Here is a 68783-nt window from a genome sequence, read left to right as displayed (position 1 = left end):
CAGCCCTGTTCGAGATTGTGCTGCAGGTCCATCCTCTCTGATATTATAGCGCATGGGATGGTCCCCAGGAACAGGACTTTACTCCCTTAGCACCGGCACCTACTGCATCAGGACCCATGGCGCCAGCATCCACGGGCTGTCAGCCAGCTTTGATCAGGAATGCCTATGAGCTGAATGGCGCCCCTTTTATTCACCAGTGATATCACTAAGTCCTAACTCCCTGGGACTTGTGAGCCTGGCTTTTGGACCCAGAGTCTTTACAGCTGTGACAAGACAAGGAAGGGTCTTGACAGGAGATCACTCGTGTTTTGGGAGGCCCGGGGCCTGACTGGTCTCCTTGCAGGAGAAAGCAGAGAGGCCAGTGACACAGACAGGCAGATGCTGTCTGAGGCTAGCAGCAGGGAGAGGCATGTCCACATACCAAGGGTGTCAGGGAACTCTCGTAACTCTGTCCCTCAGAGGCTGCTGATGGAACAGACCCCAAGACAGTTGGATCTCAGGCTTCTGGACTCTGTAGCCATAAACAAAAAGTATCCAAAGTATCCCTGTCAGTTTTAGGACCTACTTTATGGGTTTTGTTTTTTCTAAGTGGTAGGGTGAAATACACACCCGACTTCCCATTCCCTCCAGAGTCAGCTGGGGATCCAGGTGGGCAGGGGTGGCAAGCAGGTTGCCAGCTGTCACTGCACAGATGGAGCAGTGGGCAGGGTCTTTGTTCTTTCCCTCACCCGGACAGCATGAGGATGCTCTAAGGTCTTGGGACTGCCCTCTGGACCTTTCCAGCTCCCAGCCTGCACCTCGGCATGTTTGGTTTTACCCACACCACCTTAGGACACTTCCCTCCTCTTGTCTTGGCGACCACACCCTGAGGTAGTCTTTGGCAGAATGGGGGCTATGTTCCTCAGTTGAAACCAACGCATGCTCTCTCCCTGCTTCAGGCATATTGTTCTCAACACAGCAGCTGTGTGTGCCTCTGTCTGGTCCCTGTTAGGCTCTACATGGCCTCTGTCATTACCCCACTTCCCGGGCTCCCCCATGCAAGGTCATTCACCAAGTCCCCCAACACCAGCTAGCTACCCTATGATCCAGCTACAGAGCCCACACAAAAAGCCCCCAGGGTTTGGCTCAGGCACACTGGAGTCCCCATCAGAAGTCAGTTTCACACAGCAGGAGTTCCGGAATACACCGAGCTTCCCACAGGAAGACACATTAGTTACTATGGCTACTGGCATAAAGGAGACTGTGGAGGGTTACAGATAAACAGGCACGGGGACAAGGACATAGGGAGAAGTGAGGAAGACTCCAGAGGACAGAGCTTCTGGGCTGTGCAGTTCCGAGGGTACAGCCCTCCCAGCACCAGGTTGGGCTCCTGGGCCTGGAGGGCCTGTGAGCACTTTGGGTCTGTCATGTGGGGACAACTGATTCAGTCTTGGTCTCTGGCTATACTGACTCACCCTGGAGGTCAGGGTACAGAAGGGGTTCCAGCTCTCTGCCAGTCACCACAGCCCCATTCCAAAGCTACCTGGGGGCTACTGAGCCCCCTCATTGGTATAGGCTCAGGAAAAGTCCAATATGAAAAACAAAACAGGCTCCTCCCATCCCTTCTATGCAGGGCATTCTGAAGGCCTTGAGAGGCGTCATGGAGGAAGATTTAACTGGGTCAGCCGTGTACCAGCTGAAACCCTGTAGACAGATGTAGCCCCTCTCTCCATACCTCAGCTCTGCCCAGGGCAGCCCTGGGAAGGTTTTTTCCAGAGCGCTGGAGGAGGAGGACACAGGTCAGGTGTGATAATGAGAGAGGCTTCAGTCAAGACACAGGGCTTTCCTCTAGGATAACTTGCTCAGCTCTGCTCTGGCGCCCTCCAGTGGCTTTCTTCCAGACCTGAGCTGTCACAGCAAATCTCCCTACAGAACTCAGAGGTCTGGGAGGTCACTGACTTGTCCCTCCACTTAGGAGAGGAAGGAGCCAGCCAAAGCTAGGGGCATGGTGGTGTGAAGGGTAAAGAGATGCAGGGGACTTTAAAAATGTTTATTTTCCTTCATGTTTATGTATGCATGACTGTACTGGCTGGTTTTGTGTGTCAACTTGATACAAGCTCGAGTTATCACAGAGAAAAGAACCTCCATTGAAAAAATGCCTCCATAAGATCCTGCTGTAAGGCATTTTCTCAATTAGTGATCAAGGGGAAAGGGCCCAGACAATTGTGGGTGGTGCCATGCCTGGGCTGGTAATCCTGGGTTCCATCCACAGAAAGCAAGCTGAGCAAGCCAGGGGAAGCAAGCCAGTAAGAAAAATCCCTCCATGGCACCTGCGTCAGCTCCTGCTTCCAGGTTCCTGTCCTAACTTCCTCTGGTGATGAACAGCAGTATGGAAGTGTAAGCTGAATAAACCCTTCCCTCCCCAGCTTGCTTCTTGGTCATGATGTTTGTGCAGGAATAGAAACCCTGATTAAGACAATGACTGTTTGAATTTATATGCAACACATGAGTTCAGAAAGAGGTATTCAATCCCTCTGAAACTGGAGTTATAGAATGTTGTAAACCATCATGTAGCTGCTGGGATTTGAACCAGAATCCTTTGAAAGAGTAACGTGAACTCTCAACCACTGAGCTCTCATTTCAGGACCAACCTAGAAGAGAGAGAGAGAGAGAGAGAGAGAGAGAGAGAGAGAGAGAGAGAGAGAGAGAGAGAGAGTGTGTGTTATCCAATGAGCCAGGCAGTGGTGGTGCATGCCTTTAATCCCAGCACTCAGGAGGCAGAGGCAGGAGGATCTCTGTGAGTAGGGGGCCAGCCTGGTCTACACCATGAGTTCTGGGAGAGATAGGGCTATACAGAGAGACCTAAAGTGTACATTTCTGGTTACTTTGAAGACTCAGTTATAATGATGTTTTGCTGGGGCAGGCAGGTGAAAGAATGCACTATGTTTAAAAAGTATATAAATATGACACCACAGACAGTGGGAGCTGGAACATTGGTTCACTTTGCTCTGCCTTGTTTGTCTTCTCTGATGACACACATGTATTGGTTGACCTTACATTGCGTTGCTGAACTTCACTTGTAACTTTATAGAAAGAAACTCACCAAAGAGCTTCTCGTGAGGTTCCTGTGGCTTCTTGCTGGTTCCTCAGACTTGGGCTGATTGGCGAATTAGCAGTTTCTTCTGGATTGAACTGCAGCTGCTGATTCGTGTGTGGTGTCTGCTGAGTGAACTGGAATTGCCCCAAAGAACTATTTCTAAACAGGTCCATTCCTCCTGTATCCTAATAACCTTTTTTTCCACTACCTCTGGTGGGTGGTGGGCTAGAGGGGAGGTTGAACCCTTATTAAAGTAGGCTGTGAAAAATATATGCCTACAGAGACCACACCTCAAAAATCCAAAGGACGAGGAGGAAGAGGGGAAAGAAGAGGAGGAGGAAGAAGAAGAGGAAGAAGAGGAGGTCCCATTCAATGTTTTCCCCAGGGAACTCAGCACAGATCCACACCAGACTATCAAATGGCAAAGAAAAGGGATCCTCCAACCCTGTATTGCAGGAGCTCTGCCTAGGGAAGTGCCTTAGTCAGGGTTTCTATTCTTGCACAAACATCATGACCAAGAAGCAAGTTGGGGAGGAAAGGGTTTATTCAGCTTACACTTCCACATTGCTGTTCATCACCAAAGGAAGTCAGGACTGGAGCTCAAACAGGTCAGGAAGCAGGAGCTGATGCAGAGGCCATGGGGGGATGTTCCTTACTGGCTTGCTCAATCTGCTCTCTTATAGAGCCTAAGAGTACCAGCCCAGGGCTGGAGAAATGGCTCAGAGGTTAAGAGCACTGACTACTCTTCCGAAGGTCCTGAGTTCAAATCCCAGCAACCACATGGTGGCTCACAACCATCCATAACAAGATCTGACCTCCTCTTCTGGAGTGTCTGAAGACATCTATAGTGTACTTACATATAATAAATAAATAAATCTTTTAAAAAAAAAGACTACCAGCCCAGGTATGGCACCACCCACAAGGGGCCCTCCCCCCTTGATCACTAATTGAGAAAATGCCCCACAGCTGGATCTCTTCCCCAACTGAAGCTCCTTTCTCTGTGATAACTCCAGCCTGTGTCAAGTTGACACAGAAAACCAGCCAGTACAGGAAGGAAGGGTGTCTTGGGAGGGAACTGAGGTCCCCTGTGCATGTACAGGACAGGAGGGTCCCAGATGTTACTCGTTTCCATTTTTGTGTTTTAAATTTTGATTAAGGATTTTTTAAGAAAACAAAACAAAACTTGCATTTGAACCAGTGGCTAGACAGATCATAGACCCCCTCTGGGGTCTACTACTAGAGAATCTACTACTATTACTCTGCTAAATGAACCTAAGTATTTTTTAAAAATTTGAGACAGGGTCTCCCTAGGTAACCCTGGCTGTCCTGGTACTCACCAACTAGACCAGGTTGGCCATGAACTCACAGAGAACCTCTTGTCTATACCTCCTGAGTGCTGGTATTACAAGTGTGTACTTATCTTTATTTGCATAGATTAATACCTCTCTCAACCCTCATCAGACAAGCTTCCTTTGCAGTAGATGGTGTTCAACACAGAGACTCACACTGGTCAATACGTGGAGAATAATGGCACTCTGGCAACGTATAGAAGAGTTTGTTTGGAGCTTACAGTTTCAGAGGGCAGGATAGGCAGGCATGGAACTGGAGAGGCCGCTTGAGAAATAAGGAGAAGGCAGAGGGGAGAGCACACTGACTGAGAATAGCATAAGCCTCTAAAACCTCAAAGCATGCTCCCGTGACACGCCTCCTCCAACAAGGCCACCCCTCCTCCAACAAGGCCACGCCTCCCAATCCTTTCCAAACAGTTCCACCAACTGTGACCCAAGTATTCCAATATACGTGCTGATGGGGGTGGGGCAGTGTTCTCACCAAAAGCACTGCTGAAGTTAGGTCTGGTTCTTCCTCCCAGGCCCATGCTCCCAGAAGTAAGACACAGATTCAAAATATCTTTACAAATACCTTGGTCATATAGCTAGGCTCTTTTCTGACTAGCTCATAATTTAAAATAACACATTTATTTTAATTATGTTCTGCCAGTGACTGATTACCGATGCTCAGGTACTATGTGTCTGTCTCCTCTCATCTTCCCCTGGAGAATCTCTGGCACTGTCCACTATTTCCCAGAATCCTCTCTCTTCCTGCCAGTGTCCCACCTCCTATATCCTGCCTCAGCTCATTGGCCGTAGGCTTTTTTATTGACAGGTGATTATAAGCAGTGCTCTCTGCAAACCACCACAGACACATTCTGCCCTAAGCAGGACATCAAAGACACACCTCCAGTGCTCAGGGAATAGAGGAAGAGGCAGGAAGAGTGTGAGAGACAGAGGCTGGTTTCAGCAGGGTGTTTGCACAAGACCTAAATGAGCTCAAGCCAGACAAAATCCCAGCATGGGGGCGGGGGGGGGGGGGATGAGGGCACGAAGTCCCAACTGCAGCTGAGGGACTGGTGGCATCTGATAGCTGCTGGGACAGCCCATGGCAAGTCAGCTTTCTTTAATGATGCGACTCCAGATAGGCCAACCACAGTCCAGGATGGGCTCCGTAAGACTATTTGGGAAACACAAATTGGACTTGATGGGAGAGAGAGAGAACATGGTTGTGTGTGAAAAGAGGTAGGAATAGATTTGGGAGGGGTTGGGCAGGTGAAATAAATATGATCAATATATTATATGAAATTGTCATGTTAAATGAAAATGTTTTTTTAAAAACTGCATTCATTTATTTATTTAGTGTATTGCGTGCCTGCCTTCAACCATTTGGGTCCTGGGGAGGGAATTGAACCCAAGTCCTCAGGTTTAGCAGCAAGCCCCTTACCCACTGAGCCATCTCTTAAGTCTTGCTTGTTTTAATTTCTTGTTGCTTTTATATTATGTCATTGTCCTAATCAGGGTTTCTATTGCTGTGATGAAAACCCAAGCCAAAGTCACTTGGGAAGAAAAAAGTTTGTTTGGCTTTGTGAAGTCGGGACAGGACCTCAAGCAGGGCGGGACCTGGAGGCAGGAGCTGAGGCAGAGGCCATGGAGGGGGCTGCTTACTAGCTTCCTCTCTGAGGCTTGTTCAATTTGCTTTCTTATAGAACTCAGGACCACCATCCTGGAGGATGGCTCCACCCACCACGGGCTGGGCCCTCCCTCATCGATCTGTAATTAGGAAAACAAGCGTCACCAGCTTGCTTACAGCACAGTCTCATGGAGACTTTTCTCAATTGAAGCTCCCTCCTCTCCAATGAGTCTGGCTTGTGTCAAGTTGACATAAAACTAGCCAGCAAAGTCATGAGCACATGTTCAAAAAACGTCTGACAATCACTGTTTGGCCTGGTAACTTCAATAAATGTTCTGGACAGACCTAAAAACGTGTGGTCCTCCTGCCTCAGCCTTCAGAGTGCTAAGGTGCCAGGGAAGCACCAGCACCCCTGGCTTACACACAGGGATAAGACCTTTCTGAGTGGCCGAGGGGGTCCACCTCGGCAGCTGTGTTTGATGAATTTGACTTTCCCTCTACACGGAAGCCTCTCCCTGCAGCAGGAGCCTCTGCCAAGAGCCTGTGAACTGAGCGGAATTGTCTCCAACGTCCCAGGTCAGGGCACCTGTGTGTGGCAGAGAGCAGGCGGGCTCAAGTCTAACCCAACCAGCTACAGTCTAAAGATCCTCAGCTTTCTGGGGTCAAAGGAAAACATTGTAACGTTGTTTTACTTTAAGTGTCTTAATAGGCTTTCATTTGGAATTCTGGAACCAGAAATGTTTCATTGTATAAAACCCATTGGCTTTTCTCAGGGATTGCGTGAGGCCGGTTATATAGACAAGGAAGGATGAGGAAAGCCGTGACTGCTCACTACAAAGTTACTGTTGACAGTGAGAATCTAGAACTGCCCCTCCCCCAAAGCCGGGTGTTGAGGCTTGCCCTCCAGCTGTTGAGTTCTCATGAGGTGGTCGCATCCCGAGGGTGGGTGCCCATCCATGGGTGAGTTTGTAATGAGGCTTTGAGGTCAGGTGGGGTCAAGTGAGGGCAGACGGAAGCTTCTGAACCTGTGGGCTCAACCTACCTTCCCTCCTCTCAGTGTCCTGCTCAAGGCATTCTGTCACAGGGTGGACAGGATGGCTGATGTGAATGGACCCCACCCCCCAGAAGGGCTGCAGTTTGAAAATGCTGACAACATGAAGTGCTAGTGGAGACAAGATTGATGGCTCTCACAGGAGGAGGATGCCCATCAGACGATGCTGAGGGAGTGCCAGGCAAGCTCTGCAGAAGCTGTTCCAGCTCCACTTCTGTCGCTGTGATAAAATACCTTGACAAAAAGACAATTCAGAGGTGAAAGGGCTTATTTTAGTTCCTAGTTCTAAGTTACAGTTCATCACCTGGGGGCATCCATGCAGGAGCATGCAGGGTCACATCAGAGAGGAACAGATGCGCAGACGTTCCCTTGCTCGTTCTTGGATCAGTCGCTTCCCTCCCATTTACTGGTGAGGACCCCTTGCCTAGGGAATGGTGCTGCCCACAGTGGGCTGGGGCTTCCCACAACAATTAACTCACAGACATGCACACAAGCCAACCCAGTGCAGACAATCCATCATTGAGACTCTTCTTTCCTCAATGGTTCTAGATTGTGACCAATGTGGATGACCTCTTGATCTTGAGAAATGAGACCTAGGGATAACCTCTGGCTTTCATCAGCTGGAACACACACTCACACACACACACACACACACACACACACAGTAGGGGGAGAGGAGCAACTTGGTGACTATGGGGTCATGGGGTTGTGTGGTTGCCTAGATTGCCTGGCATATATGTTACCCTTAGGACTCCTTAACCCAAAAGGTGGGTACTAGCGAGCCAGGTAGGGGGAGCATATATAGTTATGTGGTCCTGGAAAAGCTGGCAGAAGTGGAAGGCTCCACTTGGAATTGAGCCCCTGAAGACATCTCCTGCACTGGGCAAACTCAGATATACACAAACACTTCTTTTTGGCCACAAAGGAGGTGGGGATGGGCATCCACTGCTCAGGTCTGAAAAATTACACTCTCAAGGGATGTCCCCAGATCCTCTAAGCCTGCTCCCAGGTTCCACAGGTCACCCAGCACCCAGCATTCCTCTTCTGCCTGATTCCCATCCTCGCTGTCTTCTGCTGTGAGTTACTGAATATCTACTGATGTATCCAGAGTCTCTCCGCTTAACCACTCTTACAGACACTGGGCTGTCTTTGTCCCTCTGCCCTGGCACTAGTTTGAGAGCTCCTGGAGGATCAGCCGGTCGCGATCCCCCTTACTTCTTCCTACACGTTCCCTGCTCTCCCCCCTGCTGCTCTTTAGCCTCTGAGTCCAAGTCCGGCAGCCCCTTCTCAGAGACGCCCAGTCTCAGTAGGAGCAGCCCTGAGCTCACCAGCTCAACAGCCATGGCTGCATCCCACTCTGTCCCTCCGTGGTGGTCCTGGGCCAGAGTCGGGATGTTGACTTGTTACGGTCAGTCTCCCGGATGGGCTCACAATTGCACTCCCTGTCCCCTGGAACCCAGCTCACCTGTCCTCCAAACACTGGAGAGAACCAATGACACCCCCTGCATAAATGAACAAACATTGTGAGCACACTTGGCTTTAATAATTTCAGATTAGTGACTGTGACAGATGGGGCTACTGCAGTAGGCATAGGAAATCCCAGAGGACCTCACGGAACCTGCTTGTGCCTGCTATGGGGCCATGGGCCTCTCGGTCTAGAGTGAGTGCTGGCTGAAGCCTTCTAGAACATTTTAAAGCCCAGTGGAAGCTGAGGGAAATCTGGTGGCAGGCTGCTGGAGGTGCTTACAAAGAGGCCGGAGGCCAAGGAGGGGACGCAGGGCTGTGTGAGCCCCCACCGCTGAGATGCACCATCTACACCATGTCAGTGGAGTTAGTGAGGTAGAAGGGGCGGATGACCACGCGGAAGCTGCTGAAGGCCCCCGAGGCACAGGGAAAGAGGGAGGGGCTCTTGGAGCTGTTGGTCTCCTGGGTACCAGGAATAGGAGCCTTAGAGCCTTCAAAACTGGTGACATCCACCACGCTGTAGCCTCCACAGAGGATCAGTGCCTTGTTCTCGTAGCCAATAGTCGGGTCGGAGTAGCTGGATGTGGTGAGGCCCAGGACAGGGAGCTCGTCAGAGGTACACGAGAAGCCATAGTTCCAGCAGCTCTGGATGGTGGGGAGGTAGGTGGCTGACCAGGAGATCAGCTTGTCCTTGAAGAGGAAGCTGGGGTGTTGTGGGGTCTGGAAGTACTGGTAGCTGTTGTACCGGGGTTTGGAGCCATAGCTGTACTTGTAGAACTGATTGTCGTTATATCTTTGTGCCCTCCAGGCCTGGGGCATCACCACGTTACTCCAGGTGGAGGAGGTGTATAGTCGGGGCTTGTAGATGTCCTCAGTGAGGTTCAGGCCTCTGTACTTGGCCAGCACTTCGAGAGGCACTGTGTGGAACTCCAGGGCCTGCATGATCTTCCTCTGGAACAGTGCCTGGTGACCTTGGTACAAGGACAGGTTGAACTGCAGCTCAAACAGCTCCTGGGGCAGCATCATGGGGAAGCGGACCTGGCCTACCAGGTGCTCTATATCCTTGTGGGATGCGTTGGTCACCGTGCTCCACTGGTCCACTGCCTTCAGCAAATCCAGCTCACTAGATACAGTCAGCTCGCTCTTGGGGAGGAGAGCCTGGATCAAGGTGGTGGGAACAGCCCACCAGGCCTCAGCCTGTGTCAGAGGCTCAAAGTTCCAGGCCAGGAACTGCACACACAGATCTTCCAGCACGGAGTCCCCGGTGGCCCTCGCATATGCGTAAAGGTCCAAGGGCGTATGGAAAGTAGGATCCTGGGGGAGGAGGGTGGCAAAAAGCCATCCACAGTAGTTCTGAAGCTCTGTGGCCCCATAGGCAGAGGCTAGCTTGTGCAAGCACTTGACAGAAGACATGCTGACCTCGATTCTTCGGGAGTAAAAGTACCTGAGGGTGGGAGGGAAGCGAGGTGTCTAGAGCTAGCTCTGCTGCACAGTGGGTATGCCTGGCCTGCTGCTCCCCCCCCCCCCCCGCCTCCACAATCTGTCACCCTCAGTCTCACACCAACTGGTGACAACTTTCTGATGTCAGGTGAATAACTGTTGGCAAAGACTACCACAGCCACTTTCTTCCTTGTATGTGAACACCCTCACTGGAGGAATTCCCACCATCTCCTGGTCTCTGCTGTCATTGGGAGCCTTGGTCAGCAGAAGACTAGGCATGGGTCCCCTGCTGGGTTCCTGTGGTAACCCCTCTCCCCAAGTATCTACTCCTAGTCAGGGGACAACGGCTCCTCAGCCACCTTATTTCTGCTTCCCTGTGACTATGAACCATGTGAAGGTCAGCCTACCGAGGCTACAGTGACATCCTCTCTCTTTGTGCACAGTGTTCAAACAGGTCTGAGGTCCCAGCCACTGACTTCACAGCACCCCGGAGGCGGGGAGGGCAGCTCTCTCCTCTGGCCTGACCCAATCTACACAAGTGGCAATAGACCCTTCACGAAATCACCTCATACGGAGGGCATGGGATAGTAGGATGCTACCACTGAGCTCCCACTGCTGCTGAAGGAGGACCAGGAAGAAGGATGACTGGCATTAGCTTCTGATCCTCCTCCCACTCCAGAGTGGTCCCTTGGACTGCTGGCAGCTCTATGTGCCAAGGAAGGCTGAAAGGAGCCACCCACAGCCAGTGCCTCCCCATGCCTCGCTCACTCAGTCTCACGTTTCAGACATCAGGGTGGGTATGCCTCACTGCCCATCCTTTCCAAGTAAAGAACACATGTCCAGAGTGGGAAAAGCTAGCAGCACCAAGTGGCTTGAGGGACAGCTGGAGGGTGCATGACTGCAGAGGGAAGCTCAAGGGGCTGAGAGGGGGGGAGTAGAGAGGGAGAGGGAAGAGGGAGAGGGCACAGAGCCCCGACCTCAGGCCATAGCTGGGGGTGGGGACAGAGGTGTAGGAAGACAGAGATGGCATCTGCCCCCTCCCACTGTGTCTTAGACATCAGCTTCACCAGCAAGACACAGAATCCTTGCCTGTTTTGCACTCTCAGCTAGAAGCAAATGGTTTTAATCTGGGTTTAATTGCCAGTATTGTTCTCATAAATGTCATGTTCCATTATATAAAGCTCCATGTCTTAAGAGTGAAAGAGAATACTTTTAATAAATGTTCTGCCTTTCTGTTTTTTGTTTTGTTTTGTTTTGCTTTGTTTGTTTGTTTGTTTTTTTTTTTTTGGATTTGGTTTTTTCAAGACAGGGTTTCTCTGTCCTGAAACTCTGTCCTAGCCCTGGCTGTCCTGGAACTCACTCTGTAGACCAGGCTGGCCTCAAACTCAGAAATCTGCCTGCCTCTGCCTCCCAGTGTGCTGGGATCACAGGCATGTGCCACCACCGCCCGGCAAGTCACTGCTTTCAAAACACAAGCCTGTGAAGTTCTGGGTTGGGGAATCAAAAACCTCTTACAGCAGGGTGTGGTGATTTGGAGAGGATATTTAGAGTTGTATAGTGAAAAATGCATGCGTTTGCATGCACTGAATGTGGGTGAGAGTGCATGTGCACATCACTTTGGTGTACATGGGATGTGTGTTTGCACATCACTTTGGTGTACATGGGATGTGTGTGTGCATATCACTTCAGTGTGTATGGGGTGAATGTTTGCACATCACTTCAGTGTGCATAGGGTGCATGTGTGCACATCACTTCAGTGTGTGTGGGGTGCATGTGTACACATCACTTCAGTGTGCGTGGGGTGCATGTGTGCACATCACTTCAGTGTGCATGGGGTGCATGTGTGCACATCACTTCAGTGTGTGTGGGGTGCATGTGTACACATCACTTCAGTGTGCGTGGGGTGCATGTGTGCACATCACTTCAGTGTGCATGGGGTTCGTGTGCACACATCACTTCAGTGTGCATGGGGTGCATGTGTGCACATCACTTCAGTGTGTGTGGGGTGCATGTGTACACATCACTTCAGTGTGTGTGGGGTGCATGTGTACACATCACTTCAGTGTGTGTGGGGTGCATGTGTACACATCACTTCAGTGTGTGTGGGGTGCATGTGTGCACATCACTTCAGTGTGCATGGGGTTCGTGTGCGCACATCACTTCAGTGTGCATGGGGTGCATGTGTGCACATCACTTCAGTGTGCATAGATGCTTGTATATGAGAACAGAGCCATGGTTTGATTAGTTATGGTCCCTGAGGGCTCAAATATCTGGATGCTTAGTTGCTGTGGAGTGGAACTGTTTGGGAGGATTAGAAGGATTAGGAGGTGTGGCCTTGTTGGAGGTGGGGGTGGGCTTTGGGATTTTAGAAGCCCTAGTCTCTCTGCCCTGGGATCAGGATGTAAAGCTCTCAGCTCCCACCCCAGCGCCTGCCTGTGCGCTGCCAGGCTCCCTGCCATGGTGAAAATGGACTAAACCTCTGAAGCCTAAGCTCAATTAAATGAACTCATTTGAAGAGTTACCTTGGTCACTGTGTCACTTCATAGCTATAGAACAGTGACTAAGACAAGTAGACAGACAGGCACACACGAAAGTAAGGTTCAGATGGATGCACATGTGTTTATGCAAGTGCAGGAAGTGTTGGGATACATGAGTGTGTGTGTGTGTGTGTGTGTGTGTGTGTGTGTGTGCATGCAGAGGTAGTGAGTGAGTATCCAGACGTTTGAGTGTTCGATGCTTCCATGCAAGTGCAGGGAGCATTTAGGTGTGAATGTGTGTTCACACCGGTGCAGCAAGCATTCAGACGAATGTCCATGGGATTCTGCAGATAGAGGTGAGAATTCGTGACCATTTGTCTGCAAGGGCAGATGAGCGCATTGTGAAGAAGCGGGCACGTGGCTGTGTGATATGTGAGTGCATGTGTGGGGGCTGCATAGGTGTGTGTGTGTGTGTGTGCCTGAGTGTATGGGACACCTGCTACTTTGCAGCTCCACCCTGGCACGGTGGATGCACTAGAGGTAAGGAGGAGCCTGCAGCCCAGGCACTCCCAGAGCTGAAGCCTTGGCTTACCTGAGGAAGTCTCTGACGACAGGCATGCACTCAGCATCCACTCTCATGATGACGCTGCTGCCCACCACCTGCCACAGCGCCTGGGCCTCAGGGTTGGTGCGTAGGATCAGTGTGTGGGCACAGAGGCTCAGGTCCCCATGCCCCTGTCCTGTCACCTGGATGAACAGGTCGCAGCCCTGCTGGCTGTCAAAGATCTGGCCCAGGGCGTCTGGGAGCTCTCCAGAGAGGTCCAGGATGTGAACACCTGTGGTATCTGGGATGGACAGAGGCAGCTGCTGTGTGAGGACATGGGCTTTGTGGAATATCCTCTCCGTGACTTTGAGTTCCATTTGACCCCCAGGATCCTCATCTGAACCAGACATCTTGGGACCTGGCTCTGCTGTACTCAGAGGCTGGCTCTCTGTACCCCACTCAGGCACTTTCTCTAGAGGAGACACTGACCCCTAAGGCTGTGCCCATTCTTCACAACCCCCGCCCCCAGTAACTGCAGAGGCCACCCTTCTATGTCCAGTGAGCAGCCTGATAAGTTAGGGTTCCACTGCAACCTTACATTAAAACTTGACGGTTCCCAGTTCCAAGGGGACAGATGAGCCCTGAAGGGAGCTATGGCACATCTCAGGGCATCCCCTGCCTCCCGAATCCAGAACAACACACCACACCATGTGTTGCTCTGTAAAGGTTTGGCTTGATGTTCACATTTGGAGTGGGTGGGCTGGCTCCTTGTGTCTCCTCACACCACAGCCCCAGGCCATCGTAGCTGCCCCCTCCAGGCTCCGTTTCACGTTGTTCCCCAGCCAGTGGGGCCTCCTGCGCTCCCAGATGCCTGCACTGCTCAGTCACACTCATGCAGCTCACCGTCTGGGCCCTCCACCTCAGATCAGCTGGTACCCAAGCCTGTCTGACCTTGACCTCAGGCCTCAGCAATCCAACTCAGGACAAAGGGGTGTGTCCTAGGACCTCCCCCGCCCCCCCCCCCACACCCCAAGAGGAAGTCACAGATGGCAGCCAGGAAGAAAAGCTCCCACCAGGGCTCAGGCGCTGGAGATGAAGAGTTTTGATAGGGTCAGGGTTTGGCAGGTAGGGCTTTGGGCACCAGGGTCCTTGAACATAGCGGAGAATCACTATGTCATTACACACACCCTGTGCAGAGGGGTGCTATGTAATGTGTCAGCATAGTAACCCTTAGAGAGCCAACCCTCCAGCACACGGTGTGGTCTGTACATGGGATACAGTCCCTTGCCCATAACCCACTGCCCTGCTGGAGAAGCTTCTCTGACCTGGGTGACACAGGGGCTCTCTTGGAGGAGGTGAGCTCCTGGTCACAGCCAGAGTGCCACTTTCGACTCTGTTTACACAGGGGTGCTGGTACAGGCATGGGCATGGCCGCCACTTCCCCTAGATGCTGGGAGGGCCAGGGCAGCTCACCGTTGGAGCAGACCACGCCTGCGTCCTTCTCGTGCCCACAGTGGCTCACCATCCAGCCCAGGGAGCTGCAGTTGGCCAGCGAGGGCTCCGTCCCTGAACATTCCACCTCATCCAGCATGATCGGTCCGTGACCTGCAGGCACAAAACGAAAGCTAGGGGCCTCACCGGAGCAGGAACTGGATCTTCAGCATCCCCTCCAGTGCCAGGGCTGCTCGCCGGCACAGGAGGGGATGCTAAAGCATGTCATTCAGGGACTTCAGCCATACCTGGCCCGAAGGCAGCTCTGCCCAGTGCTTGGGTGGCGTTCTCATAGCCTAGGGCCCGGCAAACGACATGGGCATCCAGAAGGTTCCAGAGGTTGTCACACACTGTCCCCCACTGGCCTCTGTAGAAGATCTCCACGCGGCCCTCACTGGCTGAGGCCCCGTTAACCAGGCGCATGGCTCCATCTTCTGTACCTGTCGGGAGAGGGGAGGTCAGCTGGGAGGAGGGCGAGCCTGGTTTGATGTCCACTCCCCATGAACTCAATGCTCTGTGCTCTCTCTTATTGGGCAAAGGTCACTCTAAGTGGGGTGGAGTGGCCTTCTGGAGCTGCTCTTGAACCCTCTCCGAGTGCTGTGTGTGTGTGTGTGTGTGTGTGCGTGTGCGCGCGCGCCTGTGCATGTGCACGTGCGCGTGTGTGTAAGGTTACCCTTTGAGGAGGGGTGAAAGCTTTGATAATCCCACAGAGGCCAGGGCCTTTCTAACTCTCAGCTCTGGGTCTTTCGCTCCAAGGGCACCTTGGCTCCCAGCCTACAGACTGAACTGGAAGAGGCTCCTTGCTGGCTCTCGGGAACACAGGCCTAAGGGAGAAGGTAGGCCCTGGGTTCCTAGACACAGGCAGAGAGCAGATTCACCTTGGCTTACAATGGGTGATGTCCTGACAACCCAGTGCCAACTGTCTCATCCTTGGGGTCCCTACTCAACAATGGGACATTGCAATGTTGCTTGTTCCCCCCAAAGTATGGGGCTGAGGGAGCTGTGGTGTGGGGTCCCACTGTAAGAGAGTTGCGGGACACACAGTGCTGGTCCCAACTCACACATACAATTTCCACCTCATCCCTACAGCGTCTGCCTAAGGCAGACAACCCTGGATGGGAGACAGTCCGCACTCAGGCACAGGCAACCAAGAGAGCTCTGCTCCCCGCTCTCTGGGACCCCCGTCTCTGGCCATGCTCACAGGGCCAGCTGGGTGCTTGAATTGGGGTCACCCATGCTAGAGAGGGATAACCCAGCTGAGGGTCTATGATGGGCAAGGTTCTCAGACCCACAATGCAGTGTGTGAACTGCCCCTCCGCCCCCAGGGACTCTCTGCCATCCTAACTTGTGTCCTTAGACCTTCCACTCCACACGGGAGAGAATCCCGAGACACGGCGCCTTGCGGGATGCCACCTGACTTTTCTGCAAGGCAGAGGGGAGTGACCCACAGAAGAAGGCACAGCACCCCTGACTTCTGTTGTGGACCTTCCTGTGCACAGGACTCACCTTGAGTCCCTGGAACCAGCAAGCACACAGAGAGGAGCCACAGGAGAGCCATTGCCTGGTCTAGAAGCCCGACCCTGCGGCAGACGAAACAACAAAGTCAGACTGGCAGCAGTTCTCCGTGGAAGGCTGACAGTTCCACGGTCCCCGGTCGTGCTTGCGGAGGACAGGATAGTGTTGAGGGTGGTCCTCCTGTGTAAGGCCCAGATGGCTATGTGGTGGCTCTCATGAAGGCCTCTCTCACACACATGCCCTGCGGGATGACCTTCAGGTCAGTAAGAGTCCCCAGATGAGGCAGGTAGGTTGAGGGCTCTGGGCAACGAGGACCCAGGAAACAGACAAGAGGCTGTCCCTTGACAGTTGGCCCTATCTTTAGGCAGCAGTCCCCTTCAGGGTGTTCCCCAAAGGCACAAGATAAGCCGGTCTGGGAGGGCATTGTAGATGAGGTTGGAACAAGGGACTCTCAGGAGTAAGCGACAGAGACAGAGCAGAAGGGTCTGGGACTTCATGACATTCATGACCTGGGAATGAGTGGGGGGGGGGGGTAGGTCAGGGTCAACCACTAAGGTGCTGACACACAAGGACTCAATATTTAGACTCTTTCTTGTCTGTAAGATGTGCCCTACCCAGGCACTGTCCCTCAGGCCTTGCAAGGAGGGGGGTGACCCACAGAATCAAATGCAGCAGGCCTGGTAGACTCATTCTAGTCCCAGCAGGCAGCTGGTAGTGGGCTGGTAGTGGACGGTGCTACAGAGCTCTGCCTCCTGGGCAGGAACTGGAAACCTCAAATTGTTCGTTCCTCAGACCAGGGGCCCAGAGACCAGCAGTAGAGGTATCCCAGGACCAGAAGAAACACCGGGATTATCCCCCACCCCAACCCTCTCCCACCCACCAACCCTCACCCCAGACATTCTGCACCAGAGTGGCATGAGCAAGCCCTCAGGGGTCCAGGGCATGTGTAGCCATCTTAGCAGGGGTGAAGATATTCTAGGACAGACTTGTGACCTTCCCTTTGGCTATCCGGCTATTGAGGCAAGACAGAACTGGAATTCCCCTGGGAGTCTCATGCTGAAAGGAGACGGCTGTTGCCTGGTGATGGCCACAGGGGAAGCTTGTCTCCAGGAAATGACAGCCCACTTGGGGATTTACAGCCCAGGCAAAGGGCCAGCCAGTTAACTATGCATACCTCTTTGTAAGCCTCAGGTTAATATCCCCTAACAGACTCTGGGCCACTAATGGGGAAGCCACTAGACTCTTCTCAGTGTGTGTGGCCTCACTAAATACATCTCCCTTTTCTGCTTTCTACTATTGTGACTTTAATTGGGCCATGGAGGATGGGTGGCTGAGTCTGGCTATCAGGGGAGCTTTCTGGGCATAAGCCTTGACCGTTGAATCCTATAAAACACTGATGGGCAGGAAGCTTGGCCCTTAGTGCGGTTCCCCCTCCCCCACCCCACTGGTTCAGCCCTCTGCACCCAGCCATGCTTAGATCCAGAGCAATAAACTTCCCAAGTGGAACTGAAGCTAGAGAGCCACCTGACTCTAGATCACACAGCTAGTGGGCCCAGGTTAGGGTCTGCCCGGGGGCTGGCCACCTTCTATCACGAGGACCCTGGCAGAGGCTGAGGGAGCCAGGGGCCCCACACCTGTGTGCCGAGGCACCACCCCAGTTTTATCCCAAGGAGGCCTGGGCTCCAGGAAACCTGAGTCCCAGGCAAACTGCACTGGGTGCCTGCTCCGTCGATTGACTATGAGCTGTGGTCATAGGGTTGTCCATGCTGGGTCAGGAACTCTAGGCCTTGGGAACATTGCAGGGTATGTGGATGCTGCTGTCCACTGGATGACAGACAGAGGCTGTTTCTGCCTGACTCCTTTGTGTGGGAAGATGGGACAAGCCTGCCTATGCTGGCCCATTCGGTACCACTGTGTAGGTAGGTTTAGTCCTGGGTGAGAATCCACAGGAGGAGGCCAAGGGATGAACTATAAGCCACTTGCCCCTTCAGCTGTCCACTCAGTGGACATCCTGCCCAACTGTCTAGGGGCCTGCAGGTCTAGGTGCTCCTATGCTCTGGCCTGCCAGAAATCACGCTGTGTAGAGTGGGGACTCACCTGGGAGCAAGTGACCAGGCAGCTGCTGCAGGTGGTCCTGGAGCCTCCTGGCTGACTGGCTGCAACAGGAAGCTTTCTGTAGACTGTTCAGCCGAGAAAGGCTCCACCACACGTGGTTTTCCTCAGCCTCGTCCCAGGAAATGCTTTGTAAACCTAGTCCAGTTTCGATTTCCAGAAAACACATGACAGAGGCTGCTTCTGGGGTTGGCTGTAGACAAGGCTAACAGCCTTCTGCATGCTGGTCTGCCGTGCGGATGGCAGGCACCCAAGTGCCCTACGCTGAGCTGATAAAACAACAGTGTTGGGGTTGAACAGATGCACGTCTGGGCCGGCCAGGCAGGCACCCTGGGGGGCAGCTTGGGGGGATGGTGGGACAGATACACGTCCAGGCGGGCCAGCCAGGCACCCTGGTGGTTGGTGGAAAGACGCTGCAGGTGGGCCTAGAGCAGCTGCTTGGGTCAGACAGTGTGCCAGTGGGCGTGGATGTGGGCCGTACAATCCTTTCTGGACCTGGGGAGGCTGGCTGCGCTTGTGCACAAGCCTACTGTGTTCAGAGAGAAGGTATGTGAGTCACAGAAGGTATGTCAGGACAGGAATAGAGATATAAAGGCCAAAAGCAGGAAGTGGGGGGGGGGGGCTAAGGTGGCTTGGTGGTGCTTTTACGGGGGACCTGAGTTCAATGCCCAACACCCATGTTGGTTGGCTCAGAGCAGCCTTTAGCTGAGTGCCCACACCCAAGTGTGCTCATGGATACACACATATAATCTTAAAAATTAAATCTTAAAGGTTTCTACAATACCTTTTTTTTTTTTTAAAAGCAGGGCTAATTGGGCATGGAGGCAGAGGCAGGTGGATCTCTGTGAGTTAGAAACTAGTCTGGTTTACATAGTGATTTCTAGGTCGGTCAGGGCTACAGAGAAAGCCTGTCTTGAAGGAAAAAAAAATTCAAAAGAACAAAACCAAACCAAACCAAAACAAAAATCCCAAAACAACAAAACCACCACCAACAAAAATGGCTCAGCAGGCAAAGGCACATGCACCAATCTTGACATTACGAGTTTGATCCCTGGAACTCGCTGTGGGAGAAAACTGACTCCTGTGAGCTGTCTTGATCTACACGTGTGTACCGTGGCGTGTATGTACGTGCATGTAGACACACACAGTAAATAAATGTAAAATATTATATAAAATTCAAAGAGGACTAGGGAGATGGATCAGTGGTTAGCGACACTTGTTGCTCTGCAAAGGACCCAGGTTCCGTTTGAAACACCCACGTGGTCGCTTACGATCACCCACAATGCCAGTTTTGAAGGATATAATGGCCTCTCCTGATCTCTATGGTTACCAGGCACACATGCTGCACATACATACATGCAGACAAAACATCCAAATATGTAAAATACTTTAAAATTTAAAAAAAAGGGCAAATTTCCCCAGCTTTAAGATAAGTTTATACAGTGGCCTAATGCCCAATGGCTCCCTGCAGCTCCCCAATGGCTGCCAGCACCGTAAGGTTTCCCAGCTCAAGACACCCAACTATCCTCTTGAACGCTATTCAAAAGGTCTGGCACAAATGGCCCAGGGGGCAAAGCCAGGTGACCTAGAATTGGTACGGAATCACCCTGTCCCTTTCCAGGTGTATGGCTGAGGAATTCACCTCCTGTGTTTCTTGTTGTCTATTTTTTTTTTTTTTTAAGGATTCATTTATGTGTGTGTGCATTATTGTGGCCAGGGCATCGGGTTTCCAGAGCTAGAGTTACAGGTGGTTGTGAGCCGGCACGTGGGTGCTGGGAATCATACTAGGGATCTGCACAAGGAGTATTCTTTAGCAGCTGAGCCATCTCTCCAGCACCACCTCCCAAGTGTCTGTTCTTTATTAAAACTTTTAAACCATTTCTGGTCTGGCAAATCCTTTTATCCTGTGCTTTGAGCTCTCTGTCCCAGGTATGATAACAGGGAGGAAGTCTCCAAGGCCCTGAAGAACAAAACCCAGGCAGTAGCTGGGGAGGGGATATACTGGCTCGCATACACAACTGACTCAGTAATGCAATCTCCCGATGGCCCAGTGACTGACCCTCTAGGGTTCGGACTACCACAGGCTCTGCCTGGCTTATACCCATTCCCCTTCCTCCACAAGAAACCCAGGTCTTGGTTTCTACTTGGGGAGTCCTCAGTCAGTGCAGCTACATCTGAGCTGGCCTGGAGGAGAATTACCCATGAAGACACCCATGTCCACATCAGCCTGTGGGAGAGGGGCAGTACTGTTTGAAAGCTGCAGGGAGTTCTGGGGTACAGCTCCTTTGGGCTCAGCGAAAAGCATGGAGCCCCAGAGCTCAGGGGTCGGACACGCAAGGACTGGCTCCCTGGGATGTGAAGTTTCCATTGGCTATGGGGTCCTGTAGTCTTGGGAAACCCATGCTGAGAGCGACAGGCAGGGACAGGCCAGACTCTGCAGAGATGCCCAAGCTTGTTAGACTGTGGCTTCTGTCACCTTTGGCTGACAATGTGAACGGGAAAACGTCTCCCCTGGAGACAACGGTTAGGAGGGCGGTCAGCACCTGGACTGCCTGGTGGCTCCAGGAATCAGCAAGTCTCTGGAGCCTCCATCCTGGGTCAGCCCCTTGGTCAACCAGGGCCTGGGGCCTGGGCTTCCACTGGAGGACGGGAAGCCAGGTCACAGAGGCAGGGCCATCACAGGGCGTAGTCTGCAGCAGGCCCATTGCTCTATGGAAGGCTGACTTCCTAATGCTGTGACCCTTTAATACAATTCTTCATGTGGTGGTGACCCCTGACCATAAAATTATTTCATTGCTACTTTTTAATAATTCTGCTACTGTTGTGAATTACAATGCAAGTATCTGATGTGTAACCTCAAAGGGGCGGGAGCCACAAGCTGAGACCCCTCTTCTATGTCCACTCCAAAGCCAACAGATGGGTGGTGAGTGGGCCCAGACATTGTGACACAGGGGGACTTCCCAAGAAGTCAGGCCCCGGGGAACATTCAGATCCCTCTAGCCGCTTGGTGATGCACATGACACATCTGGAGACTTCTGAGGGGACGAAGGCAGGTGACCCTGCTTCCACTTCAGTTACCCAGGGTAAGCATGACAGCCTGGCCATCCTGGACTCCGCCCCCACCCCCCAAACTGCGCTTATCTTTAACCATAGAGGTCTGAGTGTCACAAAGACCTCTCCAAGGTAATGTCCTGAAGATGTCAGGGCCACAGTGACCTAGAGCAGACCCTAAGTGCCATCCTAACACTGTGCTCAGCAAGTCACAGACTCTCAGTGCCAAGGCAACTGTGAACTGCTAGAATAGCAGCATTGAAAAGAAGTGTCCAACTGGGCGGTGACCATGCTTTTAATCGCAGTACTTGGGAACCAGAAGCAGGCATATCTCTGTAAGTTTGAGGCCAGCCTGGTCTACAGAATGAGTTCTAGGACAGCCAGGGCTACACAGAGAAATCCTGTCTTAAAAAAAACCTAACTAAATGAGTGTCTAATTCCTGGAAGACATGGGGCTCCCCTCCCGTCACCTCATGTCTTCTGCTCTGCTCCTGTGGCTTTCTATGCTCAGTCTTGAAATCCAGGCCCATTCTCCATTTCTCTGGCCACAGAACACATCCTTGCTGCAGCCTTGAGCAGTGGTTTGGGATGGCCTATCTTGTGCATAGAAAATGGACAACAGGGAAGACAGAGCGAGAGACACCTGCACCCCTCCCACCTTGCCTACGGACAACTGAGGTGACAGATCACAAGAGACTGCAATTGTCCCAGGGGTTCTCACGCCTGAGAAGGGAGCAGCTGAGGCCTGGTGCCAGCCGGAGGGGACACTCATTTCCTGGAAGGATTCCAAATGGTCTGACTTCTCAGACCACCTGCCTGAAGAGCCCAGGAGCCAGGACCAGGCATGGTGCTGGGCCAGTGATGGGCAGGACCCGGGACGTGGGCTTGGGAGTCACTGTACCTCTATGTGCACATGTGTGTGCATGTCTGTGTGTGAATTTGTGCAGGCATATGGTACATGGTTTATGCATGTGCACACCGTGTAAAAGCACACATGCCATAGGGATCACATGAAGGTTAAGAGACCAGCTTCTGGGCCATCAGGCCCCTCCTTCCACCATGGATTCTGAGGTTCAGTCTGTCAGGCTTGGGTGGCAGGCACTGTCCACACTGAGCCTCCTTGTTAGTCCAGTCTGGACCTTTTCCTTGTCCCACGGCCTGACGTGGCCACAAACCTTTCTCTGCGTGTCACTATTCCTTGTCTTGGCCTGTTGGGATTCCAAGCCTGGCTGTGGTCCAGGCTCCAACACTTTGGGCTCTGTCCTGACCCCAGAAATAGCCAGCTGGGAGGGGATGGAGTAGGACAGAGCCTGAAGGGTTGGAGCCAGCCTCTCTATGCTCTTCCCCTCAGATCCAAGTCTGGGAAGCCTGGATGGGGCTTCGTTCCCTGGGCCTCATTTGGAGAGGAGAGGTGAGGTGCCATCCTGACCCCAAGGCTTGCAGCCCACCTACCTGTTCAGCCATCCTGGGGCAGAGCCCTCAGCGACAGCCAACACAGACAGAGAACCACATTCCCCTGATACTTTATTGTTTACAAAACAAACAGAGAGACACAATCATTGCTCACATTAGGGAAGGAAGGCGTATGGAAGGCTCCCCAGCAAAGGGCCCCAGGTCTCTCAACCCCTCTCATTTTGTCTTTCAGTTCAGAATCACACAACCTAACACAGTTGACACACATCAAGGTTTGGCTGAGTTCCTACAAGTCAGTAACAGCCTGCCGGACTGCCCCACTGGCAGTGGCTCTCCTAGCTTCCTGTGGACGGGGTCTGCGATGGTCATGTTCTAAGGGTGTTGTAGGCAGCTAAGGTGCTGCTACCTACAGAACAACCTGAGTCTGACTGACTCTGCTCTCTTGAACATGGACAGCACAGGACAGCAGAAAACAGTGAGGCTCCCCGGAGAGAAGGTTGCTAAACACCTCCAGGAGCCATTGAGGGCAGGGCTCTAGTCAGCCACTACTGAGAGGAGAAAGCATGGCAGCTGTGGAAGCTACCAGAGGCAGAGGCCAAGGATTCTGAGACCCTTTCTGTAAAAACTAATGTCGCCGTTGTGGCTGTGGGGACAATTCCCTCACTCCCGGAAGTACATGTGGGAACTCCACCTTTCTGTATGATGAAGTTTGGTGACTCTGGTATTCAGGAAAAGAAATTGCTTTAATAAAAATAAGTTAATAATTCAGACTTTAAAAGGCTGCACAGAGCAAAATCCTCCTGAGGGGAGAAATGAAGTTGTGAACAGCTTGCCTGTAATCCTGTGCTTGAGCAGCTTCAGAGTGTGGGCAGGGGTCTCCCGGGGGTGGGCCCTCACCCTGCCATGTAAACATTCACTTTCCAGGGACTCAGAGCGTGGAATGCCAGGGTCACGTGAGAAGCGGGGGCGTCCGGGTGCCTGCCTGGCAGGCCTACCTCAGACTGTCTTGTGCTCCCAGGGTTAAGCTAGGGTTTAACACCTGGCTGCTTCAAAAGCACACACTGCACAGAGAACTCATGGAAAAGGCCAGAGGAAAGGCATGGCTGGATTCTGAAGGCCAGAGCTCAAAAGGTACCTGCAGCAGTGATCATTCCCTACCACCAGGTGGCAGTGCTGAGCGAGCACGTGGGCGGCGGAGCACCCGGGGTTCCTACAGGACCCCTTGCTCCTAGTCTCCCAGCAGCACGCCCAGATGGGCCGGGGCTCAGCTCGCTATTCTGAAACTCTCTGGCCAGGCACATAGCTCTTCGTTAAAAAAAGGAAAAAGCAAAACGAGTGGAAGCGCTCCCGGTTTTTATGAAACTGAGTCCTGGTGCAGTGCAGCCGCTGGCCCTCGCCCCGCTGGGCGTGCGAGCTTACTCATCTAGATGAATTCGATTCCTTCGTACTTCACGGTGCCGATCTTGGTCTCTGGAAGCAGGAAGCGGCCGTCCAGCGTGAAGGCCATGACGTAGGTGGCGATCCGGCCGTTGTCCTCTTCCGATTTGAGAGCCACGATGATCTGGTCATCCGTGTTGGGGATGAACTTGAAGGATGAGAAGCCGTGGGTGGGGACCAGCGTCCCCACTTGCCTCACAGAGATGTCCCTGAAGTCCTGGGCTGCGCTCAGCAGGAGGTTGCTGCCCTTTCGCTCATCGTCCCTCTCGCTGTAGCGCTCGTGACTAGCTCGCCGAGGCAGGAAGAACCAGCGCTGCAGTGTGTCGCTCCAGCAGGCAGACTCGTGAATGAGGTAGCCTGGGTGGCAGTACAGACCCACAGTCACCACACCCCTGCTGGCGGGCACAGCCTTCCTCTTGGGGCCCTTGCCACCTGAGGATGCACTTTGGGGGCTTCACTCCACCTTCCCTCTAACCTCTTGTGAGAGCAATCTGCACCTGCTCCCCACGACCTGGGACAACCATGCAGCCACCACAGCCCAGCCGAGAGCTACACTGAGACTGCACTGGCTGCCCCGTGTCCTGCAGGGCCTGCAGCCTGCAGCAGCTGCGTTCGAGGCTGCTGCCCTTTGTCCCACACTTAACTCAGTCCTTCGGACAAAGGTCACAGCTTCAGAGCCCAAGGGATGGCAGCTCAGGCCTACTTATCGCCTCTGCTTATGAGGGCCCCAACGCTTTTTTGTGGCTGAGGGGTCACCTGTTGAGGCTAGCAAGGGACAGAGACAAGAGCTCACTGGATATGGTGACTCAATGTCATCAGCAAAACTGAGCAAGCTGTGAAAGACCATATTGGGGATCGGGGCTGTGGAGAGAAGCGCTCACTGTACGGGGGGCTGTGGAGAGAAGCGCTCACTGTACGGGGGCTGTGGAGAGAAGGGCCCGTGGAGAGAAGCTCCTTACCTGGTGGTCGGATCCCCGCGGCAGCTCTAAGGGCGTTGTAGCTGGACACCCAGTTCTCGTGGTCCACACTGCCCCTGTGGCCCACCACCTTCACCCACTCGGGGTTCTCGTTCATCACCTCCCCTGTCGTGGTGGTCCACTCCTTGCCCAGGCCACCCACATACAGGTGCTCGTCCTTCACAGCAAGCCATTCAGCTTTGAAGCCTAGGGCAACAGGAGGGGAGCCTGAGACACTGGGCCTGCCCCCACACCCAGCCTACCTCCTGCCTGGGTTGCTGTCCCCTATGTCTGAAGGGGCACAGCCACCTGCGTGTCAGAAGTTACGAGCCTTGAGCTTCACTGGAGGCTGGGACGGGAGGCCCAGAAAGGGGCCTGGCAGAGCCTGTGCTGGCCCTGAGTCCACATCCTTGTTTTCCTCACCCCCTTTCTTGCAAGCGCCCAACCACGCGTGTGACAACTCTAGAACCACACTAGACCATCCCAGACCTCCTGTGCTACTTCCCCAGCCGCCCTTCAGCTCCCAAGGGCTATTGTCATGTGAGGAATGACAGGGTCTTCAGGGCGAGGCACTGGTCATTTCTACCCATCTTTATTTCAGAGCTTTTACTCTGAAGCTGCCTTCAGCTAACTGACTTTACACAAGCCTCCTGCCGCAGGCTGGCGATGAAGCCTGCGCTGTACAGCGTGTTCTCCTCCTAACAGTCCACACATCTACCTCCAACATTCCTGCAAGGGCCAGCCCTGGGGAGCGAGGGCTGCAGGAGGAAGGCAGCTTCTGACACACCCTAGAGCGCTCTGGAGGGACTGGTTTGAGTCTCCTGAGCGGCCTCCAGGAGGAGCTGTCCCATCTGCTAGTCTTTTGACCCTTCTGGATGAATGGTCACAGCTCAGCCATAAGTATCCTGTTACTTGCATTCTTTCCATTCAAGGGGAAGAACTGCCTGCCCCACACAGCAGAAGTCTACAATGCTGACAGTTATGGCTATGGGCAGGAAATGGGTGAGCAACAGAGCCATGGTACCTAGGTGGAGACAGCCACTCCCAAGAGCCCCAACCTTGGACAAACAGAAAGTCTTTTATCACCCAGGGAGGGCCGGGCAGACAGCACAGGGGAATGATTAGTGCTGCCCTCCTTCTGCAGAGGTCTTCAGCTTGCTGCGAGGCACAGATCAGATCTGCCAAAGGCTCAGACAGCTCTGTCCCCGCATCCTGAGGCCTACCTACTACACATGAAACTAGTATCAGATTCTGTTCCCAGGAGTCACTGCTGCTCAGGACACAGACCCTTGTGCTGGCGGGCTCAGAACAAGGCTGAGTAGCAGCAGTTGACCTGTGGTCCCAATAAACTGAGATTAGAGCCTGGGGCCGCAGTGAGCCGCGGGGTGCCCAGCCCTGAAGGTGAGCCACCTGATGGAATCACCCTGTGAGATCCTAAGACACCTCTGAAGACATGACAAGGACAGGGGTCCCAGAAGGAGTGAGGGTGGCAATGCACAAAGCCTTGGCTCACTCTGAAAAGGGCTTCCCACTCAGCAGCAGGCTCCCAGCGATCAGCTCGGAGTTCCAGAAACAACTTCATGTAAGCCCAGTAAAGTCTGCTGTGGGCAGAGGCGGGTCAAGGGTCACCTGGGTGTGCAGGGTCTTTGACAGGCACTTGGATCACTGTCAGTGCTAGATCTCGAGTGTCACTTTCATTTTAATGGATTCATTATCGCCATGGAAACAAACGTCAGGGCATGCAGGTGCGGGAGTCGCTAGACTGTGTTAACTAGGGCAGGAAGACCCACCCACCCTGACATAGGTGGCCGCACAGCGTGGGCTGGGGTCCTGGACCCAATGAGAAGACAGTGATCTGAGCAGCTGCACTCATCTCTCCTTCCTGTGGACGCCACACACCTGCTGCTGCGACTCCCCACCGACTGCTGCCACTCCCCACACCCTCAGACTGAGCCTAAGTCAACCCTTCTTTCCTTAAGCTACCTTTGCAGAGCAGGAAGCACCAACACAGCAGCTGACAACAGCTCACCTACTGCGAAGGCTCACTTACCCTTCTCCACAGTTCCATCGCCATCGGAAAGGATGACCCAGGGCACTGCTTTGGTACCTTCGATCTGGTAGATGACCCCGGTGCGGTCATCCACAGAGTAGAGTTTCCCATTGAAGACGATCAGGTCCGAGAGCTCCATGCCCCGCCCCTTTTCAGCCAGGTGGGACTCCAGGACCCCATGGTCTTTATCCCACTCCACACTGACTCTGTCCCCGCTGTCAGACAGGGTCAGGTAGCCTTTCTTAAGGTAACTAAACCAAGTGTTTTCCTCCTGGGCCCTGGAGCCCGTGTCCAAGTCAGCGATGACTGCAATTCGGTACCGGAGCCCACCAGGAGTCCTCTGTGGGGGTGTCAGGGGGTAAGTGTCATTGTAATGAGAGACATGCTGTTGGCCGAGCCGCCAATTGTGTGCGTTGTGGGTGGGGGGCCTTCCCAGTACTGGGGCCTGATGGTGGGAGTACAGCAGCCAGAGGAGGGCGGCACCCACAAATGACGTCAGAATCACCCGCCAGCGGGGACGGAAGCGAGGGTCCGTGGCCTTGGTCATGGATGCCAGCACAGGAAGGCCCCCTATACTGATCCGGAGGGAGTGCATAGGCTCATTCCATTCCCGCTGGTCAAAGGGCTGGATGGGCATCAGACTGCACGCTGGACAGGACCTAAATTGGGGAGAAGAGAGCAGTGAGTGAGCTGTGGGACATTACTTCTCCAGTCTGGGTCACACAGGCTCAAGTCTGCCTCTTTCAGGAAGAACAGCTCTTCCTGGCAGTGCTGTCCTGGCTGAACCCTGACCCCAGCAGGAAGTCAAAGTTGCAGCATTAGTGAGGGCTGCAGTCTGCTGGGAGACACAGGTGCAGATCTGACTCACCCCACTTCCCCAGCCACGCGCTCCCAGGTCTGTCAGCTCTCACTGCCCAGCCTCTGTACTGCAACAGGGTGTCTCACGTAGCAGCCTGGGACCACTGCGCCTTTACTTCCTGGGCAGGTGTGCACGCCACTGCTGGGTCTGGTGCAGTCCTATGGCACTTTTCTATTAACACAAGCAGGTCCAGAACCGAGTCTTGCATGTTGCTCCCTCTACGAACTCGAGGCACAGTTTGGGCTCCAGGCCCAAGCTGGGCTCTACACTGTGGCACAGCTACAGGTCCAGAGCGCTGGAGGAAGCTGGGAATTTACCTCCACACCTCTCACTGCCTGCCCTGCCTGCTCCTAGCATACCTCAAAAGCTCAGTGCCACAAAGCCCCCAAGCCAGTGCTGGCTATGGTGAAGGTGTCCAACTCCAAGGTGCAACCATGGCTGCTCTCAGCCCCTCCATCCTTTATCTGGATGTAGAATGGCATTTCCCTTATGGGTTGCAAGCATACCAGCCACGGCCACTGTCACTGCCTCAACAAATCTGAGAACAGCACATCAGGGGACTTGATGGGCACATGCTGCCAGGCAGCACCTGGGAAGGGTTTGGGGTTCCAGCAGCTTTAGCTTGTGGGGTATCCATGTACTCCAACTACAAGGTCCAGGTGTCTGGTAGCTAGAGGTGCTCTGTGCCCATGCTGTAGGTCACCGGTCCAAGATGTGCACAGGTTTTAGTGCCCAGGGTCAGGTCTGAGGAGAAGAGTGGGTACAGGGCCTGCTGCTCACAGCAAAGGCAGCTGTGCACTTTGGGGCTGCTGTGCTATGACCAGTTGTCAAGGTAGCCATCTTTTAGCAATGGCTGAAGAACTGGTCACCCCAAAGTGTTCCCACCCCATGCTGGTGGGACCTCCTCGGGACTTAGGCTCCACCTCACACACTCTGTCACCATGGCTTCAGAGGCTAGAACCAGGATATCAGTGTTGTGTCCTCATCCTGGACACGTCGCCAAGCCCTGCCAAGAGTCAGATATTGCCACGCTCCAATTCCAACTTGCACCTTAGACACTATTTCAAAATATAAGTCCTGGTTCTCCAACTTCAAGTGACCAGCCCAATCCTCAGGAATAGCTGAGGCTACCACGAACACTGCCAGCAAGTCAGAATCCCCATGGAAACCAGGAACAAAAGGCGCAGTTTAGGTGTAAATGTTATACTTCAAACTGTCACATGGTGCCAAGAAGTGGCCTCACTCCTTTCCTTTCCTAACGGCTCCCCATTGGCAGGTCTGTCCCATCTGCAGGACCACCGCCCCCCACCAAACATGCCAGCAGTCCTCCAGCCCCTCTCCAGCTCTTCTCCCAAGAGCCCTTTGCCACCAACCCCAGGCAGCACTACTTGCTTCGTAATCGTCCATGGCTCATGGTCCCCCCTCTTGGTCCTAACCACACAGGTCTTCCCTCACTTCCAGAGCAAGCCTCACACCATTCCGTCCACCCGACACCTGCCCTGCTCTGCATAGCTGCTTCCCTCACGTCCATGGAGTCCTGGGAGACTGCCCCATCTGCTCTCCTTCAGCTGGGAGCTTCACAGAGTCAGGACTCCCTGCTCCAGCTCCAGCTCCGGCTCAGCTCAGAGCCAGGAACCAAGAGACAATCAGTGTGCCTGCTGACGGGCTGACGGGCCAACACCACAGCGAGGGTCCTTTAGTCATCTGGAAGGGCACGGTTCTCGATCAAGGCCCTGATGAACAAGCCACTCAGCTGCCCATCAGGAGCCACAGGCCCAAAACACATGACTGCTGTATAGAATCCTAAGCACCATGACACACCACGTCCTTAGTCTCTGGACCCTCAAGCTTGTCCCTGTTCAACCAACTCTGCATTCTTCCCACCTTCACTGTTTGGCTCAAGTCAGCAGCCCACCTGCTCCAAGAAGCTCCTGTAGCAGCTGAGGCCGGGGTACAGCACATGCCCCACATCTCTGTTCAGGAGGAGCTCTATGTGCTACCCACCCCACTGGGCTGACGCTGGCTCCTCGGCCCCTCCCTTGGTCTGCAGGCATCCTGTTCACCTGGCTGTCTCTTGTGCTCCTGGACTGCCCTCTCAGGGACACCAAGCACCCAACTTGTTTCCGGTTTGAAAAGAGGATCTAGAGTTTGTGCAGGAGCAGTTGCCCAGCCCTGCTCCAGTGCCCTGCCCACCACCTCAGGACAGTCCCACCCCTTCCTCTCCCTCTTGCAGCCCTAAGCCCAGGTCTGCATGCCTGGGCTTTCTGTGCCTCTCCACACACTGTCCTAGAGACAGGGAGACTTCTCTGCTAGCCCAAGGGCTAGCAGGTCCCACATTCTTTATTCTAGGTATCTCTGTAGCCTAGGTACCTCCCCGGACTGCAGGCCAATTGGTATCCCACAGGCTTCTTGGCAGTACGGTCTACACTAAGGGCCGCCCAGCCCTGGGGACCACCTCAGGAGCATCTGCACATTCCTTCCCTACACCTAGGCATCAGTTCGGCTTGTTCCCGCCCCCCAGCCCTGCGCCTGTCTCACCTGGACTTCAGACCTGATGCTCGAAGCCCTCAGTGCCCAGACTGTTGCTCTACCACTTAGCAGTCAGAGCCCTTACATGGTCTCAGCATCCTTCCCAGACCTGCTGACAACTAAGCCAGGTGCGGAGGAGGGGCCTGCCTGTCCGCCCCTCTTACCAGTCACAGCCTGCAGAGCACCTCGCTTTGTTTTTCAGTCCAGCCTCCCACAAACCATAACTTCAGACAAGAACAGCTCTTGCAACCCAGAGTCTACGTGCCCAGACCACGGCACGTGTGCTCCCTCCAGCTGGACGCACATGTCCTCTGACCACACAGGGACATCTGGAACCTCCTGAAAGTGCCGTGACACTCATTCTTTCGTTGTGCAGTCCCCCGCTAGCCACGCGTCCTTGCCCTGCAAGTCATCCCTCCTGTGGGAGACCGCTACTGTCCCCTGTCCAGGAGCCTTCCAGGCCAGTGCAGACTTTGAAGGAGTGATTGAAGGCCTCAGGGGGGAGGCTGCCCAGGCGGACCCAAGTGCAATGGGAGGTGCTTGTTTTCTTTCTCAAGACAGTCTGGTCTTGAACTCAAGATAATCCTCCTGCCTCAGCCTCCTGAGTGCTGAGCTTTCACACGTGTTTTTCTACAAATGGCAAGGAGGAACGAATAAAAGAGAAGGTGACTGACACACAGGCAGAGGGCTGGCCTGGGAAGTATGGCTCCAAGCCAAGGAGGGCCTGCGGAGCTGAGAGGACAAAGCCTGAGCTCTCCCTAGAACCTTTAGAAGCACCTCTGGGACATCCTAATGCTGGCCCTGTGGCCAGACAATGGGACAAAGAATTCCCAGTCAGTAACTCTTTTTTTTTTTTTGGTTTTTTGAGACAGGGTTTCTCTGTGTAGCCCTGGCTGTCCTGGAACTCACTCTGTAGACCAGGCTGGCCTCCAACTCAGAAATTCGCCTGCCTCTGCCTCCCAAGTGCTGGGATTACAGGCGTGCACCACCACGCCTGGTGGTCAGTGAATCTCTATAGCTGTACATGAGGCTGCAGGCTGCCTCGGACTACAGTATGTCATTCTCTATAGCACCTTAGGAACAGCTCCCCCACCCCCTGCAGTGGCCCGGGGACCTCCTGCACCCAGGCCAACCCCATGCATCAAGGGAAGGAACTGGCCAAGAAAACTCTCCAAAAGCAAAGGAAGCCCAGGAGCCACTGGGACTCAGGCATCTTTGGTTAAAGGAGGGAAGGTACTATTTCCACAATAGAAAGCTTCTAGAAACTTCTGCCTGCCTTACAGAAGCCTCAGTGAACATCCTTATCAGGTACTCCTACCTTGAGCTTCCTCTTTTCTTTGCTAGAAGAAAGCACCAAGTCAGCTTGCCTTTTCGCTGATGTCCTTAAACCCTGGCTGCTTTGTGCCTAAGACTTACTGTGTCTTGTGGCTGTAGATGTTGCCAAGGCCACCCACAAGACAGGAGCCTGTGGTAGCGAGGGACAAATGGACAACAGTCCCATAGAAGGACAGAGTTGGGTTTGCCTCCCCCAGCCCCCACAGGAATCCGGAGGTCATTCTGGAGTCTGCAAGGTTGTGACAGAAGTAGCCACCCACCCCCACCCCGGCCTGAGGCAAGCTATGTTCTGACCTGAGCTGTAAAGTCAGGGCTCCTCCAGGCTGGCTAAGGGTGATGGCCCAGAGCCTGCAGACAGGCTCTCCCCAAGCTCAGAGGCACCCTGTGGCCGCTCTTGCTCCTGAGCCAACCCTGCTCCAGTGCTCCATGGCACCAGGTCCCCCTTCCTCCCCGCCCCTCTTACACAGTGGGTGTTGAAAAGCTAACTACCCTCAGGCACAAAACAGCAAGGCCATATCTCACTTCCTCAAGAGACATGCAAATCCATCTGTCCACTCCAACGGACATTTCTAGATGACCAGAAGGATGAGCAACACAGAGGAAGCAGTTTTCTCTGCACCCGTGAGCTGCCAGAGCTGCTGGCCTGTTAGGAAGAGCATGGGCAGAGGGCACCTACCTCCATGGGCACCCTTGGGTCTGTACAACGCCCTGTGGAACTACAGCCAAGGTGACCTGTCTCCTTGCTTCCTTCACTAACGGCCTGTGACAGGTGGAGGCTCAAACAGGTTCAAGGCAGTTGACTCCTCCCTTCCAGGATCAAGGAGGGGCAGTGCTCAGTGCTACTCTCTTGCTACCACACCTCCCTCCTGCAGAAAGGGCTCTCCACCCCAGCCACACCAGCGTGGACAGGCCTCGCATGTCTACTCTGTTCAATCGGAAGCTTGCTTCCTTACCACACGGCACAGCACAAAGCCCATGGCCAGCACTGACTGCTGGGGAAGAAGCAGGCAGATACCCAGGCTTCCCAGAAGCCTCCGATGGCAGGTCCTTAGAAAGCACAGACTTGCACACAGCCACATCTAGGCACTGCAACGTGGAGTCTGGCTCCTGGTTTTGTCTTTTGCCGAGCTCAGCACTGTACCTAAGAGTTCTGTTCCCCACTTAGACCAGGTGGGTAGTCCAGGGAAAAGAGGAAGAAAGCCAATGAGTGCTCTAAAGACCACAGAGGCCACTCCTCCTCACACTCAGATCCTCCTCAAAGCCAAGTGTGGCTCCGGGATCTCCAACATCCGCACCACACCCCTCCGTCACACACACACACACACACACACACACACACACACACACACACAAAGTCAACCTCCGTACTCCTGGGACAGTTGAATTTTTCAGCCCATTTTAAAGTCAGCTACTCATGAAGAGAGTGTTAGTGTCACGGGCTGTAAGTAATTACTGCAGACACGGCAGCTGAAACATCACACACTATTATTTCCCAGCCCTGCAGAAGTTTGTCTTGGCCTCACTGGGCTATACCCAAAGGCTGGTTCCTTTCTCAGGCTCTTGGGGGAAGACCCACTCCCTGGCCTTGACCTCAGTCCCTGCCTGTGGTCCCTTTCCTCCGTTTAGAGCCAGCAATTCTGACAACACCAGAGGTTCTGTGCCTGAACCTTCTTGTTCTTCTGCCTCCCTCTTGTGGCTTTAAGGTTCCTGAGATCACATTTTCCCTTGGGAAACCCCCGTTTCCCAGGGAGGTATTTTCGGCCTTAACTTTCCTGTGCAACGTAGCATGCTCACAGGCTAGGGGGTGAGGCAGACACCAGCATCTTAAGGCTCATTACAGTTCCCACCAGGCCTTCCCCACAGTGGGCAGAGGCTTCAGAACCTTCCCTGGTTTGCATCTGCGGCATCACAACACTGCTGCTGCTGCTGCTGCTTAGTTTGTATCCCCAGGGCCCTGGGAGGGACTTAGCCAAGAAGTTGCCCTCCAGGTCAAAGTGACACCCCAAACACTGGACGTCAGCATGCCTGAAAACACAGGGGTTTGACAATCCCAGTCGACTCAGACCAGAACTCAATCCCAGAATGCACAGATACACTTTTCGGTATAGCCTACACTTCCTGGAGTGTCCCCCTGTGCCAGCTCAGGGGATGTGGCGAGACCCTCAGAACCATCGTGGTTCTCAGCTCATGCTTCCCTGCACTGCTCACAATCGCTCACTCTCAATGCATGGGGGCTGGCTTGAACTTCTAACCTTCATTCCCTGTGGCCCTGTCCATGCTAGGCATAGGTGAAGCACTTAATAGCTGCACTCACTGAAGAGAAACGAGAATTCGAGAGAAATGCCCGCCAACAGGAACCCTAATGCCTTTCCATGTGGACTTCTCTAGGATTGGAGTTATTATTTTTCCTAGCCAATCTATCTCGTGTTGATGAAAAGAAAAGTCAATTTAAAAAGTCTTTAAAAGTCAGTACACAAGGTTTTAATTCCTTCAGTGTTGGCATTTCAGACAAGCTTTCCAGAAATTCTCAACACTCACTGGCTTCTGATAGGTATCTTCATGCCTCTTGACAGAGAGGGGAAGAAGTGTGGACTCCCATCCACTCTCCTCAAAGAGCAAATGCTAATGCGCTGGGACACCTACCTGTATGGCCGCTGTGAAGACAGCCACACTATGAAGGATATTCTGAGACTCAGATGACAGGGTCACACGTATCTGTGGGAGCTTCATGGGCACACATGCCACAGTCAGGTGGGTGACAACGGGACACCTGCCTCTACCACTCTCTAGACCTCTCCTCTGTCCTGCTCTGCTCAGCAGGCAGAGGATGTCACGCACTCCTGGACACGGTGTATATTACGTGGAAAAGACACTAAGGGACAATATGGTCACACTACACCGGCCGTTCAGTTGCAAGAAGCATTTACCTTTTGATAACAGGTCAGATGAAACAAAGAAAGAAAGAAAAAAAAACACCCCCAGAATTCTGTCTCTAACCAAACGAAAACGCTCTGGGCTCTATGTGAGGAAGATCCCTTGTCTTATCCAGAAGGAACTAGGCTGTGCTCATGGGTCCCAGCAAGATTACTAGGTGAGGGCTGGGGAGCAGCTCAAAGGAGGGTGGGTCTGTGGCCCAGTCCCGAAGGATGGTCCTCAGACAAGCTCCGGAGGAGTAGGGAGAAGGAGCTCCCAAGTCAGCTCCTGCAGTACATGCTCTCCCGGCAGTCTTGGGAGTTTGTAAGATCTGGTCAGCCAGGCCCCATTGACACTATAAGACCAGGTTCCCAGGTCTAAGCTTTATCAAGTATATAGTCCTGAGATGGAACTGGGGAATGAAGCTGGTTACTGAGGTGCTCCTGAGGGGCTGCAGGAAGGTGCTTGGGTTTACTGGAGACACATGAATGTCATGGGTGCTAGGGACAGGAAGCACTGCTAAGATGGATCAGGGGATGCCAGTCTTTGAGGCTGGGAGAATCTAGTGTTGTATTGCAGAAAGGGACTAGGTGGTGTGCAGAAGGAGCAGGGAATGTGGATGGTTGGGAAGTAAAACATGATAGTGCACTATGCCGCCAAGGGGAAGGTCCAATCTTGGATGACAGCAAGAAGAGGCAGGACAGGAGCAGGGAGGTGGGCAGTTACAGGTGAGGATGGGGTGGGTGGGTCTGTTAGATGGGTGATCAAGGAGAGACCCTGCCCAGGCCTGGCAGGAAGGGAGGGAGGGAGGGAAGGGACTGTCGCTAGCGGCATTTGAAGCACGCTAGTCAGAAGAGGAAGAAGTTTCGCACTACTTCTCAAGGGTACAGCACGGCACACTCATCAGAGAGGGGAGGTCTCCCACACTAGCCAGAGGGGGAAGATGTCTGTCTGTCCGGCACCAGTCACAGCCTAGCTGCGGGGGGAGTTTGAAGTGCCTGGGGCCAGGCCGGACGGGTGCGGGTGGCGACAGGCCCCAGAACACAGCGAGGAAGGGCACCCGGCCGCGGGCGCGCCGTCACTCACCCACTGAGAGCCTGGCTCCGGAGCCCGCGGGCTGCCGCCTACCTGCGTAGGGCCGGACCGGGCAGGCGGCCACTTCCGCCCCGCCGCGCGCTCCCAGCAGCCTCTGCTCTGCGCCTGCGCCTCACTCTGGCCGCGCGCTCCCGGCAGCCTCTGCTCTACGTGTCTTCCCGTAGCGCACTCTCGATAGCCTACAGCCACGTCTTCCCGGCAGCCTTTGCTCTATGTGTCTTCCTCTTCTCGCCCCCACCCCCCACTCTACCCTGCGCCCTGAGCGCGGGGCTGCTGGGAATCGTAGTTTTTCGCTTCGGCTTGCGCTTGTAGTTGAGGCGCGGAAATCCACCAAAGGTGTTGTCTGTCATTCCCCAGTTGAAGATTCAGGGTTCTTTGCCTGGTCCCCCCGACCTTCGTCTCAGGAAGTTTAGAAATGAGGACTCCTCTCTGCCGCCCTAGTTCCCAGACCCTCTTTCTGAGCTCTTCCAGATGGTCATAGCCAATGCTGACCAGTTTCCAGGACCAGAGAGGATGGTGGTGTGTTCCCTCCGCCGACTGCAGTCAATAACCCTTACAAACCGAGGACCTCGAGTCATCTTTTCCCGGCCTGCCTTGCCCTGAACCCTGTGCTGTGTGATTCCGGTTCAGTCCTAGATAGCGGTGGCATAGCAGGTCTCTAAAAAGTCCCTCAACCATGGAGAGTCAGCCCTGCCTTTCCGTCTTCAGCCTCATCTCTGAGCCTCCCAAAAGCCTTCTGGGAAGTAACCGATGCACAGTGTGAACGAATTAAAAATATGTAGACCTCACACAGTGAAAAGCAGCCCTTTCTTCCACCCCCTTCTTGTCCTATGAGACATACAATACCCATAGAGCATATACTAAATTACATGTGAAAAAAGAAAATGTGCTGGGTTCCCTCCTGCTTGGGTTGGCAGGCTATCTTTCTTGAATTCGCTGAATTCTGTTTCCTGTCGGACCAAACCGAGTCCCCATCAGCTACCCTTTATTTGCTTCAGCTTCTCCACTCGGAGTATCAGATTGCTCTCACAATTTTTAAAGCACCCTGGGTATTCCTTCCCATTCCCAACTCCTCTCCTTCCACCTCCAACAGGAGGCGTGGTCCCGAATACTGTGTTCTTCTTTCTCATTCCTTCCTTGGCGGATAGCACATAGCTGTGCAGCTCTAAATAATACATTGCCTAGTTCTGCCTAGTTTAACCTTTATGAGATGATGGCAGAGTCTGTGTTCCAAGGGCAGTTTAATTATTTTGCCAGTTTAGTGGCACCAAACGTCCTCTCCTTGCCTGATTACAGAGCTGTGTGCACACACGCGCACGTACACACACATACTCCCATTAATATATTAAAACATATTTTGCTTTGACTGAGATAGAGTCTCACTGTGTAGCCCAGGCTGGTTGCAAATCTGCTATGAGCCTTCTTCCTCAGCCTCCTGAGTGAGATTACAGGTATGTTCCACCATGATGTCTGGTGCTTTTCACACACACACACACACACACACACACACACACACACAGAGAGAGAGAGAGAGAGAGAGAGAGAGAGAGAGAGAGAGAGAGAAGAAATCCATCCTTTCCCCATTGCTATTGTACAACACTAATTTTATCTGAATGATGTTTCCATAGTCACGCAGGTCTGTTTGAGGGCTGTTGGGTTGCATCGATAGACTTTTGTTAGTGGCATCAAGACTTCTTTGTCATCATCTTTTTGCAAGCCTGGTAAGTTGAGTGACACACCCCTGCAACTATCCAGCAACCAACCTTTAGGGACGCTGAATGGAATTGCTTTGAACCTGTAGAATTAAGTGACCATTGAGGTTTTTACTATATATAGTCTTCTATCCAAGACCATAGGGAAGTTATTTAATTCCACCCTAAAAATATTCTTTTGGAATGCCTAAATTCTCATATATCAACAGTGCTTCAGGGAATAGGCTTGTGTTATTAGAGCACAACTATAAAATGTATCTAGGATAAATTCCTAGAAGAAAAACCACTGGCCTGAAGTTCGAGTTCGTGCAGGAGTGAGCACACGCCCTCCAGAGAAGCGGGCCTGTGGAATGGCTCTCCTAAAGGTGCACAGCCAGAAGATCTTCCTTCTTCTTTGCATCGTTGGAGAAGTCGTCCTAGCCTCCATGGGATCAGAAAGATGTGCTGAACTTCCTCACCCTCCAGGGGGTAGCCTACACTGCAGCAACAAAACGCAGGCACATCAAATTCACAAATTCTCTGTTTAAGACACAAGAACTTTCAGAGCTGAAGACCCAGAGAACCCCAGGAAACACATAACCCAGGCTGTCCTCAAACGAGCTCTATATCGGAGGATGACCCAGAACTTCTGATACTCCAGCCTCTACCTTCCAAGATTACATGTGTGCACCATCACACCTGGTCTGTGTGGTGAGCGGGTAGAGGACGGAACCCAGGGTATTTCACATGCTCAGCAATTCTACCAGTTGAGCTCCAGCTCCAGCCTGGGAACGTGACTTTAAAGCCTGGATTTGATGAAGAAGGAATTTCATATATAAACGTGATTGGACAAAAGGGATGTGACCCTGGGACTAGGCTGAGTGGGAAGATACGGTGGGAGGATCTAGTGGGAAGACCCACTGGGAGGATCTAGTGGGAGGATCTGGTGGGAGGACTTAGTGGGAGGACCCACTGGGAGGATTTAGTGGGAGGATCTGGTGGGAAGACTTAGTGGGAGGACCCACTGGGAGGATTTAGTGGGAGGATCTAGTGGGAGGATCTGGTGGGAGGATCTAGTGGGAGGATCTGGCAGGAATGTTTGCTTGGTGTCTCCTTGGCTTCTTGCTGCCGCGCTACTTCTGGCCAGGTGGGGAACAAGATTCCTTCTGGCATGAAGTTCATGTGACATACCACCAAACAAGATGGGTGAGAAGACTTTAAAAATATGTAACCTTTCTGTTTTAAGAAAGACTTCTTCTGGACCCTGGAGAGATGGCTCAGTGTTTAAGAGCACTGACTGCTCTTCCAGAGGTCCTGAGTTCAATTCCCAGCAACTGCATGGTGGCTCACAACCATCTGTAATGGGATCCTATGCCTTCTTCTGGTGTGTTTGAGGGCAGCTACAGTGTACTCATGTACATAAAATAAATAATTCTTTTAAAAAAAGAGAAAGATTTCTTCCTTTTATTTTGAGTATGATTGTTTTGCCTATACACATGTTCACCGTGTGCTTGCCTGGTGCTCATGGAGGTCAGAAGGGGGAGTAGGATCCTGTGGGACTCAGGCTACAGATGGTTGTGAGTCTTCGTGTGGGTACTGAGAATCGAACCTGGGTCCTCTGCAAGATTAGCAAGTGCTCGTAAGTCCTGGGCTATTTCTTCAGTCCTACAGGGAAAAAAAAAAAAAACCTTTAAAGAAGGTTTTACGCATTGCTTGACAATGCCATACTTGTATACAATGTATCTAGATCACATCCACTTCCGGATTCCTCTCCTAGTTGGTGCTGCCCGCTGGGAGGTCTGCTGACCTTTCCGGATTGATCCTGTGGTAACCATAACTGTGGCGCCATATCAAGAAGACGGTAGTTGACGCAGTTGACGGCAGTCCTCGCATTCTCCACCTCTTTCTTTCCACCTCGTCTTCCATAGTTCTCTGAGTTTTGTGTGGAGTGCGGTTAAAATAGATAGCCTATCTAAGGCTGAGTACCCAACTTATTCTCCTCAGGTCGGAGAACTTCTTCAACGGCCAGCGTCTGCACAGAAAGGTGGGGAAGCTTATGTGGTGTTTCTGGATTTTGTGGCTGGATTTCTAGGAGAGGGGTTCAACTTTCTATGGGGAAAGAGTAGAGACAGGATGGCTGAAGAAGGTTAAGAGAGGTTTTGCTTCTGAGGGCCTCTCCATCACACCTCTGTCACATTCCGAACAGCTTGGTCCTTGACTAGGGTTAGTAAGGAGATGCAGAAAGAACAGACACGTAGACACACATATAGAAAAGCTCCTGTCAACTGAGCTGTGCGCATCAACCCTAGACCTCAAGTGTGTTTGCTGTGTACAGCACAGGGGCAGTTACCTAGACTCTGTGGGAGGAGTCTATAGGTCAGCAGTCCCTGTGGGAGGAGTCTGTAGGCCAGCAGGCTCTGTGGGAGGAGTCTGTAGGCCAGCAGGCTCTGCAGAAGGAAGCCAGCTAGTTTCTGCACTAGTCAATCACCTGCGCTTGGCCCTCAGGATGGGCCTGGGCCTTGGGATCCTTTGACAGCCATGCCCATGTCAACGGTGCGCCTCCACTCAGGCCTCCACTCAGTCAGGGCGTCCTCTGCCCATTACACACCGCCTTTCAGCACGTTTTAGTTTCTGTGGCTCTGTATAACGTCCTTCACTCCGGCCCTCCTTTCAATCTCTCTCAGCTCTACGAAGTTAAGCGCTTAGGACTGTGCCTTCCACCAGGGGGCGATGTCACTTTATTTATCAGGTAAGATATTACATCAGGGTCGTTCTGTGCCTCTGTGTTAACTGACACTTATCAAAACGGAGGGAACCAGTAGAGACAGAGAAACTGAGGCACGCGGAAGTTAAATGACTGAATGAACGTCAAGAGACATGTGAATGGCTACGGCACATAGTGTGCTGACCTTGCAGAGGGACAGTCCTTACACTTGTTTTCTTCCAGCTGTGAGGTCCTGTACCAGCCATAGCTGCCAATCCTGAGCTCCACCTGCCTGGGCCTCCCAGAAAACAGGCGGCGCCGGACAGGAGCTATGAACACAGGCCGGTGGCCAGGACTGGTCTGGATGCCAGGTTTCCTTTCCCATTTCAGCAACTTCTGTGGATCTCTGAGCGGTCCCCCTGCCCCCGCCTTGGCAGCGGACCACCGCCCGTGGAAGCCTGCCTGTTGCACTGCCCTTCAGAATGGAATTCAAAAGTTTGCAAAGCCAGCCTTTGCCTGTGGGATAGCCAGGCAGACAGGCCCAGAATAGCTGGCTTGGCAGAACGTTAGGGCCCCAGTGGGATAGGTCATGGAGCTGCTAATGACATGCTGTGCTCATGGGGGAAACCAGTGTTGCCCTAAAGCAGCCAAGGCCTCCCAGCCCTTTCCAGCAACCAGAGAACAGCAGCAGAAATGATGGGACCAGGGAGAAGGGAGAAGGAAAGAATTGCCCAGCAGGGACTGGGGAGTTGCCTCAGCAGGGGGCAAGAGCACCTCCTGGACAAGCTTGGGAATTGAGATCTCAAAGGTCTCAAATGAGCGACCAACATCCATCTCTACCCATCTGCGCGAGAGCGCACGCGCACGCACACACACACACACACACACACACACACACACACACACACACGACAATGCTTACAGACACAGACCAAAAAAAAAACCATCAGATACACCACATACACACTTATGCACATATATACACAAAAGCAAATAAGTATAGCACTACAATATGTCTGGGCACAGAGCATGCCCGCCATGCTGGCTGCAGGAGGTGCCCCTCTGTCTCTACTCTTCTCTCAGGAGCTGCCCTGGTCTGTGCCACTTGGGAAGATGGAGGAAGCCTTTGATGCTTGGCCCAGACACCCTTGCGTAGGTGCAATAGCTAGGGAATTCAGGGCAGACGTAGCTTACAGCATGCTTTAGAACTTCATAGGGGGACCCTGGAGGGGTGCTTGGTCTTGACATCTGTTCCATGTTCTCAGGATGATGACCTCTGATGCAGGCTGTGCTGATGAAGGCTGTGCTGACCCAGGCTCTGCGTCATCTTGGGTTTCATTTCTTATGTTGTGTTTCACCATGACCCCTGCCTTAGCCCTGGAGGGACAGCTTTAGCTAAGTGCAAAACACTCAGGTTCTGGTTGCTTGGGGTGTTTGTGGCAGGGATGGAAGGAGGCCTGGAAATCTGCAAAGCATTCCCTGTCTTGCTAAATTTCCTGTCTTTCTTACAGTTTCAAAGCAGAAATGAAATTGACGACAAAGGGCTTTAGGGGCCTGACAAGCTGTCCAGTTCGGTGACACATAAATTCTGTTACACTGGCATGTGTTAGCCTTTGCAACCTGGTCTTTGTGAGTCCCTTTTGCCTGTTTGCCTGTTAGACTGGGTTGTAGGTTGTGATGACATCCCTCAGACACACTCCATCTCTGTTCCCACCCCTTAGAATTCCCCATGCCTCCGAGCCTTCTGACTCAGGCACCATGGGAAGCCCAAGGCTCCCTTTGCTGTGTTTAGTGTCACGCTGCTCCTCTCCCAGTCCCTACCTCAAAGAAAATAAACACGCCCCCTTTAAGTCTCTTGGGAGATGTGGGGGCTCAGCCTAAGAGTCTGTTAGAAGGGAGGTTATACTTACAATACTTGTACTTATGACAGACATTCTAACATGTCTTCAACCTTTTTATTAATCATGTGAGAAGCTTCGGGTCATGGTTGCTTATCTGAAATTCCCAAAACACACCAGGTGCAGTGGTGCACATATCTAATCCCAGCAATTGGAAGGGTGGGTCAGAAGGATTGGTATTAGCTGAGAGCCAGTCCGGATTACTGAGCGAGGCTCTGTGACAGAGGAAAAACCAGAAAGAATGGGGAGATGGCTTAATTCTCAAAGTGCTTTCCTTGCAAGCATTAGGACTCAACTCCCATCCCAGAATTCATGTTTTTTTCTTTTAAGTGTGGTAAGGAGTTAATAATGTAGGTGCTGAGAAGATGGGCACAGGCAGACTTAGGACCTGCTGGCCAGCGGCCTTCTTTATCTGATTGTCCCAGAACAGTGAGACTCTGAGGACCAAGATCCACGGGTTTCCTCTGACTTCTACATCCATGCTTACACACTTACACGCACTGGGACACATGTGTACAAACGCACGCGCGCACACACACACACACACACACACACACACAAATAAGCCATTCCGTTTGTTTGACTACTCACCTATCGAGACAGTGTCTCAATATGTGTCTCTGTCTGGCCTGGAGCTTGCTGTATAGACCAGGATGGCCTCAAACTCACAGGGTTCCATCTACCTCGGCCTCTCAAAAGCTGAAATTAAAAGTGTGCACCAGCATACCTGGTTAAGGGGTGCGACTGAAAAAGGAAACCACACACTGAAAAACAGAAGCAAACTAACCACCCCCACCCTATATCCCCCATAATACGAAACGACCTGAAGTCTTGGTCTCTCCTAGGTTTGACATAAACTTGATAGTACAATGTGACTTGAGCTGTTGTGAAACTGGGTGACCTTTGTTTATTGCCCCGATGAACAGTCAGGGCTGTTCCAGGTCCCCTGAGTGAGTTAGTTGCTTCCAGGGAAATCTCTGTCTCTCTCTGAGTCCATCTGGCTCAGCTGACTCTGGATTAGAGACACTGAGTCCAGCTTCATTTCGTTCACAGGGCACCAGTCCCATGAGTATGGAAACCAGTCAGGTTGATGCAAAACGTCCTGTCGGAACGAGCCCGCTGCGGAGCTGACCATCACCAAGGGGACTCTGGTGTATCTCTAAACCTTTCTTTTGCTTTTGACCTCCAGGTTGGCGTCTCAGACCTCCACCCTGCATCCATCTTGGGTGTGTGTCCCTCTCCTGAGCCACATGCCCAGCTTTATGAGTCCTGCTGCCCTGCTCTGAGCCAGGGTTCCACTAAGCCGAGTCTTCTGAGTGGGACCATGACATGAAGTGATGCTGCATTTGTCCCTCGCAAGACTTCCAAGACTCTCTGTTAGCCCTCAGCAGCCTAGGAAGGGGTCAAAGAACACGCCTGCTTCTGCTGGCTGCTCTCCCTGGCATCTCTACTGTGAAGGATGTTAGGGACAGAGAGATGAGCACAGGCTGAGCCCACGTGCTGGGTGGATAACTTCATATCACTTACAGGAATGGGGAGAAGCTTATCCTTGCCATTTCCTGTATAGATAACCAAGGATGCGATTTTGCTCAGCCTTAGATATGTACCAAGAAACAGGAACTCTCCTCAGGGCTGCTAGGTCGGGGCAGGTCATATCTCTGGTTGGAACACATCTACACATCTACACGCTCAACAGGCGTCCTTAAATGCTCTGCCGGGGTTCCAGAGGGCCAGTAACGTCTTTCCTTCCCATGGGTTGGCACTTGGATTTGGAATTTCTGGAGAAGTCTGTGGGAATTCACAGGCTTCTGTCTGACGTCAAATCTTTCCTCTTCGGTTCCAGCCCATTCTGGGATTTGACCTCTGCCTCTCTCTCTATGCCCAGGCTTGGGAGGAGATGATGGGGGCACTGGCTTGCACCCCCTTTGATTCTGTTGGCCCTTCTTTATGCTGGCACAGCAAAGAGTAGAAAAGCGTAGCCTGTTTTACCTGGGATATCCCGAACCAGCATCTCCTGCCTAGAGAAAGGAGGGAGGAAAGGAGGGGTGGGAGGAGGAGTGTTGGGAAGGGGAGGGAGGTAGGGGAAACGAAGAGGGAGGGGGAAGGAGGGGTGGGAGGAGGAGGAATGGTGGGAAGGGGATGGCTAAGGGAAGGGAAGAGGGAGGGGGAAAGGGAGGGAAAAGAGGGGAGAGGGAGGGGGAAGGGAGAAAGAGAGGGAGAGAGAAGGAGAGGGGAAAGGGAGGAGGGGGAGAGAGAAAGGGAGAGAAAGAGGGTGAGGGAGGGGGAGAGAAAGGGGGGGTGAGAGAGAGGGGAGGGGGAGAAGGTGCTCTCAGAGCCTGGCCTCACTAGGGCCGTTTCATTTCTCTGTTCAGATCCCCTCTCTTTTAGAGTTGTGATAAGATTCCAGTGCAAGCTATCTGACTCAGTGTCTGGGGGTGGAGAATAGGAGGGACTGTTCTGGAGAAGCTGGGGACATGATCCCTACACGAGGAGACTCACCAGGGCTTGTGCGTAAGATTAAGAACTGTCCAGAGCAGAGCTGCCCAGCAGAGGCTGAGCAGGCGTCTGGCCCAGCACCACCCTCCAGGGCATCACCGGAGGACCTGGACCTTCCTTCCGGATGTTGCCTGTTCACCTTTGCCTCACAGGGTTCTCTGGGCTCTGAACTGAGCAACTGAGCGGTCCCCTTCCAGTACATACTTGCGTGAACACACAACCTGCCATTTTGCCACAAAGGGATTATGGATACCATACCTACCCATCTGTCCCTGGAGTACAAGTAGCCCTGAAGGAAAGTGTCTCAGATGGGACCACTGTTGGGACTCGGGGTTGCCCACATGCCCAGGTCAACACTCCTACCACCAATTAAGATTCTCAGCCTTTTTGCAGGCCTCTGTCCTGCATGGAATATCCTTGTTCTGGGCTCACAGCCACCTCCACATCTGGAAAGACCTCTAGATAAACAGAAATGTTCACCTCCATCCCCTCCAAGCCTGTGCCAGCTCCCCAGGGCATCCAGAAGTAGAGAGAGCCAGCCAGCCAGCCAGCCAGCTGGGCACACACACAGTTAATCCTCAGCGGCTGCTGTTTGGATAGAAAGCGCTAGGAGCGTTCTAGGCTCCTCCGCAGCTCACATCTGGCTTGGGTTGGCGCTTTGTATTGGTCCCTCTTTCTTCCTCTCTTCCTCTACTTTTGAGAGAAACCACATTTCCGCTTCTGGCCAAAGAGACCTTGGAGGCGGCTGAGGAGATAAAGGTGTTGGGACTGCTGTGACTTGCACCTCCCCCCTTTCTTCTCCCTTAAGTGTTTCCCCCTAGGGAACTTTTTTCATCCTCGGGCTCTCTCTCGTGCTCACTTGCGCGCGCGCCCGTCCCCCCCCCCCCCACTCTCTCTCTCTCTGCTTTGACACGTCTGTGCTTCCCCTCTGACCTAGCCTAGAAAAAGGCTCAGCCCCTGGGAGATGCTCTAAGAGACGGCTCCCTGAGAGCCCTGAGAGGCTGGAGGATTCGGTTGGCACAGCCCGCTCAGCTGGAAGGAGGTAGGTGGCCTGGACATCGGACGGTCGGACTGGGAAGGACTCGATGACTCTGAGCTCTGTCTTCGTGGCTTCACTTAGATGACTGAGCGGATGCTTTCTCTGGAGTGAGATGTGACGTGAACCTTATGGCAAAGGGGCAGACAGAGCAGAAGTTTGGGGGACAGCATCGAGTTATTCTTGCTAACTCCCCCTACACGGACGGGCTGTGCAGCGGCAGCCTGTTGGGGCTCCCTGTTGGGAGCGTGCAGGGGGCGGGCTCTTTGTCGGCTAGGACGCTGACAGGAGCAACTGCACATCTTCCACTGTTTTGTGGGGTGTCTCTCTTTCGCCCAGATGCTCTTCAGAGGGTGTGGAAGGGGAAAGAGCACCTCTGTTCCCAGCGCGTGCTACCCGTGCCCTGTGATATTACCTGGGACGGCTGGGATCCAGGTCTGTCCCAGCTGTCAGTGGTCAGCTGGAGCCCCAACGCGGAACAGGAAGTGTGGACTTTGGCCCCTTCTCTAACAGTCTCACTGTTCCTGGAGGGCATCCAGCGTGGGCAGGAAAAAACAAATATCCCTTCTCCACGGACCTTCCTGGGAAGTAAAAGAGCTGCCTCTGGTGCTGAGGCTAGGGCTGCAGATTCTAAGATGCCCCAGGGCCTTTGCTCAGCTCGTGTCCACCTAGACTCACAAGTCTGGGCATCCTGCTGGTGTAGCTATAACTTACCGTTAACCTGAGTCCCACCCTGTCTATCCCTGCACCCACCCAAGCTGTTCCCTGTCCTGGAGAGCTAGACTTCTCAGGGAGCCTCCTCTCATCCAGTTACTCCCAACTGCGCCCTTGTCTCTTAGAAGGGTGGGAAGGAGCTGCCTCTCCGATTCCTTTCTGCCCGTTCCCTGTTCTTGGAATGGAGACCACAGAACATGCTTCTCCATTTTTGACAACAGGGTTCGGGATGTGGTTCAGAAGGCAGAGTGTGCGGTGCCTAGCGTGTGAAAGGCCAGGGGTTGCATCTCCAGTCCCAGAAACAGCAACCACCAAATACCAACTTTGATTTTCACTGGGTATGTTGGCTCAAGACTGTGAGGCGGGAAGGCTGCGGCTTGTCGGAGCCATCCCGAGCCACAGAGCCTGCTGATGTGTTCAGCGGAGATGATAGAGCAGATGTTGTTTCAAAGTAACCAAATGAAAAGAAAAACAACAAGGGAAAAAAGGAAAACTGAGAAATGTCATTGGGATCCCCCTTGGGAGTGAGGGACTGCGGGCTCTGCTTTTTTTAGTGCACCAACTGTGTGCTGCCTGCACCGAGTGGGAGGAGCTGTGCAGTCCCCACCAGGCTCCTCCAGGGCTCACTGGCGAGGAGGGAAACCTGCAGAGGGAAGCCGAGGGCCGAGAACCAGGGATCCTCGCTGCTCTAAGCACCTCACAGCTCTGCCTCGGGACCGATCCCAGGCCCCGCAGCCTACCAGGAAGCATCCCAGCTAAACGGTGTCTTCCCTCCCCAGGACTCATCTTGGACTCTCTGCCCAGGCAGAAGACATAAAGCTTCCTACCTGTCCCATTTTATTTCCTAGAAACTCACAGTACACTCCCTGCTCGGCCGCCCTGCCTACTGAAAACTCAAAAGAGGTGTTCTGAGGTTCACAGAGGCCCAGGAGCCCCTCCCGCTGGGAGGAGGCAGGCCCCACCCACCGGCTGGCCCCACCCACCGGCTGGCCCGCCCTGGAGGGTGAGGGCTGCTTGCTGCTCATTCCTGGCTGTAACCTCCCTATTCAGAACAACCAGCGCAGCATTAATTTTTTTTTCCTGAACACACTCCTTTCTGTTATTCTTCCTGGTGCCCGCCCCTCCGCTCCCCCTCCCCGTAATTAGCATGACTCATAAACCAAGTATTCCGGCATTGAACTTCATCCATCAAAACAAAGATGAAAAGAATTTCGTAGAAACTATGGGTTCACTCGGGACACCGTCACTCACTGTTTCTTACCCACAGGTTGGGGGCGGTCAGGCCCTTTGGAGGGTCATAGTTACTAGGGATGAGGGTGGCTGAGGCTCTAGGGTTTAGGTGAGGCTGAGGTGGTGATAGTCTGAAGCCAGAAGAGCAGGTCAATGTCCACTGGAGGATGTAGCCTCTGACTGACCACCGCCCTCTGGAGAGTAAGGACTGGGAGCAGCCTGGGTTCCGGCCTTGAGGGACCCAGAGATACTGGAGTGGGAGTGGGAGCTCCTAGGAATTGATATTTCTCTGCTTGTAGTCACTGAAAATCTGCCTTCCGCTAATGTGACCCAGTCACTGTCTGGATAGGACCCTGCCACCTCCCTGAATAATTTATGAGGTGCAGGAGACATCTGGCTTCTCCAGAGAGCAGTTTGCTGAAAAGGAGAGCCCCACAGGCTCTCTGGCTCTGGCTCTCAGGGCCCTGCCCTGGGTCCTTGCCCTGGCAGGACCTCTGATGGGTGACTGCAGTCTTGGAGGCCTTCAGAAGTGGTTTCTCTTTCCCTCCTTCCCAGACAGGAAGGGACATGCTCGAATCCCTGTAGGCCTGTTTGGTTTGTGGAGGAACTGGCCTGTGATCTGGGTGAGGCCTCTGAACCTGCAAGGGCACTGTGTCTCAGAGCCCTGGCTAAATAGCAACGGTTGGTGAGATACCGGTGTGGCCAGCAGTAGCTCTTCCCGTAGTAGCTGGTACCCATCATGAGACACCCACCCTGACCTCACTGGGTAGAGGCAGGGGTTTTGATGCCTCCATCGCCACTGACCACTGGGCTTCCCAGCCTGCTTCAGAGGCCTTTGCGTATCTACAGTCACCTCCTCGGGCACCTGCCTGGGCACACCACTGGTACTCCATTCTCTGACTAGGCCTCTGTGTCTCACCGTCTTCCTGGCTGAGGTAGGAATTTCCCTTGAAATGAGACAGCTGACCAGGAGACAGCCGGCAGGCAGCGGGCCGAAGCCCAGACGTGGAGGATGAGGGAGGCGTCAGGAGAGGAGAGTGGTGCAGAGAAGCCAAGTTCCTGGTGCCCAGGGCTGGGCCAGACGTGCTTCTGGCTGTGGTGGCCACATGTGGTGGAGAGCCTCACATCCTGGGGCTGCAGCTCCTCCCCACCATCGGGCATCTGGTTGCCAGCTGCCTGTTGTCCTGGGTACCAGGGACGGAGAAGATCCCCCTGGGGGAAGCTGCCAACCATGGGTGGGCCTGGGGCAGATGCAGGCCAGAAGGGAGGCTGGGTCTGCAGCTTCCGGCCTTCCATTACCGGGGCTGGCTCTTCCTACACAGGGCTATTGCTGGGTTGTTAGTGCCAGAGCCTGAGCTTCTGGGCGCTTAGACAGGCCAGGTTCAGCTACTGCACTCGACAGACCAGTTACACCAACAGGCAGGTTTATTTAGTGCGGCCACATTGGGAAGAAGAAATAAAAGAGGCCCAGTGGCCTCTGCGTTTGTCTCTGGGGTCCTGATGTGAGGTTCTGATGTAAATAGAGGCAAAGTATGCAGAGCTAAGCTGTCGTGGGCAAGACATGGCAGGCGAGGTGCTCTCTTGCCTACCGCTTCCTTCTCCAAGTAGGAGATACCTGGGGTGGGGGTGAGAATCCCAATTTCACGGGGTCCATTGTCCCAATAGTCTAATAGTCAAAGGGAGGGGCCCACGTGTCTGTTTGGAATATCTTCATTTTTACCAGGATACCAAGCTGGGTTCTGGTATCTTGTGGAAGATGGGGGGAGGGGGGATATGGAAAGGTTTCCAGTATCATGAAACTCCCGAGTTTTTTAATATACAAAGCCTCTCCCTCCCTGGGTCTGGGGGCCCCTGAAGATCCACCTATGAAAAGGAGGTATAGGGTCTGAAGCGCCTACATGATAGTTGACCAGCCACAGCTGCTGTGCGGGTAGAGCCTGCTGGTGAGACAGGCTCAAGGGCTAGAGGCTGTGTGTGTGTGTGTGTGTGTGAGAGAGAGAGAGAGAGAGAGGGAGGGAGACAGACAGACAGACAGAGACTAGGCTAGAGCCCTGGAGGCTGTTGTAGGCTGATTAGGTTAGAACCCGAGCCTCCTCTACCTCGTGGTCTCTCTCTCTCAGCCTTCACGCTTCCACAGTGGATCCTCCGGTGCTGTCCATTCATAACTGACTCCTGACATCCCAAAGAACGGGAAGAGAGCCTTCAGCCCTTCCCTCAGTAGGGATTCTTCACACCACTCCCGGCTTCCGGCCTCGTAATTCAGCGTGCACACTGGCTTTTCTCGTTATTGTTATTGACGGTCTCCCTATGTTGGTGGGGCTGGCCTGGAACCCAGTGTGTCCCCCAGGCTGGCCTTGAACACCACACAGTCCTTCTGGCTTTGACCTTTTCTGATGACTCTGGGGGACGGTACCACATAGATTTCTGAACACTGAACCAAGGAAGCCAGTGATGGGTCCTTCCTCGTGCCCACACTGTGCCTGGCACCCTGTAAATGCTCAGCAGTCTTCTGCTAAGTAAGTGATGACCAATTGTCTTCTCACAGGTGACTGCGGGTATTTCAGCTGCCACTAAGCAAGCCAATCCGTGGGCACCCCAAACCAGAGCCCAATGCGTGGGAGCGGCCAATGCCCAAGGGAAGGTTGGCATCTTCCTGCCTGGCCCGGGGTGTGCTGCAGGCATTCATAAACAATGCTCATTAAGGTGTAAAAGGATGTGGGACTTAAGGCTTCAACAGGAGGATGTTTCTCAGCGGCTCCATGTGAGCCTCAAATGCTCTACAATCCCGCCCTCCCCACTGCCTGTCAACTTTCCTATGCATAGCCAACTTTCCCGGGATAAACAAAAGGCTCTCTTGGTTCCCAGGGCGGGGCTTATTTTGTCCTCTCTAAGTGGAAAATAATGTGTACTTACTGCGAGGGAAGAGAGGGGACTGTTATAGGCAGAAAGAGAGAAACTCAGAGAAGCCCAGGTAGGAGCGTATCTGAGTGTCATTTCCAGCCCCGCCCCCCGCGGTGGCTGTTGGGAGCGGCTGGGTAGGTGGGCTTCAAGGTCGCTGCTGTGGGCGGGGACGCCACACTTAACCTTCTGGTTAATGGTTCTAGAAACTTCTGAGCCAATAAATAATGTACCCTTTTGCACTAATTGATTGGTGCTCCACAACCCCCAGCATGCCCCCTCTTCTCTCCCTCCTTCCTCCTCCTTTAGAAAGAACCAGGCTTTTCTGGTCAGCACAGCCCCATACTTCCCGAGGGTTGGGATTTGCCTCTAATCAACAAGCATGGTCTTCGTTTTCCACCCAACTGATTACTGTCATTTATCTGATCTGTCTTCCCGGTGGCCTTCAGGGTTAGTAACCTTGGTGCAGAATTGTGGAGTCTTAGAAGCAGAAGGCTTTCTGAGTGCGGAGAAGGGAAGGATTTGGGAAGGGGGAGCTCCAGACTCTCGCGAGATTCAGATTTCAGGCCACCTTTGATTGCACTTGGGTCTCGCTCATGGTCCTCGCCTCTTCAACATGTAGAATATACGTGACGGCTTTGCACTAGGGATTGACTGCAGGAAAAATGACACATCGCTGGGGGTGGGGCGGGTGGTGAGATGCTGCGGTAACTGAGCGTTTGCTGGTCATGAGGATCCAAGCTTTGCTCCCAGCACCCACACTGGGTGTCTCACAACCAGCTGTAACTCTAGCTCAAGGGGTTCAGTACGTTTTACATATGCTTCACAGGCGTGCGCGCGCGTGCACGCGCACACACACACACCAAAAATAAATATTTTTTTTTAAAGTGATGCCAGATGCCGGAGGGCATAGGAATGAAACAGCTCCCATCTTCTGGGAGTTCCTAGTTCTAGTTCTTGGGCAGGAGACCAGGACTAGATGCTGAAGGAGCATCAGTAATGTCAGGTGGGGCTCTAGGAAGCTTGCTAAAGGGGGGTGGTTCTGAAAGCACCGCTGTGGGTGGGGGTTGGCAGTTGAGAGGATCATCCATCTAAAGACCCAGAAAGGCTGCAGGCAGCTGGAGTGATGGGGGAGGGGAGGTCCGCATTGATGCTCAGGATTTAAACACTTCCTATCTTGACAGTAGATACCTTGAAGTCAAGAGAGTCATGCTCCCATTTGAAAGCTGCCTCTGGGAGACCAGCTGGTGGTAGGCAGGGAGACCTTGGGCCAGCTGGGAAAGACTTGGTGCAAAACACAAGAGGCGCAGACCTTTGGGAGCTTGGCAGGGGCTTAGATGCAGAAGGTGTATGAAAAGCACGGGTTTTAGCAGCTTCCACAGTGATATCTTTCACCCAGCTGCTAGCCCTAGGGGAAGGGGAAAAAGTGTGGATTGTGGGAAAAGGAGGAGGGGATGAGTTAATTGGGGGGTATGAGGGTCTCGTGGCCAGGCAGGCCAGGGTCACCACGCAGACATCTGGGGACACAGATACAGAGCCTCACTGGCTAAAGGCTTGGTCAGGAAAAATCCAGGGAGCTGGACGGCCACTTTGTCTGGTGAGAAGTGTGCGAGCATCTGCCGTCCGACCTGAAGGTTTATTGTGTTTAGTCTTAGCTAATTGAAACAGCCCTGTGTGGCTGGCGTGTTGCAGAGCACAGACTTGGACCTCAGCACCACTGCTGGGTGAGGGTGGGTTGGGGTAGTGTCCGTTGAAGCCATGACAGGCAGGAAGGGTTTGGAGAAAGAGGAGCCTCGTGCTGAGGAGGCAGCCTTGGAAAGCAACTGTTTCGTGGGGAGACCACCATGGGTCGATTGATGGGAGGAGTGGCAGAAGCCTGTAAGCTCTGCATGGAGAGCCAAAACAGGCTGGTGGTGAATTCAAGACCAACCTGGGCTACATAACAATTCAAGGCTAACCTGGGCAATATCATAAGAGCCTGTTTTTCTCCCTCCCTTCTTCCCTTTCTCCTCCTTTCCTTCTTCCCTCCCTCTCTCCCTCCCTCCCTCCCTCCCTCCCTCCCTTCCTTCCTTCCTTCCTTCCTTCCTCCTGTTTTCTTTATTTCTTTCTTCCTTCTATAAGGAAGAGTGAACCCAATAGACCAGAGCCTGGTACAGAAGAAGGAGTGGTCCAAACTGATAGGCCTTTTAAAGACTTCTTTTTACTCTTATGTATGTATATGCTATATGTGTAGAGAGAGCCAGATCCTATGAAACTGAAGTTATAGGCGTTGTACTGGAAACTGAACTTGGATCTCTGCAAGAGCAAGAAGTCCTAACTGCTGGCCAATCTCTCCAGCCCCAGTTAGCAGACAGTTTAAAGGACTCACACTGGGTGTGGTCTCTTGTGCCCATAATCCCAGCACTCAGGAGGGCTGAAGCAGGAGGGTCACCGTGAGACTGAGTCTACATAGTCAGTGGATTACAGAATGAAAACCTTTTCTCAAAACAATAACAACCAAATAATTAACTAAGGCACTCAGGACATTGCAAAGAACTTGGTTCTGCCAGGTGGTGAGCGTGGCGGGAGCGGCCCGGGCAGGGCTAGACAGTAGCACCAAGACTGACCGATGCTGAGCAAATCTCATTGCTGGCCCAGCAGCCACTTGGTGGAGGGCAGTGCTCCCTCTTGCAGAGCCTTTGGGCGGTTCCTGTGAAGTGCTGGGGGGATATCCAGGCTTGGGCTAACCAGACAAAGGCCAGTTTGTATTGCTTGCAGAGGAAAGACTGGGCATGTTGGAGCCCAGGCACAGAATCCCCAGGTTCTTTCCTTTCTGGGTCTTGGGAGCAGTCAGCCCCCAGGGCAGCAACATTCCTGGTGCCAAAGAAATGGGCATTGGGCCAGGCCACCTGCAGAGTGAGGTTCTGGCACAGGCCCCCAGGGCCTCTTTTCTCTCCCATGGTTCTTAAAACTTCCAGCCAGAGGGAGCTCAGTTGGGAGGTGACCTAAGGACACCTGCTCTACTGGAGGAGATCTTTGTTCCCTGGAGGATGCAGAGGACTGGGCTGGTCAGGTACCTCCAGGCTGGAGGACTGTCTATCACATAGTCTGGACAGACTGAGGCCTGCTTTCTGCTGGGTCTCTTTGGATGGGTGCAGAGGGGCGGGGGAGATGCTTTGGGATGGGGGAACTCCTGGTCTTTCTTATGGTTTTGCCTCAAACAAGACCTCGCTTTCATCCAGAGCCAGCAGTAGTTTGCTTGTAAGTGGGCTGTCCTGGAGAAAGCCACCTTCTCCATCCGCAGGCTTTAGAGGAAACTCCAAACCTTAAAAAGTAAGCCCCGCGTCTCCAAGACAGGAACAGGAAAAAATATCCAAGCCCTGGAACACATGCGAGCCCATTTACAGGGTCTCGGCTCCCTAGCTGTCTCCTTTAAGCAGTTGGGGGAAGAGACGGTCTCAGATCAGCATGGCCCGCAGGGTCACAGAAAGGAAATCACGTACTGAAGAGGCTTCTGCAACAAGGCATAAACACAGGCTTATGGACTAACTGGAAGTCCCTCTACCACCCTCTTGCTCACCCCAAGTTCGGGTGTTTGAGGAATGGTGGTATCATGGAGAAGCAAGGACCTAGGAGCTGAGGTACACGGTAGGGAAGCACTCGGGACTTTGCCCCTCAGTGCTGCATGCTCTCCTCCTCGGCCGAATTGTGTGCTTTGCACTCTTCAGTGGTTGAAATCAATTCTACCCAGCGTCAAGTGGAGACGGAGCAACTCCCCAGGTTCTTAGTATCTGAGAGGACTTTGGAGGCAAAGGCAGACAGACGCATGCCTGGTAAGAGCATTAATGTGAGCAGTGGCCATGCTGTGCTCAAAGAAAGAGTTCTGATGTCTTGCTCAGGGTGGCCTGGAGCTTGGAGCCACAGGTGCGATGTGCTGGGATCCAGTGCTCTTCCGCCAAGCTTCCTAAGACCTGAGTGCAAAACATTAGGGGCTGCCCAAGCCCCAGCAACGCTGGACAGAGATGCTGGCTTGCCTCATCTGGGAGGCAGCCAGAGCCCTTGGAAAGCATCTGGTGGGGTCAGTGGCAGGAAGGACAAACGGCCTTCAAGGGAGGAAGGAGTCTAAATGACTCCCAGATTCCGGGTTGTTTGTTCATGACTCCTGCTCCCCCCTCCCCATCCCGCTGGCCTCATTTTAATCTAGAACAGAGTTCCCCCTTGGAACTGCCAGCCACGCCAGCCACGCCAGCCATGTTCTGTAACGTAACATCCAATATGGCAGCAACAGCGCCATGCACGCAAAGTGTCCCGAGCTTGGTAGGTGACAGGCTCTCTGGCTTGCCTGGGGAGCAGAACTTTGAGTTTCATTCTATTATTATTTTATTTTATTTTATTTTATTTTATTTTTGCAAATAGAACCCAGTACCTTGTACATGTTAGCTAAGCACTCTACCACAGGTCTAAATCCCAAGCCACCTTGAAATTAGTCTCACCAGGGAAGCCAGGCTAGTCTTAGATTTGGGCAATGTTTGGGCAGGGCAATAGCCCAGTTGGTAACGTGCTTTCATTAAATGCGTAAAGACAAGAGGTTGGTCTGCAGAGCCTGTGTAAAGGGCTTCATGGAGGGTCATCTCGGGGATGGGAGGCAGGGCCAGGCAGCCCTCAAAGGCCTGCCTCTGTCTCCTAGTGCATCCTGGGATGACAGGTATCTGCCCCATGCTTCCTGCTTGGCTTGCGTCTTGTTTTCAATACCACAACAGCCACAGTTTGTGAGAGCAAAGGTCTAGAATGATCCCTGCTCACTGCTCCTCATTCAGCCTCGAGCATTGGCCTGGTTCTTTCCCTGGACTGTATGTAGTGCCCCTGAGATGGGGACTACGTTTAATTTATGGTTGAATCACCACCACCCTCAACCCCAGCTCTTGCACAATGCCAGGCCAATCTCGGAGCCTTCTGTAAGCCGTGCCTGTGTTAAATTGCCAGCTGAGAGGGCGGCTCCAACTCGCCTTCCAAGGCTCCTGGCTATGTCAGGAGATTACAGGCTTCTTGCCTCTCTGAACAGCTGCTTACCCTGTGAGGATTACGGAAGAAAACAGTGTTTACAAAATGCTTTTGTCAATGGCACTGAGCTTGTGGTGGTGGTGGGGAGAAGGGGGATACCAAGGCCAAGCCCACTCAGGCAGCCTCACACACCGGGAGGCCTTGGTCCATACACACAGGCACACACACACACAGGCAAACAATACACACAGAGGTACACACACACAGAGGCACACACACACAGAGGCACACACACTCAGAGGCACACACACACAGTCACACACACAGGCACACATACATACAAGCATACACACACAGGTACACATACACACAGGCACACACACACAAGCACACACATACAGGCACACACACATAAGCACACACACACACACAGGCACACACACAGGTACACAGGCACACAGGCACATAGGCACACACACACAGGCATACATACACATAGGCACACACACACACAGGCACACACAGGCACACATGCGCACACACACAGCACACACACACAGAGGCACACACAGAGGCACACACAGAGGCACATACAGGCACACAGGCACACACAGGCACACACAGGCACACACACACACACACACACAGAGGCACACACAAAGGCACAGGCACAGATGGCCAGAAACAACAGGGCAGACTTTAAAGGAACATAAGGAAACAGCGTGTGGATGAATACTCTTCCAGTAAAGGATCCACCACATGAGGTTTGGGAAGGGACAAAAAGTCCCAGCCAGGAAGTGCCCTCACGCGCCCACATCCTCCAGGCCCTGTGAGTTACTCCTCTGCCTTCTTGTCCTGCAAAGGGGATTCCTGCTTTCTGGGGTGAAGGTTGGGTGGAAGCACGTGGGGTGAGCTGAGGAAGGAGGCTGGGCTCTGTCTGTGGGATTTGGAGGAAGAAATAAAATAACTGCTTTCTGTTCAGTGTTGAGCTCTCCTCAACATTAAACAGGGAAGGCTCAGGCTGGGGTTGTCCTTAGTGACTGTTACTGCAACACAACCCAGAGACAGGCCACACCAAATGAAAGGTAAATGAAAAGGAAAAAGATATGGCTACTCCTAGGTGTGGTGGAGGAGAAAGTTTATTGCAGATAAAAGGGAGAGCATGGACAGAGGCAGGGGCATCTGGGAGAGTCCAGAGTGGACATGACCCTGAGCCACGTGAGCAGATGGGGGAGGGGCCGAGAGCAGCTACTGACCAAGAGGGGCAGCCTGGGCCAAGAGATTGTCCAAGAGAGTAGACAAAAAGACCAGGCAACCAAAATGGCTGGATTATATAGGGAAGGGGGGCTGGGCGAGGGGTAGCCCAGCCCCTGGGCTACAGGTAGGGATTGAGGGGTGCAGGGACAACCTGCAGTCAGGTCTGCTTTGAAATGTTAAATAGGCACTCAGGCCATTTGTGTTGTCCTAGGTTTGAGATTTAACACCTCTGAGTACTGCAGGAGCGGGGTAGGGCCCAGTGGGGTGGGGAGGTGTCACCTCTTGATCAGGATGTCCTAGCCCCCCTGGACCTATCTTCCTGCAGGGAGCCTCACAGCAGAGGTAATCTGTGGCCAACTTTGGTTAGGTGTTGGGTAATACTGTTTTTTCCAAAAGTGATTATAAGACTCCCTATCATGATGAGGCTGACTTCGCGGTAGGGTTTGGTTAAATGATTATTAAACCGGTGTGGGGGGAGGAGTGTTTCAGCCTTGACTTGCTGGGGGTGATTTTGCCCCTGAGTGGACAGACATCGAACAGTTTCTGGATTCATTGGTTGTTACAAACTGAGGAGGGTGTTTACAACATTTGTGGGTAGAAGCTGGGTTAGCACAGAGCTCCATCAGATGTACAGGACAGGGTCCAACAGCAGAGACGGGCAGCTTCAGATGTCAGCAAAGTCAAGACTGAGAGCCTATGGGGTATGACAGCCAAAGGTAGCTTTATGCTCCATTCATGTGGGCCCCAAAACATACATGGATTTTGATGGGTACATATATCATGTATATATGTATACATACATGTATATATATTGTTCATATTATACATTAATATGCATATTCATATACATATATATTCAGATTAATAGAACATCTAATTTAAACCTCGAATGGTGGTTCATACCTACACTGCTAGCACTTAGGAACCTGAGGCAGGAGGATCAAGAGTTTGAAGCCAACCTGGGCTACACAGTGAGGTGGAAAAATGGAAAAACCATTTTCCATTAAAAGACTCCAGTTTAAAGAAATGAAAACTTCCTTTTGCCTGATGCAAGCTTAACACTTACAGCGGGCAGGAGGCTAATTATGAAGGTACCAGGGGAAAACAGGAAATACAGAAACAGAAACAAACAGATCGAGGGAACTTAGCTGGATAAATATTTGTTGAGCCCTAGTGAAGTCCAGAGTACTGCAGGACACTTGGCTGGGCCAGGGACGTCCATGTCTGACAGGGAGAGTCTAAGGGCCAAGCAAAAGTCTCCATGGCTGGAGACTCCCTGATACATAAAACTACCACGGAGAAGGGTTTTCCCAGGTCGTGGTTGAGGAGGCGTCTGGGAGAATGTGACAGAGCATAGCACGAACTGGGTCTTGTTTGGGCCATTTGGGCTCATCTGAGTTTAGCTTGTCTGTGCTCCAGTGCAGCCAGACACCTAGGAGTAGGCCCTAAGTCAACAGTTCCCTCCCTCTGTCTTCTCACTGTGTGTGCTGTGCATATGTGTGTTGTACATGTGCATGTGTGTGCTGTGCATGTGCAGGCTGTGCATGTGTGTACTGTGCATGTATGTGGTATATATGCATGTTGTTTATGTGTGTGTTGTATATGCACATATGTGTGCTATGTATGTGCATGCTGAGCATGTGGTTGCAGTGCATGTGCATGCTGTGTATGTGTGTGCAGTGCATGTGCATGCTGTGTATGTGTGTGCAGTGCATGTGCATGTGTGTGCTGTGCATGTGTGTCATGCATATGCATGTGTGTGCTGTACACATGTGTATGTATGTGCATGTGCATGCTGTGCATGTTCAGATGTGTACAGGAACACTTCTGAGAGCGGGCATGGGAATGTGTAGAGGCCAAAGGACAAACTCCGTTGTTCCTCAGGGGCCATCAGCCTTGCTTTTTGAGACAGGGTCTCCCATCAGCGTGGGGCTCACCAACTTAAGCAAGTCTGGACAGCCAGTGAGCCCCAGGCATTTGTCTGCTTGTCTCCGATTTCATGATCCTGGGACTGTGAGCACGGGCCACCTTACCTGGCTTTTACTTGTTTTTATTTAGTGTGTGGATTCTAAGAGTGGAACTCACACCGTTGTGTCTGCAAGGCTAGCGCTTAACCGCGCCGAGATCATCCCAATCCCCTCTGTTCTCATTTACAGACTGCATACTAATGAATGAATATTGTCTCCCAGAAAGATTGGCCCTGGGATCATGAGAGGCCTGGGTGGGATAGAAGTGATTAATGAGGACATGTTCTCATATCTACCCCTACCTCATGGGCCCGGAAAATTAATTGGAAGGATGTACGGAATCTCAGCCGGGTGCCTGGTGCCGCTGCAGGGCCTGTTAACTGCTTATCAGTCCAAGCAGGGCGAAGGTGCTCCCAGCTAAGGAGCAGCAGTGCGGGGCTGATGACGGGTGCCAAGGCTTGGGGGCGGGGGTGTGGTTAGGAGGTGTGCCAAGCCTTGGGTGTGGCTAGGAGGGGCATGCATGGTGCTATCAGCAGACCCTGGGCAGCACCAGGGTGTGTTGAAAACACAGAGCTCGGAGACCCTGCCCCGCTCTGCTGAAGAGAAGCTGAAGTTTAAGATGATTCGTACGTTTGAGAAGCCAAGGGCTGGACCATAGACTGAGGTGTATAGCCACAGGGAAGGAGGGGCAGGTTCTGCTTGCCCTAGTCCTAGAGATGACAGGTAGATGGGGCAAAGAATTTAAATAAGTACTTAAGCGGGCGCGCGCGCGCGCGCACACTCACACCCACACCCACACACACCCTTGCACTTTCTTTGGCTAGTGGTGGGGGGAACACTGGGATCGAGGAGGGTATTGAAGGGCAGTCTCCATATTGGAAGAGAAGGGTTCTGTTCTAAACTTTTGCCTGAAAACTGGGGGCTGTGAAACAGGATTGAGTTGAATGGATGGATTATGGTGCCTAAATTAAGTGCAAATGGATACTCGCTCAGCGCCCCCTGGTGGCAGAAAACAGCCGCTGCCAGTTTCTACTCGCCTGGGATTGGATTTGCTCATTGTCAGGGGTCAGAAGGTGATGGACTTTCCTTCCCGAGAAGCTGGTGCAGAGACCCTGTGCTCAGTGATTCAGCAGCTCTTGTCGAGGTGTGTGTGTGTGTGCGTGTGTGTGTGCGTGTGTGTGTGTGTGCGCGCGCGCGCGTGTGCGTGTGTGTGCGCGTGTGCGTGAGCGTTCTCGTGCGTGTGCGTGTGTGTGCGCGCGCGCGCGTGTGTGTATGTAGCCAGGCAGGCAGACAGCTCTCACTGTTGGCTGTTTCTTCATAGAGTCCCCTCCTAACCTATGCCCTCTCCTTATGTTTGGCAGGAAGATGGGCTCCTGTGGACAGGGATTCATGCTGGGATGCTGCCTGCTGCTGGCTGTCACCTGGGGCCCCGTCCTGAGCCTTGTGCCACGCGTTCAGGAGGAACAACAGGAGTGGGAAGAGACAGAGGAGCTGCCATCTCCTCTGGATCATGTGACAAGGTGAGGGACTGAGGTAGCACGCTAGCAGAGAGCTCTCTATCTGACCGGGTCAAGCACGTGAGGTTTGGGGGGGCTCCAGATGTGGTTGCTTTGAGTTACAAAAGGAAAAGATGAAGCTGAGAGGTGACCTTGGGGGGGTCTGTGACTCGAGCACCCTGTCTGGTTTTGAGGATGGTGGTCCAGCCTCATCCCAACACCAGGGCAGCTGGGTCTACAAGGACTTTCCATCCCTGTCATGAGAGGGCATCTGCTCTGCCTTTGCCTTTAGCTCGGCCTCCCGAGAATCCATGCCAGGGCTCTGAGGATGCATGGAGGCGGGAGACAGGGATGAGAGGCCTCACGCAACTCACTCATTTATAAAATGGTGATACAGTCTAGAAGGCCTGCTCAGGTCCATTGTCTCTGCCAGTTAAAGAACTAAAAAACAAAAAACAAAAACAAAAAACAAACAAACCAACCCCTGGGGAAAAAAATCTCAAGCACAAGTGACCTCAGAGAAGTCTCCAATGCCACAGACAGCAGCAACAGCTGAAGGAAGGCGATTGTTGGGGGCGAGGAAACACACATGCCGCAGATGCACAAAGAAAAGACCCCATGGGAAGCAGAGGGAGAGCCTGGAAAGCCAAAAAAATCCAGTCTCTTCTCAAGGGCCACGATGGTTGATCAATCCGTAACTGTAGACTAGTATGCCCTGATCTGGTCTTGAGCGTGTTGAACTGAATCCAACAACAGAAGCCTGCTGGTTTGGATACCAAGCCAACAAAGCCTTTGTTTCAAGCCGCCAGGCTTTGGTCTCAAGTCAGGAGGGTGAGGGAGAAGCCATCTTGGAAATTTGACACCTTTATTGTGGCCCCCTCCCTGTCTGTCAGCATACTGCAGAGTCTGTCTAATGCCTGATCTCTCAATAGGAGCGAGCTGGAGACGATGGACCCACAGACCCTGCCTTCGTGTGCGTGACTCTCAGTAGTGTGCAGACCTAACACTGTGGGAAGTATTTTGTAGGGTCTTCAAATGAGAGGCACTCACAAGGCTCCATGCTGATTTGGGGTTCCCTGCCCATTGGCTCAATTTAACTCTCAAGCATCCAGGCAGAATTTGGGGCCAAGAACCCCAAACCCTGTGCTTCCTCTCCTCCTTTTCATTCAGCAAACATTAAGTAGCCACTGACAATCAGGCCATCTCCTGGGTCCTAGAAAAGCACATAGAGGACAGACCTTGGTTTCTAGAAACTCCAAGGCCACAGGGGAACAGACATACACAATACAGTACAGGCTCTGGAGTACGGTTGCACCCACAGCGCTGTACCAGGGTCCTCTTGAGTGTGGGAGAAAAAGGCAGAGTGCTGTAGGCTGAGGCAGGTGGGTAATGCTGGGGTGGGAGAGGGTGGTTTGGGGTGGTGGGAGCTGGGGCCCGGGGCTTGCCTTCACATCTGTGACCCTCAGTGGTATCCAGACCCAAGGCTATGGAAGATATTTTGTAGGGAGAGGCATGCACAGGCTCTGTGTATGGAAGTTTTAAGCCTGAGTGAGGGAAATCTTTCATGCTGGAGGGAATCTTGAGTCCTACAGGAGAGGTTTGCATTCAAGAGATTTCTAGAAGGAACTATGGAGGGAAGCATCAGAGAATGTTTTGCTGGTGGAGAGACAAACTTAGGACCACTGTCTGAGTGGTGCATTAGAGATGGTAAGGTCCCAGGATGGTCCTAGGGGTGCTTTGGGTAGGGGTTGATTCCCTGGACTTGCTGAATATGGAGGAGGAGATGGGGGGCGGGGAGAAGGCTCCATTCTGGTCACTAGAATATATTGGGAAAAACATTTGGAATCAGTAGGTTTTAGAGTCCAAGGGTCATTATGAGGCCTTCAATTCCAGACACAAGACACCCCTGAGAGCCTGTTGAATGGGAGTGGGGGGAGGGGATGGAGACTTCCTGCAAGAGGTCTGAAGCTTAGGAGAGAGCTGTGAGTGAGTGTCTTTCTCCTGGAGCTGGGTTTTCATATGATTGGACTCAGGACATATGTGGATCCATGTTCCAGATGGTCTGGGGATAGATTGGATCAGAGTTAGAGAGGGGCTAGCTGGTTTACCTAGATCCCTCTGGGTCCTGTGGAGCCTCTGGGAGGAGAGCAAAGTGCAATGTTACACATGACCATGAGGTGGCAGTGTAGAGCCACTACTGTCCAGTGGCAGCTGTAGCCCAGAGGCTCTCAAAGAAAAATTGAATGGAGATTTTACAAAGGAGTTGCTGGTAGATGTGTTCTAGATCCATAGCCTAGTCCTTTACCACCAAAAGACCTGGTCCCGAGGGCATGGCTTTGCCATCTAAGCCCTGAGGTCATTGGCATTCGTGTTATCTTTGCTTTGGGTCTATTACAACCGATAGTGGTGTGTGTGTGTGTGTGTGTGTGTGTGTGTGTGTGTAGGTCAAGGCTGGTGGCTGTCTGCAGTTTTAGTCGGAATCTCAGAATCCTCATCCATGCCTATGCTAAACAGAGCTTGCATCTCTAGGGAAGGGGAACAAGGGTGAGACAAACCTTATGTCCGCAGCAGCAGGAGAGCGCGCCGGCACAAACACTCCACCACTGTGTTGGTTTATTTCCTCAGGCCTGAAGAAACACGCGAGAAGCATAGGCCTAGCCAGGGTGAGGGCCTCCCCACCTCCCGGTGCTACCGATGCTGTGACCCCGGCACTCCTGTGTACCAGACAGTCCCTCCACCCCAGATCAACATCACCATCCTGAAAGGTGAGAGGCTTTGGAAATGGCTTGGGGGCCGGTTCCCCGGGGAGCTTTGTGTCCGTGGAGAGGGAGACATTGCTGGGCATGGCTGGGCAGGGATAGGGGTCACTATGATAGGGCAGGGTGGGTGTCGTCTGGAGGGAAGGAAGACATTTTGATTTTTGATCCATGAGCAGAAGAACCTTAGAGGTGGCTCAGTGGGTTAGAACAAAGCAAGAGGCCCTGAGTTCAAATCCCCAGCACCCACAGAAAAGCTAGGCATAGCCTCTTGAGTCTGTAACCCCTGTAACCCACATGCGGAGGGGTGAGGGCAGGCGAACTCTAGACCCAGGCTTTCTTGTCTCTCTGTCTCTCTGTCTCTGTCCTTCCTTTCTTCCTTCCTTCCTTCCTTCCTTCCTTCCTTCCTTCCTTCTTCTTTTTAAGATTTATTATAGTCGAGCAGTGGTGGCACATGCCTGTAATCCCAGCACTCTGGGAGGCAGAGGCAGGCAGATTTCTGAATTCGAGGCCAGCCTGGTCTATAGAGTGAGTTCCAGGACAGCCAGGGCTACACAGAGAAACCCTGTCTCGAAAAAAACCAAATTAAAAAAAAAAAAAGATTTATTATGTATACAGCGTTCTGCCTGCATGTATGTCTGCAGACCAGAAGAGGGCACCAAATCTCATTACAGATGGTTGTGAGCCACCTTATGGTTGCTGGGAATTGAACTCAGGACCTCTGGAAGATCAGTCAGTGCTCTTAACCCCTGAGCCATCTCTCCAGCCTGAGTCAGGCTTTCTGAAGCAGTAAGAGTTACCGGGAGAGCTTACAGTTGCCAAAAGGTGAGGGGAGAGAAAGGAGGGCACACACACATCCTCTCCGGCTTCTCACGTGCCCGTAGGGTGTGTTTACATATGTCATGCATGTACACACTACACACACTTAGCGAGGGGCCTCAGGGATTCTGCCTACCCTCGTTTGCCCAAGACTTGTAGACCTCTAAGGTTGTTGTTTTGAGGCAACACCTAAGCCATTTCTCTGAATGCTGTGCTGTCTACTTCACACAACCCCAGGGAATGCTTGCAAACTGGGACGCCCCTCCGCCCCCCACTGAGTCTTGACATCTGCAGTCCTTTTACTTAGAGTGAGCCCAGACCTGGCCACGGAGCCTGCTGCTTGTGGGCAAACCCATATGTTCCTTTATCTCTGCCAGGACTTTCCAGAAAGAAACTGAGAAAGTGTGCCCTCTTGACAGTGAGAAAGTTAGCTATCGCTGATGATGTGAGAGGCCAGGCGCCGCCTTGCTCAGGAACTTTCTGCTAGGGGACGCCAGAGAGGATGCTGGGATGTGGAGTCCGCTGCCCAGGAGCCAGCTGCAGGCCGGCGTCCCTTGGGACCTCACATCTTCTCGTTTTCTCTTAGGTGAGAAAGGGGACCGAGGGGACCGAGGCCTCCAGGGGAAGTACGGCAAAATCGGTTCCACGGGTCCCAGGGGCCATGTTGGCCCCAAAGGGCAGAAGGGGTCGATAGGTGCCCCTGGGAACCACTGCAAGAGCCAATACGCAGCCTTCTCCGTGGGCCGGAAGAAGGCTTTGCACAGTAACGACTACTTCCAGCCCGTGGTCTTCGACACGGAGTTTGTGAACCTCTACAAACACTTCAATATGTTCACTGGGAAGTTCTACTGCTACGTGCCGGGCATCTACTTCTTCAGCCTCAACGTGCACACTTGGAACCAGAAGGAGACGTACCTGCACATCATGAAGAACGAGGAGGAGGTGGTGATCCTGTACGCGCAGGTGAGCGACCGCAGCATCATGCAGAGTCAGAGCCTGATGCTGGAGCTGCGTGAGGAGGATGAGATATGGGTGCGCCTCTTCAAGGGCGAGCGCGAGAATGCCATTTTCAGCGACGAGTTTGACACCTACATCACCTTCAGTGGCTACCTGGTCAAGCCAGCCTCTGAGCCCTAGCGGACGACCCGAGGAGCTTCCACGGGCTGCTGACCTCCTTGCCTGGCACCCTGACCTATCCTTGCATTCTACGGACGCTGGAGTCCTGCCCCAGGCTGACCCCATCGTCTCTCTGCTCCAGCCTGGCGTCCTTGGCCGTGGCTTCCTCAGTTTTGGTTTTTGACAAGATGCCCTTGGCCACTGAGAAGCCCAAAGGACCGCGGGCCCCAGATCTGGCTGCTTCTCTAAGCGGAGAGCTGTCGGTGGATGAAATCATTGGGCGGGGAGCCTGTGAGGACATTGGGGGACCTCCAGCTCCTTCTGTGTACACAGCCTTAGACGACCCTGTGCTGTGTTGTCCTGTGGTCACAGGGTGTTCCAGAACACAGCCCCTGTGTGTTCCCTTTCCTGGACGCATGGGTTTCTTAGGAACGAAGTAAAGCAGAAAAGAGAGAGAAAGGTGGTGTTAGTTTTGGCCTTCCAGACAGCTGGAGAGAGAGAGAGAGAGAGAGAGAGAGAGAGAGAGAGAGAGAGAGAGAGAGAGAGCGAGAGAGAGAGAGCTGTTTTGTATTGGGGAAACTGAAGCACAGGGAAAGTATGAATGGTGACAGAGGAGCTGCAGTATATGGGTTTGGAAGCCACATGTGACTTGACTCTAGGCCATACATGAGCTTTCCCGGGGACAGCAGGACTGACCCCCGAGCTCTGTTGACACGCTATAGCCTTGCCCAGGGACTTGCCAGTCTTTCCGAGCCACACTAGTGAAAGCGTTGGGGGAGGGCAGGCAGCAAGTGTCCTCCATGCTTGACTCTGGGCTGGTGGCAGTGTCCTGCTTGCCCCAGCTCACAGGATCCTGACAGTGGCTGGGGACCTCAGGGACCCCTGCAGCTTTCTCTGTAAGAAAGAAAATTCTTACTATGTGCCAGGACCTCTCTGCTCTACTCCACTTCCCCAGCCTCTCTGGAACCTAGGGTGGGTGGTCTCTCTTGCCTGTTGGGGCATCAGTTCCCGTTCCTCCTTCCTGGTGGATTAACCACGGAAAGACCAGGCCTCTGATCGGGGTTCCCAAACTGCCCCTTGCCATCCGCAGGGTCCTGCTTCCTTCCCAGCCCAGCATTCCGTCTGGGTACTTGATGCGTTAACCTGCTAGAACTGATGTGTCTGATAGACCTGCCAGCCCTGACCCAGCTCTAGCCAGTCTATGACCATGTGAGAGGGACTTCCTTTGGGTCCCAGAGCTGAGGCAGAGCTGAAAAATCTACCTATTTCCAGGTCAATCCCCAAGTGGTAGAAGGGGAAACAGGAAATGCATGTCCCATCCACCAGCTCAGACTCAGGGATGGCCTCAGGGCTGATTCTCTGATTGCAGGGAATCTGTGTTCTTTCCCCATCTCAGCCCACGTTGATCCCCAGGGCCTGGGCCACTGGACATCTGCTTAGTGACAACTAGGCCTTGCTTGCTGCTTCCTGGTGGCCCTTGGTTAGGATCCCTCTCTTCTCCTTCTGGCTCGCAGTGTGTGCATATGCCTCCTCCAAAGGGGCTTCTGCTGGTGAGACTCTCGAAGCCACTTTCCATGGGCATGCCTATAGCAGAGGGTGCTGCCTCCTGTGCTCTACTCTGCTCTTTCCAGAAAACATTAAAACTTGTCATAGCAACCCACAGCAAACTGGTGTTTTTGTCTGCTCATTGTATAAAGTGCTCCTTTTTCCCTCCTCTCCATCTAGAGTGCTCCTTTCCCCCTCCTACCCATCTAAATGTTCCTTCTTCCCTTTTCCCTATCTAGGTACTCCTTTTTTTCTCCTCCCCATCTAGAGTGCTCCTTCTCTCCTCCCCATCTAAAGTTCTCCTCCCCATCTAGAGTGCTCCTTCTTCCCTCCTCCCCATCTAGAGTGCTCCTTCCTCCCCCCATCTAGCACCCACCCTTCTGCTTATTAATCCAATAGAGTCCTCAGCTTTATACTCAGGGACCTGCCGGGGCCCAAGTTGTCGTGTTCCTACCAAGGAGACGAGGAGCTCCTGACACAGAGTATCCAGAGCTGCCCAGTATGCGGACAGGCCTGGAGACCTGCAGGATGTAGAGTTTGTTCTTCTGCACTGGAGTGTGACCAGCAGAACAGGTAGTTTCCGGGCCTGGCCCGAAGCCTGGATGACTGTCTTGTCCTGTGTCATAAAGGCCCAGAAACCAGGTGGCTGCAAACAGACAAATCTCTTCTCACACTTCTGGGAGTCAGAGTTCAAAATCCAGATGTGAGCATGGGGGTGCTTGTAGTGCTGGCTGGAGGATACTGCTTCGTGCTGCCTGCATAGCCACGCATTCCCTGCCTGGAGGGAGGGACCAGATCTCTTCAGCCTTCCTGGCCTTACTCCATATGACCTCCTAGACACAGCCTGTCTTCCTTTCAAAGACACTTGGAACTGCATTCAGGGTCCCCTTAAATCTGGGATTCACTCTCTCCAGATTTAATGCAAGCACATCTGCTAAAGAGATCTGCGAATGGACACATCGGCAGGTGCCAGCGGCCAGGGTGTCTGCGTCTCTTTGGGGATCGCAGTGAAGCTTGCTGTGACAACTCATGGACTTGGACACTTAGCAGTCTCTCTTTGTCCCTGTGGTGAAGGGTAGAACTTCTTTTCACTACTGGCCAACAAGGTCCCCCCACTTGTGGCCACCCCCCTTTCCACCTACAGCAGCTAGCTTGGAAGCTAGAACCAGCGGCTTGGCAAACAGCTGGCCTTCGGTCTTTGCCTGGTGCTGGGAGCCCATGTGGCCATGCTCAGCCTTGGGATGGGGCCAAAATGGAGCAGGTGGACACAGGGCCCTTATTACAAATGCAAGCTCCTTTCTCCATAGTGTAGAGGCTGTTGGACAGAGAGAGGCCTTGCAGTTGCTTGGGTGTGGGGGTCCAGGGCATTTCCCAAAGGGGTCTAGAAGGAATGCATCAGCCTCACCCAAGAGCCACTAGCTGCCTGCTCTCCTGGCCTGTGGCCTGTGAACACTCAATCCACAGCTTGCCCGGCCACTATGGGGAAGAAGGTGACATTTGCTCTGGTGCCCAAATGATGACAGATCTCATCATGTAGGCCAGGCTGATCTTAAACTCACTCTATGATAAGTCTGACCTTGAATTCCTGATCCTCCCAACTCCATGTCCTGAATGCTGGGATTATAGGTGTGCCCCAATCTGCCCGACCTTTCCAATGTTAGCATATATTAATTATAGATAATAAAGTTTCCTTATGACATTTGCATACGTGAGCACACTGTATTTCAATCACATCCGGTCCACAGCTTCTGTTCCTTTTCCCCTTTACTCCAGCCAGTTCCCCTTGTATGTGTGCATGTGCCTGTGCATGTGTGTAGTGTGTAAGTGTGTATGTGTCTCCCAATGAGTTTCATTAGGGTTTATTGCAGGAGCAGGGACAACTTATCAGTGAAGAACATATGCCTTTCCCTCAGGCAACTGTGTATAAGTCCTCAGGGTGTGGGTGTGAGAGTCCATCCAGTTCTAGGGCTAAGTGCCGAAGAGCCCAGTTGTATACAATCACAGCTGCTGAATCCGAGGATGCAGCAGTCACAATGTGACTACAAGTCAGTGGTTTGCTTTTGCTATTTTATTTATTTGTCTGTCTATCTATCTATGTATCTATCTATCTATCTATCTATCATCTATCTATTATCTATGTATCTATGCATATATTTATCTATGTATCTATGTATCTGTGTATCTATGCATCTATGTATCTATGTATGTATCTATGTATCTATCTGTGCATATATTTATCTATGTATCTATCTGTGTATCTGTGCATTTATGTATGTATGTATGTATATATGTATCTATCTATCTATCTATCTATCTATCCATAGGTTGTATCATACAGTGCTGAGATTACAGGCATGTTTCTCAGTGCCTTCTCTGGTGTCTCTCATAAGATTTAATTTTATGCCTATGGG

The 68783-nt window shown here is 52.8% G+C and overlaps 3 protein-coding genes and 1 long non-coding RNA gene across 9 annotated transcripts; 1 reads left to right on the top strand and 3 right to left on the bottom strand.

Moving 5' to 3' along the window:
* Positions 1-8614: 8614 nt before the first annotated feature.
* On the bottom strand, positions 8615-18358 carry Lgals3bp (galectin 3 binding protein). Its single transcript, XM_052195642.1, has 6 exons — positions 18117-18358; positions 16011-16084; positions 14753-14944; positions 14487-14618; positions 13062-13314; positions 8615-9996 (listed from the first exon to the last, which is right to left on the bottom strand). The coding sequence occupies exons 2-6, from the start codon at positions 16060-16062 to the stop codon at positions 8901-8903; spliced, it is 1725 nt and encodes a 574-aa protein (XP_052051602.1). The 5' UTR covers positions 16063-16084; positions 18117-18358; the 3' UTR covers positions 8615-8900.
* Positions 18359-22689: 4331 nt separating this feature from the next.
* Cant1 (calcium activated nucleotidase 1) lies at positions 22690-35903 on the bottom strand. 3 transcript variants are annotated; one of them, XM_052196065.1, is made up of 4 exons: positions 35803-35903; positions 27039-27697; positions 24992-25195; positions 22690-24389 (listed from the first exon to the last, which is right to left on the bottom strand). In XM_052196065.1, exons 2-4 carry the CDS (start codon positions 27673-27675, stop codon positions 24019-24021), a joined length of 1212 nt encoding a protein of 403 aa, XP_052052025.1. In that variant the 5' UTR covers positions 27676-27697; positions 35803-35903; the 3' UTR covers positions 22690-24018. The 3 variants fall into 3 exon arrangements, with proteins under 3 accessions (XP_052052025.1, XP_052052024.1, XP_052052026.1); XM_052196064.1 differs by having other exon boundaries at positions 35761-35886; XM_052196066.1 differs by lacking the exon at positions 35803-35903 and adding an exon at positions 34405-34485.
* A 3019-nt stretch (positions 35904-38922) lies between these two features.
* Positions 38923-46067, bottom strand: LOC127693978 (uncharacterized). Its single transcript, XR_007979772.1, has 4 exons — positions 46010-46067; positions 42654-42761; positions 39268-39492; positions 38923-39125 (listed from the first exon to the last, which is right to left on the bottom strand). It is a non-coding gene; the product is annotated as an uncharacterized LOC127693978 (long non-coding RNA).
* On the top strand, positions 45196-66651 carry C1qtnf1 (C1q and TNF related 1). 4 transcript variants are annotated; one of them, XM_052195302.1, is made up of 4 exons: positions 45196-45600; positions 60002-60160; positions 62762-62901; positions 64298-66651. In XM_052195302.1, the coding sequence occupies exons 2-4, from the start codon at positions 60006-60008 to the stop codon at positions 64846-64848; spliced, it is 846 nt and encodes a 281-aa protein (XP_052051262.1). In that variant the 5' UTR covers positions 45196-45600; positions 60002-60005; the 3' UTR covers positions 64849-66651. The 4 variants fall into 4 exon arrangements, with proteins under 4 accessions (XP_052051262.1, XP_052051266.1, XP_052051265.1 ...); XM_052195306.1 differs by lacking the exon at positions 45196-45600 and adding an exon at positions 50488-50509; XM_052195305.1 differs by lacking the exon at positions 45196-45600 and adding an exon at positions 56395-56501.
* Positions 66652-68783: the final 2132 nt, after the last annotated feature.

Source organism: Apodemus sylvaticus, chromosome 10, assembly GCF_947179515.1.
Source record: "Apodemus sylvaticus chromosome 10, mApoSyl1.1, whole genome shotgun sequence".
NCBI lineage: Eukaryota > Metazoa > Chordata > Mammalia > Rodentia > Muridae > Apodemus > Apodemus sylvaticus.
This window is presented reverse-complemented; position numbering and strand designations above follow the sequence as displayed.

Bases quoted from the DNA above. Each gene is read 5' to 3' on its own strand.
- Lgals3bp (XM_052195642.1), bottom strand. From the start codon at position 16,062: ATGGCTCTCCTGTGGCTCCTCTCTGTGTGCTTGCTGGTTCCAGGGACT. The intron at 14,945-16,010 runs GTGAGTCCTGTG...CTCTCCCGACAG, and splicing joins GCTGGTTCCAGGGACTCAAG to GTACAGAAGATGGAGCCATG. The intron at 13,315-14,486 runs GTGAGCTGCCCT...TGTCCATCCCAG, and splicing joins AGGCGTGGTCTGCTCCAACG to ATACCACAGGTGTTCACATC.
- Cant1 (XM_052196065.1), bottom strand. From the start codon at position 27,675: ATGCCCATCCAGCCCTTTGACCAGCGGGAATGGAATGAGCCTATGCAC. The intron at 25,196-27,038 runs GTAAGTGAGCCT...CTGTTGCCCTAG, and splicing joins CGATGGAACTGTGGAGAAGG to GCTTCAAAGCTGAATGGCTT. The intron at 24,390-24,991 runs GTAAGGAGCTTC...ACTGCCACCCAG, and splicing joins CGCGGGGATCCGACCACCAG to GCTACCTCATTCACGAGTCT.
- C1qtnf1 (XM_052195302.1), top strand. From the start codon at position 60,006: ATGGGCTCCTGTGGACAGGGATTCATGCTGGGATGCTGCCTGCTGCTG. The intron at 60,161-62,761 runs GTGAGGGACTGA...TTATTTCCTCAG, and splicing joins CCTCTGGATCATGTGACAAG to GCCTGAAGAAACACGCGAGA. The intron at 62,902-64,297 runs GTGAGAGGCTTT...GTTTTCTCTTAG, and splicing joins CAACATCACCATCCTGAAAG to GTGAGAAAGGGGACCGAGGG.